General features: G+C 33.4%; 3 protein-coding genes across 4 annotated transcripts; all 3 read left to right on the top strand.

The window, feature by feature from the left end:
* The first annotated feature begins 3,074 nt into the window (after window positions 1–3,074).
* On the top strand, window positions 3,075–10,299 carry LOC134259242 (uncharacterized). Its single transcript, XM_062741843.1, has 9 exons — window positions 3,075–3,176; window positions 3,335–3,511; window positions 3,687–3,737; window positions 4,261–4,524; window positions 4,650–4,736; window positions 4,897–5,010; window positions 7,360–7,557; window positions 7,789–7,887; window positions 9,832–10,299. The coding sequence occupies exons 2-9, from the start codon at window positions 3,341–3,343 to the stop codon at window positions 9,967–9,969; spliced, it is 1,122 nt and encodes a 373-aa protein (XP_062597827.1). The 5' UTR covers window positions 3,075–3,176; window positions 3,335–3,340; the 3' UTR covers window positions 9,970–10,299.
* Window positions 10,300–34,640: 24,341 nt separating this feature from the next.
* LOC134259244 (uncharacterized) lies at window positions 34,641–54,672 on the top strand. Of its 2 annotated transcripts, XM_062741845.1 has the most exons (9): window positions 34,674–34,761; window positions 39,184–39,264; window positions 39,485–39,535; window positions 46,516–46,776; window positions 46,905–46,991; window positions 47,151–47,264; window positions 51,836–52,033; window positions 53,054–53,152; window positions 53,889–54,672. In XM_062741845.1, exons 2-9 carry the CDS (start codon window positions 39,193–39,195, stop codon window positions 53,970–53,972), a joined length of 966 nt encoding a protein of 321 aa, XP_062597829.1. In that variant the 5' UTR covers window positions 34,674–34,761; window positions 39,184–39,192; the 3' UTR covers window positions 53,973–54,672. The 2 variants fall into 2 exon arrangements, with proteins under 2 accessions (XP_062597830.1, XP_062597829.1); XM_062741846.1 differs by lacking the exons at window positions 39,184–39,264; window positions 39,485–39,535 and having other exon boundaries at window positions 34,641–34,761.
* An 8,621-nt stretch (window positions 54,673–63,293) lies between these two features.
* Window positions 63,294–71,096, top strand: LOC134259241 (uncharacterized). The gene is made up of 10 exons (XM_062741842.1): window positions 63,294–63,304; window positions 63,616–63,825; window positions 63,961–64,091; window positions 64,241–64,337; window positions 64,587–64,705; window positions 65,681–65,732; window positions 65,935–66,056; window positions 66,187–66,292; window positions 66,673–66,815; window positions 70,458–71,096. The coding sequence occupies exons 1-10, from the start codon at window positions 63,294–63,296 to the stop codon at window positions 70,535–70,537; spliced, it is 1,071 nt and encodes a 356-aa protein (XP_062597826.1). The 3' UTR covers window positions 70,538–71,096.
* Window positions 71,097–72,089: the final 993 nt, after the last annotated feature.

Genomic DNA, 72,089 nt, shown 5'->3' with positions numbered 1-72,089 from the left:
TTAAAAATTGCATTTTAGTTGTCGAGAAACAAGACAGAAATAGAGCCTCAAAGCTTTGTTATTTAAACAAGGGGGAGGTCAACATTACCGCTACATTGCCAAAAATTTCAACTCATTACCGCTACATTTTTTCAGATTTTCGACCGATCATTACCGCTACATTTTTCTGACCAAAAACAACTCATTACCGCTACATATTGAATCAGCCAAAAACAACCCATTACCGATACATATATCTATTTACCCAGGTATTCGGTACATGAGTTCTAATCAACAGAATTTGAACAGTGGTTGAAAGTTTTCTTTGGCTGGGTTTTTGGATCCTCGAGAAGCTGAAGAGTGCTTTGAACGGTCATTTATAGAATTTTATATATGAACAGTGCTTGATTTCAATTTTTTTTGGTGTGTTTTATGAAACAAAATTGATTTTAATTAAAAAAAACCCCATCTTGTTCAAAGTCTTACTTTTACCTACCCGTGGTGAGCAGGGGAAACAGATTTTATGCATGAATATGTTGTACTGTACACGCATAAGTGACTGGTTAACGAAAGAGGCAGTGTAGCGGTAATGTAACTTTTTTATGTAGCGGTAATGTAAGGTTTTTTGTAGCGGTAATGACTATGTAACGGTAATGATACGCACCCAAACAAGGGTCGTGTCATGTTTTGTTTACATAGATTAAATATACTAATATGTGTTCATTTAATGCAATTCTTTTTTTGCAATTAAGAAGTTAGCTCTATATACGATTGGACAGTTTCTAGTGATTTGCTGAAACTGGTTTATTATCAATATTTTATATACATATATATATATATATATATATATATATATATATATATATATATATATATATATATATATATATATAACAAAAACAAGGCACGATTTTAACCTTATGAGGAATTTGAAGTTCTGTATCTCCTATGTCAATCAACAAATAATGTTCAAATTTTTGCTGAAATGCCTTAATTAGGAATTGTAAACATTAAGATAGGTTTTTAAAAAATGGTTTAAACTGCCTTCATGTCCCTTTAAAGAGAGATACAGTGAATATATTAAGCACAAATTTGAATTTGAATTCTTTAACGCATGCTTTTTGCTTTCTATTATTTTTCCCAATAAAATAACTTATAATTAAGGGGATTACAAAAACAATCAAGCTTCAAAGTCCAAGAGAAACATTACAAATATGAGGGCAATATGAAATGTTAAATGACAATCAGAACAAACTGTGAATCAATTTTAGCAATTTTGCAACATGTATTGAAAGAATCAATGTCTAGTTTGTTGGGTATCCAGGGCATTAACGATAGTTGGAAACGTGGGATAATTTACATAACGGGTGAAACCCGTTATGCATAAATTATCCCAAGTTTCCAACTGTTCTTGATGTCCCTAGCATACCAAACAAACTAGACAGTGATTCTTTCTATTTACATTTAATTATGACATGAAATTGTAAAATATAGATTTAAAAAATGTTGTCTAATAGACTTAAATTACGGAGGTATGTCATGTCTCCGCCCACTGACGTCAAACACAAAAACAGCTGCACAAAAATTACATGCATATTAGGCCTCTCTAGCTTCTGATATTTTATTTCCGAAATAAATGTTCCGGTTGAATTATCAACTCACCTTCTTATCAAAGAGTTATCGCAGAACAGAAAAGTAGAAGTCTGTTATGTTCACTTCAGAATACTCAGTAGTCTATTATAAAAGATGACAGGAAATTGGGCTACATGTATTTCAACGCTTGATCTACGTCCGATATGCGTTTTCATTAATCATTACAACATCAATAGTGGAAGTCAGAACACAAACAAAAAGGATAAGTTTTCATGTATTGCAATGGGTCTATTGTAAAGCGGTAATATTTTAGTCGCCACAACAGCAAAACATTTGTCCAAACAAAAACAACCTCAACAAAGATACAATGTAGAATTCTTTTAATTTGTAATATGATACTTCGTAATCGTTGATGCGGATTATCCGTTGAGTAGAAGGTTCTGTATTCTTTTATCCGCCTTTAAATAGATGCTAGCTCTTTATTTTTTCCCTCAACAATATGCATTAGGCAAAAATGCTTTATCGTTAGCACAAATGCAGGTGATGCAAGTAATGCCATAGCAATTAATATGTGAATTTTCATCGATTTATTCAATCTGTAAAGAATGGAACATGTGCAGTGCGCATCTGCATCAATAATTTATTAAGCGAATATACGGAGATCGTCTAAAGTTTTCACAATACAGGTAAGAAACACCCAGAATTTCTTCAAGGGAAAGAGGCTTGTACGTGCCTCATTTATTACCACTAAAATATTCAAAACGTATTTGTTTTTATAACTCTGCAATACATTAAACTTTATGAAAAGCATGTATGGTTAAGAACCACGCCTAACAGATATAAGTTACAGTTTTTTCGTCTATTTTTCTGGTTTTAATTTCAAGGAAAGAGTAATTTGCCCTTTTAAAAAGGAATCCGTTTTAGGTAGTTTTATTATTATATATTATTTTAAAACTAAATCAGTTGTGATTAATGATGTAACTGCTTATGGTCAAATACTGAGTGGAATGGATTGGAGTGGATTGGATTGGAGTAATGTGATATGAATCAAAAGCATTAGATTCAAATTGAATCAGGTTTGAAGCATGAAGCGAAGCTTACTTTTCCCAAAATCAAATTTATGTCTAAGTTATTTTAAGGTCATTTCATGAGAAGAAAATCTTCATTACATAGAATGAGCGGAGCAAAGCACATTTTATTTGACGATTTTTTTTCTTTATATGAACTTAGTGACTTTAGAACCCTAGCTAAACAAATCAATGAATAAAAAATAAACACTTTCTATTAATTAGAAATTAAAACACTATTGTTACGTAAACATTTTGTTTGTATTATCAATGAGCTAACTCGCCAAGCAATCCTTTAAGTTACGTTTAAGTGTCCTTTCCTTTTGGAAAACTGTCCATTCTTTTCAATAATGAATATTATTTCAATGATCAAAACTGAATTTTTACAAAACTTGAATTTAAGTGGCTCAATTTCACATTTGACTTTTTCAGAAACATTTTCATTGGCATGGAGGCTTTATGATTTCCGTAAGATAATTCGTATGATCCCACCTCTGGAATTTCGGGGTTCCGTATTTTCAGCCTTGTTCAAGATTTGTATGTTTATAGATTTTTTTAATATTGAACCCTATTCGTTATAAACACTCTTTTTCTTTCTAACCGTTTAAAAAATACTTTATAAAACGCCACAAAACAACCACTTTTACTTTCGAAATCGATTAATGTTTTATATATTTGTTGAAACATGCTCTCAGAAAACAATGGCAGACAAAGAAAATCAAAAACTGAAGCCAGAAAATATGGATGAAACTCAAAAACCAAAGCTAGAAAAGACGGAAGGAAATCAAAAAATGAATCAAGAAAAGGTGAAAGAAAATAAAAAACCAAAACAAAAGATGACGGAAGAAAATCAAAAACGGAATAATGAAAAGGTGGATCAAAATATTATATGTCTAAAAAAAGATTTTAAAAAAGAAAAAGACAAAGTGATTTTTGTAAATTTCAAAATTTCCACATTATTACTACACATTACTACTTCTTGATGATTTAAAACATTTCTATTAAGATAATCTAAGAACTGAATAACAGTTATGTATTTTTATCTAGGCTCACGAAAAAGGGAATTGTACGTTGATGATACTCACAGGAGCAATAATGGTAAATTTCCTTTATTCAATTTTTCGAATAATATGGTCGCCCGCGTGGCGCAGTGGTAAGAGCATCTTCCACTTAAATCGTGGAGTAAGGAATTGACTCTTATGTCTCAGGTTCAAACTCCACTTTGGGACATGTCGACTGGTCCTTCGGATGACACCATTTAAACTGAGGTCCCGTGTCGCAGTACATGTAGGTGTTGTCACGAAAAAGATCCCTCATCACTAGCAAATGGCCGAAAGTGCCGAGGATAGAACAAAATTTGCAGCTCTACACCGGCAGGTGGGGGTGGTGTCTCCATATGAGTGAAAAATTCTCGAGTGGAACGTTTAACAATATGCAAACAAATAAACGAATATGTAAATGCTATATTTACATATTTATATTGAAAATAGAAATGCTTGTAATCTTTGGTGCATTATTTGTGTTTTGAACATCAAAATATCTATCGAATGGTCACCTTTTTAAACTGAGTATTAAAATCATTTGTCACTTGAATAGTGGAATAAAATCAATTTTTGCAAAGGTTGTTGCAGTGGTCTTGGTATCTTCTTGTGATGTTACGAAACGTAGCAAATCCTGTGATCTCAAGGAAGCCGTGGAATACCTACGCCTGAATTTTACTGTATCTTGTAAATATGAAAATTCTAAGGACATCAAACAGATCTGGAGAATAGGGATATCAGCACTTGTCCTGGATTTCGTATTTCTGTTTTTGAGCCTGATTTTATTGATGATTCCTGGTGAAAGACACAGAACAGCATACATGTATTTAGCTTGTTATACCGTGGTAAGTTTTATTAATCATATTTACGTTACCAAACCTGCATATAATCACTTATTGATTTGTAAGTATGGAATAACATCTTTATCGTCTATTTTACAATATCAATAATTTAATCTCATCTTTCCTAGCTGGCCCTACAATCAATTGTGTTATCAGTTCTGCTTTTTCTCGGGTACAATAATATCGTCGATTCCAAAACGACTAAAAAAGATACGGTACGTTATCAATTTCTTCATATGTGCATGAAGTTTACATACTCAGGTTTATATTTTGATACCAAACCATCATATCACATCATTTAACGTATTTTACCTAAAAGTATGTCTTATATAAGAGAAGCTTAGTGTGCCAAAAAACTTTTCTATTCTTCCACAGGATTATGGAAAACTGAAGAGTGCAATGAACCAATCACTCACAGAGAATTTTACTTCGGATGTTATAAGCATCAACGATAGTACTTCCGACCGTTGGAACAACTTCTTTATCAAGGTTAATTGCTTTAACGATGTGTCTTATTTGCAAACATTTATGATTTTATAGCCATTATGATTGTTTTTTTTTAAAAACAAGAAGTGTGCAACACTGATGTCCCTTCATGGCAGCTTATGGCGAGGGTTGAAGCTTCTCAAGTGCAAGTCAACTCCCAAATTGTTGGTTAAAAAGTCAAAAGTGTTGGTATCCTAAGGAAAGATTTGTCGTAAGAAAAACACCTGTAAAATTTAAATGTTCTTGTACTAACTGTTCAAAATTCATTGCCAAGGTTAAAGATTTTTTTAATTGGCTTTTCTGTAAAGTCAAGGTAAAAAATATACCCATTGAAATGTCTTGTCACAATAAATACACATCATAAGTATGAAAGCCCTAGCGCCAACTATTAAAAATTTATGGCCATATATTGGTAAGTTTTTGTAAAAATGGGTCAACTCCAAAGTCAAGTTCAAGAGGTCAAATTTTCTGGTACTTAAAAGGTTTTAAGGAGTATTCCTGTGAAATATGAAAACCATATTTTCCACTAATAAATAATAGGTAAGGATAAAGTTTTTAGGGACAAATAGACAGATTGACATAAGGACAGGACTTTGATTTCGGGGATGAGAAAGTGTAAGTTCTTTTGCGACAAACTTATATAGAAACGAGATGTGTAAATGAATCACTAGTGCTCTCGCTTAAGGCGAAGATGGAAGTTTCTTAAATGCAAAACAAAGTCCAACGCAAAAAGTCGTATTGTTGGTATCCAATGGAAGGATCTGTCATAAGGAATAATCCTCGGAAAAATTAAATCCCTGGTTTAGTTGTTCAAAATTTATGGCAAAGTTGATTTTTTGAAAATAAAACTGGGTCAAACTCTAAGTTCAAGGTCACAAGGACAAAAATATTTATATACACTGAATGGTCTTGTCAGAATGAATGCACATGTAAAGTTTAAAAGCCCAAACACACACTGTTTAAAAGCTATGGCCTAGGTTAAAGTTTGGTGATGATTTTGTAAAAGTTGGTTTAAGTCCAAGGTCAAATTTTGTGATGCCCCAAAATAGGTCTAGTCACTAAGAATATACTTAGAAGTAATGGATCAAACAGACATGCAAATAACCCAGACAGACAGAAAATAATAAAAAGAAAATAATGTGTCTCTGCCCGTCGGATAAAAGTGTGAATAATGCATGATTATGCTGGAATATGTTATACATGGTGTCCGAATAGGGCCATTTGCTAAAGTTCAACGGCGCGTTCAGAAAAAAAAACACGTTGTCACGCTAACACGAGTTCGCACAAAACGCCGTCACGCTTACACACAACTTGCGACGGCGTGTTGTGTGTTAGCGCGACGGCGTTTTGTGCGAACTCGTGCCAGCGTGTTTTCCTGAACGCGCTGTTGAGCCTTTGCAAATGGTCCTATCCGGACACCATAATTATATCATTTTCTCTTGAAAAGAGTAAATGCTGATAAATGAATTGTACTAAGGACAAAGCAACGGTGCTCTTATAATCCCGGAATAGAAGATCAAGGGAGTATATATAGTTTTGGTATCTTAGATTTTCTTCTTCGAAAACTTTTTTTGCCTTTAACCTTGTCTTTCATAGTTAATATGTATATACCTTCTGTAAAAAAAACCCCCATCTCTGACCATAGGGTTAGACATATTTTTGCAAAGGTTTACCAAACTTTTATGTAGGCCACGAGTTTTAAATGCTTGGAGATAAGCTTCTATACCTAACCTAGGTAAATCAATTATCTAGATCTTTTTAGTGCAACAATATTTTCTTATTCTTTAGACCTAAAACTTAAGTAAGACCTAAAAGTTTTGCCTATATCAGTAACCTTTAACCTTGACCAGAACTTTTGAACAATGATAGTAAGAACTTTCATAAATCACTTTTTTTTATTCACTGTAACAAATCTTTCTTTAAGGGCCAATATTCATCACAATGAAATTTGACGTACATTATTAAAGTTTAATTTTACCTTTAGCTGCTAAAGAATTTATATTTCAACTATGCATTTCTTGAGCCAATGTCTTTCCTTTGGAGTCACATTTTTTTGCCTCACAAAAACGATCTTGGATAGTGATTTTTTGTGGGTGGTTATTATATTTCTTGTGACAAATGTAAAATGTCTCACATTTGAATAACTTTTAAATCGGCCTTGAGTTGCACTAAGGTAGCATCAGTGTTTTTTGTTTTTAATTGCTCTCGACTTACTTACTCATCGTTTTAATTAAAATTCTATGTATGAATCGAATATGTTCACGAAGAGAATTTAGTTAAAAATGTGTTATCTACTAGTGGTACTAACAATGAATAACTCTGTTAGTCAGCTGAATGTTTTCCATATTTCAGTATGATTGTTGTGCTGTAAACCAAGTCATTAGCACAACCAACGACTTTGACACTAGTCCTTGGTGTACTACGTCTGGTTCCTGTCAACTGACGAATTCTCAAATTCCGAAATCATGTTGTAAAGCATATACAATTTATGATTACCAAAGTGCGCCAGAAGGTTGTCATGCAAGAGTCGAGGAAAGAACCTATAGAGATGTACATATCATAAGCATAAAAATATTCTGAAAATCATTTTTAAATGCTAGTAATTAAATAAAACTTCACACCTGGATGCCTAAAGTTATTATCCAAACAATGTGGTAAAGAGTCACAGTATGTTATTATAATCTTATGAATTGTAAATTTGGAGCAAAAATTGTCTGAATTTTTTCCTTATTTCAAAAGTGCCACACCAACCAATTTTTATTTTATTGTTTAACGTTTCAGAGCTGTTTTTCTCGTGTTCTGATGTTGGATGACTTTGCCATAACAGATGACCAGATTGATGTAATAGCTACCATTTCCTTAACCTTGGGGATTTTGAAAGTATTTATATGTTTTGATCACATTTTGAACTTAAACAATATCATCAAAAGGAGCATAATAATAATGTATACTGACACGCAAAAGAAACGCAACACCCTACTTTAGGGGGAAAAATTATGTAAAGTAAAGAAGTTTGTATCTTAAAATTATGAATATCTTCAATTTGGTAAACACCGGTAATTTAACGGTTGAACGATTTCAATACCATAACCGGAAGTCAAGTTTGAGTCTGCTTAACATAAATAGAAAATTTCATGTTTAACAAAACATTTGGAAATTTTATGGAGTTTAAAGGGTTTTTTACTGATCATCATACGCAATGCAGCAATATTTCAAAAATAAAATCTCCTTTCGTTTCCCGTAACAATGCTAAAGCTACTTGAAAATGGCTTATGTACGCATTTCCATTGCTCTAGCTGGAAAATTTCAATGTAAAGGTGATGGAGAGTTGCTAATGCCAAATTTCACTACATTACGCCTCAACACAGTCTTACGTATCATATGCATTAAGGACAGTCCTTGTACCGTAAGTCCAAGGGTGGCTACACTGCTCTAAGTTAGAGAAAATTCGACCTAATGATCTGAAAAACGGGCATTTAAAAATGCCAAAGAATTATTCCTTCGCTCAGATCTCGATATTAATGAACCTATTGTATCGTAGAAATTAAGCTGCAATTGTTGTTTAGGGCAGTCTTGCACGTTTTACTTGAATGGCTGGGAGGGGGGGGGGGTTTAACAGTTATATTTTACTTAATAAAGTAAACAGATAAACATTTAACATTTTTTTCAAATCTCTGATGTTCTGAAAAGTGAGTTTAGCCTTACTTTATTCTCTTTTGAAAATCATAAGATAAAAAAATCAAACATTTGTAGATTACTGCTTGTTGCGTTTCTTTTGCGTGTCAGTATATTTAAACATTGAAAATATCTTTCAACCAATTGAACTGAGTTTACGTATTTTATAAAAAAAAACATACAATATACATTTTAGAACGTTCTTATGGTTTATTCTACCTTACAGTTTATTTCTTTTAACATCTTATTCACTTTAACGTTAACGTTTCATTCACTTCAACGGATTATATGTCTAACAAATATTATTATAATATATTACAATTTATTATCTCACTTCTTATATTCAATCAAAGGTTTATTCACTTTTACATCCTCCCCTCTTATGCCTTATTCCCTCTTATAAACCTCTAAAATCTTATTCCCTTCTTACAACTTTTTCCGACTATCGTCTACCACTTTCAACGTTTTATTTCCCTTTACGTCTAATTTCCTTTAACTTCATCTTCCCTTTAAATTATTATTCATTCCTCATTGAAATATCTCATTCCTCACTTCTCCATGGCACCTGATCCCACCTCTGATGTTTTGTAGGTCCGTGTTTGCTCTGCTCCTATTCTGTATTGTTTTATGGACTTTTGATCTTTAATACTGATCGTTATCTCCATATGTTTCATCTTACATCTAATTCTATATTAAGTCTTATGCCGTATAAATTCTTACTTCATCGTATGTCTTATTTCTTCTAACGTCATATTCCCTCTAACATCATTTCCCTCTCACGTCTAATTCTAACCAACGTAATGTTCCATCTACCGTATTTTTCATTCTAACATCATCTTACCTCTAACGACTTATTCCCTCTAGCATCTTATTTACTTCAAACATCGTATTCCCTCTATTTTTATCATATTTCTAATATTTTATTTCCCCTGACTTCATCTTCCTTTTAACGTATTTTTCTCTGAAAATCTTATACACTCTCAAGTCTAATATCATCTTATGTATTATTCCTCTAACGTCATCTTCCCTCTAATGACCTATTCCCACAAGCGTCTTAATCTTCATTTTTAGTGTTTGAATGGCATTCTCTTCGTACATTTCACTTCAACGTCTTCTTCTCTTTTTTTCTTATTCCCTTTTACTTTACAGGTTTGTGCAGTCATCCTGGCTGTTTGGATAGTTGTGGGGCTCTGCATTTACATTTGTAAGAAAACTCAAAACTGTAAAACAAACCACAGTGATCAATGTTTAGATGCAATTCCAACAGAGAATCAACAAACCGCATGACTTATGTTAGGATGAGTTTCTACCGGAGAAATATAATTTTAAATCAAATCCCACTTCCCTTTGTTAATAAGGATGCAATCCTAAGGGAGGAATTATAGCTTTAAATCACCCAACCACACTGCATAGAATATGATGCGATCCTTACGGAGGAATTATAGCTTTAAAACGTTCTTGACTGAAGAGAATTATAATTATGCAAACATTTATATATTTAAACTGTTATATAGTTTTTTTTAAGGTAAGAAAAGTTTTTATTTACAAAACATTCCATCCAAAGACCTGTATAACAGCACTAGATTCTTATCATTGTTTTCCACCACTCATTCACATCAAAGACTAAAGTTATTAAACTCCTTATATTCACATTTTCCAAAAACAACAACAACAAAAAAAAACCTGCAGATGCACACGAAAATTTGATAAGGGAATTGATTTAAAACAGAGAATCTCTACTATCAGCCATGCAAAATTTATTATTGATGTTTCAACTGTATCTTTTTTTAGCAAAGACTTTATAAAACGTTGTGAGTTGACTTGATACGTTCCATGCTTCTTTTTCAACAACAAAGCCAGTTATAGTAATATCATTATGGAAGATTCTTTAAGAAGTCTGCATGTACGTAATTCAAATCAATACCGTCAGAATAAGGATGAAGCTAGAAAATCAACTGCGGTTGCAACCTTTTTCGGGGGAATGGGGTCTGAACTAAGAATCTGTTGTTCATTAAAGGAAAACTTTTCCCTACATAATTTTACGTATGTACATATAAGGGAATCTGAATTTGTACAAAGGGGGTACAAAAGATTAATTGAGCCAGAATATGCTTTATTTAACATGAAATAAATTGTGATAATGAAAAATACTCAAGCTCAATAGTCCATTCAAACAATAAGAAATAAGAAGCAGAGAAAGCAGGGACCTTTAAAATAACAGAGGTGGGATCAGGTGCCATGGAGAAGAGAACATCCCGTACCGACCGGTCATACCTGCCATGTGCTCGGGAAATAGCAACAAAATCCGTGAACAATTTATTTTGTAAACAATCGCCTAACAGTAAGTAGGAGAATTGTCTATTTGCATTAGACTTAACGTTGGTTTGTATTTGGAGACAAAATCAATGTATCGATCACAGTACCAGCAAAATGATGAGTTTAAATGAGACCGTTGATATATATATATATATATATATATATATATATATATATATATAGAAAGCACAAAGAAATTCACTTTTACATGGATACCCACTTCCGCCCCAGCCCGGGGTTGAACTCTCGACCTTCGGAATCTGTCTCCTAGCAGTGCAGGAACAGCGCGCTAGACCGCTCGGCTATCTAGGCAAGTCAAAAAACTTGCTTTCGATGCCGATGGAATTCTCGCGGCGCTGCCCTACACTACACGGTCATTGAGAATAGAAGTGAGATACAGTTATTTGGACATTAGTTTTAACAGAGGATTGTTACCAATACATGTTGTAATGAAATTAATTATTATTTATAAAGCACAATTTACAACAACTCTTAAACTAATATAACTGCCCTAAGTGAAGAAATATTAATATAGAAAGCACAAAGAAATTCACTTTTACATGGATACCCACTTCCGCCCCAGCCCGGGGTTGAACTCTCGACCTTCGGAATCTGTCTCCTAGCAGTGCAGGAACAGCGCGCTAGACCGCTCGGCTATCTAGGCAAGTCAAAAAACTTGCTTTCGATGCCGATGGAATTCTCGCGGCGCTGCCCTACACTACACGGTCATTGAGAATAGAAGTGAGATACAGTTATTTGGACATTAGTTTTAACAGAGGATTGTTACCAATACATGTTGTAATGAAATTAATTATTATTTATAAAGCACAATTTACAACAACTCTTAAACTAATATAACTGCCCTAAGTGAAGAAATATTAATATAGAAAGCACAAAGAAATTCACTTTTACATGGATACCCACTTCCGCCCCAGCCCGGGGTTGAACTCTCGACCTTCGGAATCTGTCTCCTAGCAGTGCAGGAACAGCGCGCTAGACCGCTCGGCTATCTAGGCAAGTCAAAAAACTTGCTTTCGATGCCGATGGAATTCTCGCGGCGCTGCCCTACACTACACGGTCATTGAGAATAGAAGTGAGATACAGTTATTTGGACATTAGTTTTAACAGAGGATTGTTACCAATACATGTTGTAATGAAATTAATTATTATTTATAAAGCACAATTTACAACAACTCTTAAACTAATATAACTGCCCTAAGTGAAGAAATATTAATATAGAAAGCACAAAGAAATTCACTTTTACATGGATACCCACTTCCGCCCCAGCCCGGGGTTGAACTCTCGACCTTCGGAATCTGTCTCCTAGCAGTGCAGGAACAGCGCGCTAGACCGCTCGGCTATCTAGGCAAGTCAAAAAACTTGCTTTCGATGCCGATGGAATTCTCGCGGCGCTGCCCTACACTACGCGGTCATTGAAAATAGAAGTGAGATACAGTTATTTGGACATTAGTTTTAACAGAGGATTGTTACCAATACATGTTGTAATGAAATTAATTATTATTTATAAAGCACAATTTACAACAACTCTTAAACTAATATAACTGCCCTAAGTGAAGAAATATTAATATAGAAAGCACAAAGAAATTCACTTTTACATGGATACCCACTTCCGCCCCAGCCCGGGGTTGAACTCTCGACCTTCGGAATCTGTCTCCTAGCAGTGCAGGAACAGCGCGCTAGACCGCTCGGCTATCTAGGCAAGTCAAAAAACTTGCTTTCGATGCCGATGGAATTCTCGCGGCGCTGCCCTACACTACACGGTCATTGAAAATAGAAGTGAGATACAGTTATTTGGACATTAGTTTTAACAGAGGATTGTTACCAATACATGTTGTAATGAAATTAATTATTATTTATAAAGCACAATTTACAACAACTCTTAAACTAATATAACTGCCCTAAGTGAAGAAATATTAATATAGAAAGCACAAAGAAATTCACTTTTACATGGATACCCGCTTCCGCCCCAGCCCGGGGTTGAACTCTCGACCTTCGGAATCTGTCTCCTAGCAGTGCAGGAACAGCGCGCTAGACCGCTCGGCTATCTAGGCAAGTCAAAAAACTTGCTTTCGATGCCGATGGAATTCTCGCGGCGCTGCCCTACACTACACGGTCATTGAGAATAGAAGTGAGATACAGTTATTTGGACATTAGTTTTAACAGAGGATTGTTACCAATACATGTTGTAATGAAATTAATTATTATTTATAAAGCACAATTTACAACAACTCTTAAACTAATATAACTGCCCTAAGTGAAGAAATATTAATATAGAAAGCACAAAGAAATTCACTTTTACATGGATACCCACTTCCGCCCCAGCCCGGGGTTGAACTCTCGACCTTCGGAATCTGTCTCCTAGCAGTGCAGGAACAGCGCGCTAGACCGCTCGGCTATCTAGGCAAGTCAAAAAACTTGCTTTCGATGCCGATGGAATTCTCGCGGCGCTGCCCTACACTACACGGTCATTGAGAATAGAAGTGAGATACAGTTATTTGGACATTAGTTTTAACAGAGGATTGTTACCAATACATGTTGTAATGAAATTAATTATTATTAATGTATTGGTAACAATCCTCTGTTAAAACTAATGTCCAAATAACTGTATCTCACTTCTATTCTCAATGACCGTGTAGTGTAGGGCAGCGCCGCGAGAATTCCATCGGCATCGAAAGCAAGTTTTTTGACTTGCCTAGATAGCCGAGCGGTCTAGCGCGCTGTTCCTGCACTGCTAGGAGACAGATTCCGAAGGTCGAGAGTTCAACCCCGGGCTGGGGCGGAAGTGGGTATCCATGTAAAAGTGAATTTCTTTGTGCTTTCTATATTAATATTTCTTCACTTAGGGCAGTTATATTAGTTTAAGAGTTGTTGTAAATTGTGCTTTATAAATAATAATTAATTTCATTACAACATGTATTGGTAACAATCCTCTGTTAAAACTAATGTCCAAATAACTGTATCTCACTTCTATTCTCAATGACCGTGTAGTGTAGGGCAGCGCCGCGAGAATTCCATCGGCATCGAAAGCAAGTTTTTTGACTTGCCTAGATAGCCGAGCGGTCTAGCGCGCTGTTCCTGCACTGCTAGGAGACAGATTCCGAAGGTCGAGAGTTCAACCCCGGGCTGGGGCGGAAGTGGGTATCCATGTAAAAGTGAATTTCTTTGTGCTTTCTATATTAATATTTCTTCACTTAGGGCAGTTATATTAGTTTAAGAGTTGTTGTAAATTGTGCTTTATAAATAATAATTAATTTCATTACAACATGTATTGGTAACAATCCTCTGTTAAAACTAATGTCCAAATAACTGTATCTCACTTCTATTCTCAATGACCGTGTAGTGTAGGGCAGCGCCGCGAGAATTCCATCGGCATCGAAAGCAAGTTTTTTGTCTTGCCTAGATAGCCGAGCGGTCTAGCGCGCTGTTCCTGCACTGCTAGGAGACAGATTCCGAAGGTCGAGAGTTCAACCCCGGGCTGGGGCGGAAGTGGGTATCCATGTAAAAGTGAATTTCTTTGTGCTTTCTATATTAATATTTCTTCACTTAGGGCAGTTATATTAGTTTAAGAGTTGTTGTAAATTGTGCTTTATATATATATATATATATATATATATATATATATATATATATATAATAAACAACATTTTTGGCAATGATTTGCCTTGTTTTATACATTGTTTGTAGAACATATTCCTGCGTATAGAATATACTGATCATGGGGGATGCAAACCCCATTTGCAGGTAAAATTGTTATATGGCTACATAAGTAAGCGCATCTGATTTACACCATTTCTCGGAAATATTGTTTCACAGTGCTCAGTTTAATTTTCTTTACCTGCAGTTTATGGCTTGGTAGAACATTTAAAAGGAACCTGCTATGTATTTTTGTAACAATTTGTCTTTTTATGAAGGTTTGGAACCCATAGGTATGTAATTCAAATTTATTTTTGTTCTGAGGAATATAAAACATATTCAAAACTGGCATATGATTTTGAAGATTTTCCTTCTTAGAAAGGAAGTTATAGGTATAAGTTGGATTACCACTTGTAGAAATATATCCTATTTCGTCTGAAATACAGTTAAAAAAATGAGCCTTAATAAGGACAATGTTGTTACCTGCTTTGTCAGCAGGGACAAGAACTACTGATCTTGTAATCAATCGATTTTTAAATTTTTCAAAAACACTTTTGAATTATTGAACACAGAAGGAAAAATAGATATTAAAGAGATCCATAAATATCTATGAAATGAAACATGTGGAGATAACGAATAGTTTTCATGATCAAAAGTCTACAAAACAATATAAAATAGGAGCAGAGCAAACATGGACCTCCAAAACATCGGAGTCGGGATCAGGGCATCTCCTGCTGACTGGTCACACTCGCTGTGTGCTTCTTGTCATGATAGATTAATAACGATAAAATAAAACATTCTAAAAATCTGCTGAACCAATGTATATATCAGATGAGCATTATAGTGTATATATTGTGATGTATTGGTGTATAAGAGAGAGAGAGAGAGAGAGAGAGAGAGAGAGAGAGAGAGAGAGAGAGAGAGACTAAAATACCTGGCTATTGTGTTTATGAAAATTATTACGCATAGTTGATCATTTACAGACAAAGAGTATTTTTTAAACAATCCACGAAATCCAGGATTTCATGAATCGACGGAATCCACGAAAATCGCTATTCCATGAATATTGGATATAGAGTGATGTTTTTTTGTGGAGAGATTAACTGACATTCGAAAAACAATAATGTTGATGAGGTCAAACAGGCCATTTAAAAAAAGAGCGTTTGACGTTTTCATAAATTATTAAACAAAAAATTTTGTTATTTACCTAAGAAGTTAAAAAAAATTATATCAGACTTACTTTTCATCGGAAAGAGGTAACTCCAAATGACATATGTACAGATTTAAGGGGAGTTATCCTGCTTATCAAAGACAAAAAAAGGATTACTGGAGAACGGATCACAAATAAAACAAGAGGTACTGTGAGCAATGAGCTCAGTTAATGATAACCCCGCAACCCGTAAAATTATAATGGCAAGGTCCATGTTTTGCTATGGGAGACCCGAAATTAGTGTAAGATCAAAACGTAAAATAGGAGATCACAATGGCATTATGTAATAAAGAATCTGTGAAAGTTCAGTGGTATAGGAGGACTTGCAAATTAGGGATTGATATCAATCAATATAACAGAAAGAATGGCAGCGTCATGGGTTTGCTATGGAAAACCCAAAATATATGTCGAATCAAAAATAAAATAGGAGGTGCACAATGGCGTTCCATGTGTAAAAGGCAAATACAATAGACCTTTATTTTCATAAAGTTTTAGTTCTTGCAGAGAGGTTAAATGAAAGGAAAGAATTGCATCCCACAATATGGCGTTTCAGTCTTGACTGTGTCTCATGCTATTTAAAATTTGGTGAGGCGAAGCAAAATTTCAATTTTTTAAGCCGCGAAAGGTTTTTGTTGTACAGCTGTTTTTCCAACGGTCACAATGTAAATAATTTTGTCTTATTTTTTTCAGCAGAAGTTTTAAAATGTGATATCTGTTCCAAAGTTGGTGCCAATGTTGTCATGAATTCATAAAAGTTCAAGCATAAACGTTTTTGGATTCATTAAAAAAAATAAATAGTTAAAAATGTGTTTGATTGATTGATTGATTGAATACTGTTTAACGTCCCTCTCAAGAATATTTCACTGATATGGAGACGTCACCATTGCCGGCGAAGGGCTGCAAATTTTGGCCTATGCTCGGCACTTACGGCCTTTGAGCAGGGAGGGATCTTTATCGTGCCACACCTGCTGTGACACGGGGCCTCGGTTTATACGTCTCTTTCGAAGGACCGCCCCATTTAGTCGCCTTTTACGACAAGCAAGGGGGTACTGAGGACCTATTCTAACCCGGATCCCCACGGGACAAAAATGTCTTTGATATATAACTGTACCTTGGTAATTTTCACTGTAGTGAAGTTATGAGTAGTAGGTAGTTGGGACAACTTATAGATGTAAATCTGATTAAAAAAAAAGACCCCATAATTATGAAAGGAAATAGATTGGCGATGATTGTATGTTGTTTAAGGTCTTATTCGATAATATTTCGTTCATAGAAAAAAGTCACCTAAACCCGATGAAAGACATCAAATTTAGACTTTTACTGGGCACTACGGGTCATTGGACGGTGAGGGACAGACATCGACATCATGATCTCGGTTTATAAGGTCTCATCCGAAGGACCCGTAACTGCTTATTTCGTTTAGATACCGAAGTTAACTGAGATTTTTTTGAGTAACTTCTTCACCCTCCTTTAAATTCATCATCTCGCAAATTCTATGGTCGAAAGAATGATTTGGGAAAACGCTGACTGACTTTTTTTCATACAAATTCTTATGCCATTATTGAAACACTAAATTGTATACATTTCTTTTGCTTACCTGATCATGACAAATTTACAAGAGCACACGGCGGGTGTGACCGGTGGACGGGGGATGCTTGCTCCTCCATGGCACCTTATGGAGCCTCTGATCTGAAAGTCTTGACTCAGCTGCTGATTTGTTTTGTTTTAAAGGACTATTGTGCTTGAATTCTGTTCCCTATGTCCAAATATCATTCTTTAAAAAAACTTTACAACAAAATTATGATTACAAACATGAACTTTGCGAGATTTTTTGTCTTTTATTTTCAATTTTGCTTGCTTAAATTGCAAGTTAAATGATTATTTCATAAAAATCATAAGTACATAAATGCATTTGTAAAGATTAAAGAGAAATTAAAGGGACAATTGATTGTTTGGTTTTTAGTTGGAGAAATCATTCAAATTAGCATTATGTGAATGAAAAACGTCTTGTAAAAACCCAAGTATATTTTGGTTACTTTAGTAAGCTGTTTCGACAATCCCAATAATCTAACAATTTCAAGGAAAACAACCAAAGAGCAAACCGTCATTCATCACAATAAATCTGAAATATTGTCTTCTCCAAAAGATTATCAAAAACTATCAGCTTTGAACAATGCTATTTATTTTGGAATTGAAAGTTCTCAAGTTATCGATTTTGTTTGCCGCAATTCTATCCCCGATTTCCTCCTCTTAAGCATTTAATTTATTATATTGAAGTGTATCTGCAACAAGATATTGAGCACCTTCATAGGTAATTAAATGTCCTTATCTAGTCAGCTACTTGTGTAAAATAAAAGTCTCATTAGAACATGTGTTGGCTAAGATTAGGGCCTTAAAAAATAACAATAAATATTCTACTAGAAAAAAAAATATAAATAAAAAAAAAAAGAATTTAGAAGAAATTATGATGGAAATTGCTTGGAATTTATAATAAATTTATTGCTTGCGCGTCTTCTATCCAATCCGTCACCCGGCCTAAATACCAAGATTTGCTCGTATGTTGGATGACTTCCCCAACCCCTGGAATATATATAAATCCGGGTCCAAAGATATTTTTGGACTTTTTTTTCATTTATAACATTGATTTTACAATTTACAACATACAAAATTGATACCTGCAGTTAAAAAAATCAGAGGTGATTTAAGATACTACGGGCATGATTTTTTTAAAAATAAAAAGTGAATTCTATGTACTTTTTGGATTTTTCACATGAAATACATTGTACAAATGTACTGGATGGTTAATTTATGAAAGTAGACAAATATGAATATCTTGAGACCCGGTGTATATATATGCATGCGCTGATCTGGGGGGGTGGGTGGGTCGGGGGGGATGGTGGTGGTCAGGACCCCCCTGGAATTTACTAGGTTAAAAAATGTATTATACTAATAAAAGCAAGAAATAAGTTACATTGGGCCCCCCTTGGATAACGCTGACACCCCCCTGGTAAACGTGAATATGTGTGAAATGGGTATGAAAAGTGAAAGATTTTAAGAAATAGAAGTCAAAGACTAACATCCCCCCTCCCCCACAAAAAAGGTCTTCCATGTTTTGTTTTTTGTTTTTTTTTTTTTTGTTTTGTTTTTTTTTTTGGCTTGTCAGGAAATTTCTGGGATTGGTCCTTTTTTTGACTGGGGTGGACCCCCCCCCGGGAAAAAAATTCTGGATCCGCGCCTTTATATGTATATTGGAGGTGGGTATGGGGAGGTTGTCTGGTCTACAAGTACTTGTGATGAGCATAATTATGTGTGCACATACTTTTGAAGGATGCCATGACAACTAAGTGACAACTACGTTTTCACATTATTCCCATTTTTAAAAGTCCGTATATATTATTGTCGGTATTCTGGAATCAATTTTTTTTTTTTTACAACAGGACGGTGAATATATATTCTTCCTTACAAACGAAGCAAGTTATAATTTCGGTTGTAGTTTTTATATGTTTATTGGGCCTTCGGTCAAAATAACTGTGTGCGGTCAAAAGTATAAATTGTATCTTCTGATTTTATATTTTGACGAATAATGTATAATTAACAAACAATGACATAGTGGAACATAACTTTAAGACAAAGAAAAGAACTTTACTATGAAAAATCCACCACCCTACATAAATGCTATTTTCAGCTCTTTTTTTTTTTATAATCCACACATATAAACAGATATACATGTACACACGGTCGTATATAGGAACGAGGTTGAGGGGTTGGGGATAAGCCCCCACCCCCACAATGGGGATAAGCCCCCCCAATGAAGTCGATAAATAAACAATATAATATCATAGAAAACTTAGCTACTGTATACTTGTGCCCACTCAATAAAAAAAATCTTTCAGTTTGGCTTCCCAAGGAATTGTTTGGTAGTGACTATAAACTTTTGGTTGTGTCCCCCCCCCCCCAACTGAAATTGCTTGCTTCAGGCTTGTTATATATATATAAAATAAAAGCAGCCCGAGATAATTTAGTTAAGATCGTCATTTAATACATCATCTAAGAAGATACTGTCTACCATGAATGCTCGTCTATTTCTTTAAAGTGATATTTTAATAAATTTAAAAAAGAATATCTCTCTCTCTCTCTCTCTCTCTCTCAATACAAGACACTTTATAAAGCGCACTACCTATTTACTTGATTGCACGGATTTATTTTTTTCAAGCTGTAAAAAGTAACCTTTCCCCATATGAACAAGGCGCACACTACGATTAGTTTGTATACGTTTAATCACTGACGCATGACAAACGTGTTTCCTAATCCGTGTAAAGTATGATGGTTTATTTTCTTCCATTTGTTCGCATCTTTAAAACATTCTAAGTGATCACAAAAATTTGACATGAGCAATTTTCAAATACAAAAAGGTTAAAACACTATCCGTTCTATTTTACACATATACTTATTTTTTCCGATTTTAAACTTTATATGGGTACAATCACTGGGCCCGAGAAAACTATCGAGATACGGGAAGTTAGGGAGAGTTACGTTCGTTCGTAAGATGTCGGTGTTTCTCTAATAAAACGCCAAGATATTCAACGCTAAAATTCTCTAGATGTTTAGTAGTATTTATTGGAGAATATTTATTATATAATAAGGTATTTTAATGTATGATCGTTTAAGTGGGTTCCAGTTAAACAATGTTTTACTAACCCCCCGTTCACACATAGACGCCGCTTCTACTACGATCAAAGCGTGGCTGAAAGCGCGGCCGACCGTGACAAATCGCAAGAGAAACGTCGTGGAGTCGCCATAAGCGTAGTATGATCGCAGTAAAGTCTTCATGATCGGAGAGCTCTACGCTCTCACCACGCTAATTTTGAACATGTCAAAAAAAAGCGTAACGGGATCGTGGCCCACAAGAATCGGGGTTAAGTCGTAAAAAGAGCGTAGTAGAAGCGCGAAAAAATCGTAGAGAAATCGTAGTAAAAGCGCCGAAAGAGCGTAGGAACTTACCAAGTACACTCATACAACGCTCCTTCCACGTTCGTACTATGTTCTCACTACGATCTCTCTACGTTCCTGAAGATCCTACGAAGACCTTCAATGACCTTACGCCGATCATATCACGACCTATGAGACAGGAGTTTGTTCCTATAGCGCTGATATTTGACCAATCATCATCTTTAAACTACATGTAAAGGGTGACACTATACGTGACGATCATTTGCAATGAAGACTTTTCACATCTTGTTACAGTTACAATTTGAAAATGCCCGTGACCATGTGATAAAGGCTGCAAAAAACTGCGGTCGCAAGATATGTATCATCGCTATAATCGTACTACAAAAATCTGCGGTTGCAAGATATATTTACATCATCGCCAAAATCGTACTAGAAGCGTAATGCAATCATAATATGATCGGCAATACCGTAGCGACATCGCGGTACAGTCTTCTGGGTCTGTGTAGCGTCGTAGTATGGTCTTCAACGTCGTAGTGGCAGCGTAGCGTAAACGCAGTAAGCACGGCCGCTTGTCGGCAACTGTCTGCGTTACATCGTAGTGTTAGCAGCGCATATGACGTAGGGACATCGTATTACGCTCGTAACGAAGACCATAATTTGCCAAATTGCTCTTTTTAGACGCCGATCGGTTGCCATCTGCCCCGATCCAAAAAAATTCCAGATCGTGGCTTGATCGGGATGATCGCCGTGGAGTCGCAGCTCTGTGTGAACGGGGGGTAAACCTCGTTTTTTACTTTTTACCAAAATATTAGCGAAGGAGAAAGCTTCAGAAGTACTTCAAATACATGTTTGAAAAGTACTGTAAATCACTATTTATTCGCGAGAACTTAGCATTAGAGCTGGTTGAGTTCGTCTAAATAGCTTTGTAGCTACTCACATTCTTAAACTTGGGGGAAGTATATTAGCTATCCGGAGCTCAGATATGCATGTCCAAATCTCTTCAAAGACCAAGTATATCTTAACTTCTTGGGCAATAGCCTGTTTCTTTATAGAATACAGCAATCGTTGCAATATTTCTTAACCAATCAGTAACCCAACGGGTAGGCGGTCATGGACCATGGCTACATTATCCTTGAAATCCAAGTCTTTATGACGTATACTACGGTATTGGTTAATAGGATTTAACTCATTTAAGTTAAATCGATTTATCAAAGCTAAATAGGGATACTGTCACTTTTGGGGGTTCGTCGGGTTTTTAGCCATGCGTAGCTCATCAGCGGAAATAAGCGTGAAATGTGAAGTCACGGCCACCCTGCAGTCTCCCTTAATACCTTTTTAACATTCAACACGTGGAAATTAACCCATCCAACCCTCCCAAAAAATGGCGTTAGCTTAAAATTATAGTTTTTTTTCAGAGTACTTGAACTATAGGTTGTGATTATTTTCTGTGTCTTTTGCTGCTTCGTTTTTCTGTATTTTTCAGGTACATATAAAACCTGCTAATCTCTAGAGCGAACGGATATTCAGCTTACTAGTAGTGCTCACCTGGACTTTTCAATTAAATTCATTCAAAAGCATTGAAGAATATGATCATTCCAGGTGTTAATCTGTTCCCAGGGTTCAACTTGGAACTGTTTCCGTTATTGTACTTGCAGTAATTAGGAGTGCAGCCGTGACCATAACCGCCAATAAACCATTATAAAAACTTGTAATACATTACCGACCGAACACAACCTAATACCAGAACGCAATATCGTCCGATGGTTTGACAATCACTGAGACGATATGTCCCTTTTTAATTTTTTTGTTAGGAAAGAGAGACCAGTTAGTTTATCTAACCATTTATCAACACGGGTGATAACTCGAACTCCTGAATACAGGCTCGGATCTGTGATAATGGATATTGCATATCATAGGCAGAAAAATGCAGCTAAAACAATCCGTCTTTTCCTTAAACTTCAATATGCCAATAAAGGAATTGACGCGGTTAATATAAGTAATATTCTTAATCACAAAGGGGCCCAGTCTTGTATTCCTCCATATTTTAAGTTAAAGACTACACCTTGTATTTCCTACAAATATACATCGACCATTGCTCCCAAACTTTTCAATTACAAAAACACTTTACATGGCCTGGATATCGACTATATGAAAAATAATCCCCCTTCGTGTTCATGTTCTTCTTCGCCCTATAACTATAGTCCTGCTGGACACGTTATTACAGGTGACGTAAATATAGTTCGTAATGAGGACCTTAGAATCCAGCTGGTTTGGTACACGTGAATGTTTGTGAGAAAGTCTCGACAAACACTGGCTACATTACCGACCGAACACAACCTAATACCAGAACGAACCCGAAGCGGACCCCTGGTTCGCTTCGCGGGTTCGCTCAGGGTCCGCTTCGGGTTCGCTTTCAGAAATTTTGGGACCGCTCTGGATGTGCCTTGTATGCGCTCCAGGTTCGCTCGGGGTCAGCTTTGGGTCTGCTAGAGCGAACCAGGTGTAACGTTGATTTTTGACCCGGGTTGAAAATTGACCCGGGGGTCATTTTTCAACGTTGAATAGTGAGACCAAAGGTGCTGAATTTAGACCCTTGTCCGTTGAAAACTGAGCCGGGTCGTGGAATTTTGATCATGAAACAGGTTCAAAATTCAACAACATAAAAACACATATTTATGACTTGGTTTTCACAACTGTGATTTAATTCATAGGCATTGGTAACAGGGGAGGTGGGGGGGGGGGGTTAGGAATGATTACCCCTTTTTTGCAAAGACAGACATAATATAGGCATTGAACAATGTGAAAATGGGTTAGTTTCCGCCTTGCTTTCAACAAGCACGTGACAGTGTATTAAAAAAAGAAGAGTAAGTGGTAGTGTTTAAAAAAAAAAGATATTGAATCAACAAAACCCCCCCCCCCCCCCCCCCCCAGGAGTTTCGGGTTTGGACTACTAGTTTGGACAATGGAATTTTTTTCTTGTCAATTTTTTTTCATATTTGATTTTTCTTTCTTTTTCAATCAGTCCCCCCCCCCCACCCCTGCACTTTCAATTTGCTTCCGACACCAATGTAATCAAATGACAATGCACACTTTATTCTGTAATTCAGTTATATTCTTAGAATGAAATATTAAGAAAAAATTCATAGATTTCGAAGTTTCATGTAGCTTAAAGTAATATACGCCGTATGGATGCCGATTTGTATGTGAAACAAAATGATTAAATGATTTGAAACACATAAAGTGTAATGAAAAAATAATATTTCCACAAAATTTAACTATAAAACTCGTTGTAATAACAGAACAATAAAGCAATATCTGCAATCAAGAATTCAGTCTTTTCATGAATATTGAAAAAGGAAGTGCGTAAACAGTAGGTCTAAATATAGACATGTATGTCCACGGGAAATTATAGACAACGAGGCACGTTGCATTTTGACAACGATTATTAATAAAAGGTTAATAAGCGTCATAACAGAGTATAGATGGTTGATACTGATTACATTTAAAGATAAGTTATATTAATAGTAACACGCCATCCATGTCAAAAGTGAGTTGTATCTCAAAGGGCTTACCTCGTTTTCTTGACGCCGTGTTTGTTTATCAATCTAAAAGTAGCGACGGCGTCACGTGGTGGACTTACTTAAAAATAGACATTATTCTCCTTGCAGGATAATAAATAATTATAATTTGATAACTTTATAACGAATTTTATTTAAATGGTGTAATTTACAGCATTTTCGTAACTTTTATTGGTAAACAAAATATATAAATTTCCAGCCGTATTTTAAAATGGCGCACGTTATAGCGTATATTACTTTAATATTGCAATATTTCGTGTAATATTTATTTAAGGTCAAGATCTAGTAAATAACATCAGACTACTTTTTTTTGGTGCTAGACCCATTATGACGTCATAATCCATTTCAACTTTCTTTTTCCCGTACTTTACGGCTTTAGCAGAATAATGTAGAAAATAGGGTATTTTCATGACATTCAATGTGAAATCATATGAAAAGTAAACCGGCTACCTATATTGAATTTGATATTGATTTAAAGAAGAGGCCATGAACATACTAATTACCGTTTTCTGAGAGACTGTAGGCAATCTGGATATATTTCCTTTGTCGAATATGAGAAAAACTCCCATATTCATGACTGGTTTTCTTAAGTTTTCATTGAAAATGACAGTTTAAAATACAGTTTTTCATCTTGTTTACCTACAAATTATGCCCCGAAACACCTTATTTGACCAAGCTAAAGTTGTATAGCATCAATGAAGAAATTTATTTTTTAAGTTTGATAAATCTGTAGGCACCTTTCATTTACTAGATCTTGACCTTAAAAAGAAGTACATTTGTATATGTAAATCCAGAATATTAGTAAACATAGTTAAACAATATACAATTTAGTTCATAAATTTGTTTATTTTTTATTTTTTTTTTTTTTTTGCTAACAACACTCCATTTATTTTAATTTTTAAAATTCCTTATATTACCTCCGGTAGTATTTGGAAAATGGTGAGAGTTTAACGCATGATGCACGTGATTATTTAGTTATGCACAACATTAATAACTTATAAAGTCCAACTTGAAAAACGGATTTTTTTTTCAAAATAAAAGGTTTAGTGATCATTTTGGCATAGTTAATCAAACAGTTCAAGAACGAACCTCACAATTAATACATATTTATTTTGTTAAGTAGATGATGTAAAAGGGGGGTGATCTCCCCTTTTCGGGATTAGTATACACATGTACCATATATATTTAAAGAATATGTTTGCTTTGTTTTGTTTTTGTTTTTGTTTTTTCTTTTTTTTTTCTTTTTTTTTTGTTTTTGTATTTGTAAATGCGCTGTTTTTCCTCATTTTTGTCGTTATTTTAATCAAAAAATGTTTGTCTTAGATGCACAATACTAACTTTCAGCGTTATTCAATATTTGTAATAAAGTAGCCAAAATAAAACATTGAACACCCCCTCCCCCTCCCAAATCGGGGAAACACAGGATAGTTTGTAAGGAATTTTTGAAGCGGCCCTTCCATCCAATTAGAGAAACATGGTTTAGTTTTCAACACTTGCTAGTTTCCCTTTCCATTTTTTGTTTGCTTGTTTGTTTATTGCGTTTTATTTATTTATTTTGTTTATGCTTTTTGTCACAATATTTCAGAGGGTTTTGACGCCATACCCCCCGCCCCCCGCCGAGAAAATTTTTAGGATCTCTCTCTCTCTCTCTCTGTTTCTTTGAAGAGGAATGTACTTTTTAGTTGTTTAAATCAAAAGAAGTTGCAGGGACGGCGTTTTTATTGTTGATATCAAAGATGGTAGGAAGTGCAGCTTCTAGTCCATCCCAGGTTCTAAATATAGCGAACGATTTTTAGGCCGAGGCAGGCTACTGACAGATAAGTTTGTTACAAGGATTTCACCAACCCTGTTTAAAGTTAGCATTATTTACCTGTTATGCTCGCTATATTGATCTTTTCAAAAATACAACCTATCATTGGATTCATTTTGACCGATGTGTTTCATTCTAATTTTTAGGCTTTTAATTTTGTTAATTTTTAAACTGAATTTGAATAGATGGGGTGTTCTGCCCACCTGATCACTTTAACATTATATATGGTTCACTTTCTAGACACCAGATTACAGGATTTTTGTTTTATGCCCTTTTCATGGTTTTGTACATGTAGTTATTTATGGATGTGGACTTAAGAAAATATTGTCAAAAATAAAGTTGTCATGCTTGAAGATAAATGAAATTGTGTATCAAAATGTTCATATATACACGGGATGATAGGTTTATTTCTATTTTTCTTGAAAAGGGAAAAAATTGAAACCGAAATATAAATATAGGGATACTGAAACATCCCGTAAAACAACTTCCAAGTTCAAAAAATGTTCAAACTCTGAGGTGGGGTCAATATTCAACAGGGTCTATTTTCAACTCGTTGAAGTCATCGGGGATAAGAAAAAAATATCAAACTGTTGAAAAATGACCCCGGGTCTTAATTCAACGACTTTTGGTCTCAATTTTCAACGTTGAAAAAACACCCCTGGTTCAATACTCAACGTTGAAAAATGAACCCGGGTCAATTTTCAACTGGGGTCAATATTCAACGTTACACCTGCGTTCACTTTCTGAGACCGCTTTACTCACTGATGCGTGAATTGGACCCAGCTTTAATGTCGCCGCCAGTAAGCCCCGCCCCTTGTTTATTCCAATACAGTAATGGAATGCGGAATCGATCATTGTTGTTTTGGCGGCGATCGATACATATACACTGAACATGTACATAGTGACATTATGGAGAACATTGAAAAATTTTCAAAATTCAACTGTTCATTCGACGTAGATCTATAATTATTTCCCTGATTTTTCAGCTCTCGGAATTTTCGAACCCGCGAAATTCCAAGTCATTTAAATTTGGTATTAGGCATTTATTATTCTTTATTCAAAATGTGAAAAAAATGATGAAGAAAAAAAGTGTTCAATTGATTTTCAATGCATCGAAGGGTGTACAAGTGAAACTGACGAAAGCATCTGAACAAAATACCTTGCAAATTCATGCCTTATATAGTTCTAAATTATACATAGTATTTGTTATTCTTTATGTTTTACTAAATAATAGTTTAAATGTTTGACAAACACTGAATGTTGATATCTATAAATTAACCTATTGTACACAGAATATATTTATACATGATTACATTTGTAAATGATTTGCAAAAACTCGGATATGTCGACCTCGGTAATGTCGACTACCCCGCTTATCTCGACGTATTTCACAGTACCAAGAGCAAAATTTACCTGACATATGTCGACATGGGGGCAATTTTCTGCTCTACTTAACCTAATTGTTTGTCAGCTGGTCGCTCGTCACGCACGGACGACTCCGTGTATCTCGACGTCGGCAGAAATTCACACCTTTCACACCCATATTTTGACTATATACTGCTCTGAAGAAATGTGTTTGTAGAGGAATCCAAAGCCCCCTCGGCGTCTCTAATACGTTAATTGTTTAATATTCAGCTTGGGTAATATCATTGATAAATCATCTCGATTCTGCGTAAATGTACAAACCGTTTATTTATGTCGAAATCTAACGAAACATACACATTTTATTTAAAAAAGTCACTGAAGAACAATGAACAAATTGAATTCAATTAAACTTAAGGCTCAAGTACAATATAAGACGAAAATAGTTCCATTTTCTTCTCGCAAGAATACATATTTTTTACATTTTCATTTATATTCATAAATGTTTAAAATTAGCATATTTTGCATATCAAATGTGAATATTAATGAATATCTGGGGTCATTATTGGTAAATTAGTTATATAAACTAATTGCATTCTATATTGTCAATCAATTATTATATAAGATGGAGTATAAAATTACTAAAAAAGATATTATCTTGCATACGTTTTTATTTAAACTATAAATGAATGTAATGTGCACTTCGTATAGGTCGACAGGTTGACAGGTAGACAGGTCGACAGGTTGACGTTAGTAGTACTGTGAAGTTTGAAAATAAATTTGTTATTTAAATTATCAATGAATGTCATGTGCACTTCGTATAGGTCGACAGGTAGACAGGTCGACAGGTAGACAGGTAGACAGGTCGAAACGTTGACATTAATAGTACTGTGAAGTTTGAAAATAAATTTGTTATTTGAATTATCAATGAATGTAATGTGCACTTTGTATAGGTCGACAGGTCAACAGGTTGACAGGTCGACAGGTCGACACGTTGACAGGTAGACAAGTTGACAGGTCGACAGGTTGACAGGTAGACAGGTTGACATGTAGATTGGTCGACAGGATGACTTTAGTAGTACTGTGAAGTTTGAAAATAAACTTGTTATTTAACTTATCTATGAATGTAATGTACACTTCGTATAGGTCGACAAGTAGACAGGTCGACACGTTGACAGGTCGACAGGTAGACAGGTTGACATGTAGACAGGTCGACAGGATGACATTAATAGTTCTGTGAAGTTTGAAAGTAAATTTGTTAACTTCACAGTACTGTTAATGTCATCCCGTCGACCTGTCTATGTGTCAACCTGTCTACCTGTCGACTTGTCAGCCTGTCGACCTGTCAACCTGTCGACCTGTAAAATTGTTCTCCAGAAGTAAAAAAAAATTGTATTGTTATTTTACATGTATCCTTTGTTTTTATAATACTAAATAATTTTACTAAAAGTGTTTGTTCATATTCATTAAAAAGTAATTTGCATTTTTAAAATGTTTTGTACACATATTTATATTAAAATATAATTGATATAATAATATATGAATATTTACATATATAAATTATAACAAAACCGATTTACTGCAGATTATGTGGATGGGACTATTTTCGTCTTATTTTGTACTTGAATGCATTCAACAGGAATCAATCAAAACAATGACATGCACGACTATTGCATCAGCCGTAATATGGTAACATCATGAAGTTTGTTAAATGTGCAATTCCAATTAAATTTTGGCTTGAAATATAAGAAGAAAATTAATGATGAACGATTATGAAAAAAAAAGAAGTGAAATGAAATAATTTTTAAAAATATACGCATTAGTTTTTTTCCGTATCTCGGAAGTCGAATTTGTACCGTTCCGGTTAAGAGTTTATAGATTTCGCATTTCGTATCCTGTTCTGACAGAGCCAGTGGCACGCGGATCGAATGCTGGATGGATAACGGTTTTTAGTAAAATGAGAAGGTTTCGATAAAAAAGAAAGCATTTCATATTAAAATAACATTTGGAATATATATTAACTTCTTAGATTTTCTAATAAATATAGAGGGATAGCTGAAACAAACGAGCTCATTGAAGACATGTAGTTAGTAACGCGTCTGTTTAGTTTAGATCTATGGTTTTGCTATGCAGTAAAATTAAGGACGTCGAGTCTCAACTCTGATATCTCGACACCTCGGATATCTCGACATTTTCCGACTGTCCCGTCGATGTCGAGATACCGAAGTTTACCTGTATTTCATTTATAATAGTTACACATTGAAAGTTCGTAATATATATTTACCGCACATTTCCTAAAAAAAAATAAATAGATTATATCAGATCTTCATTACGCTCAGAATTGTGGAGCGGGTATGATTTTAATCAGAATAAAAAATTGAAATGACAAATAATAATTGTTCTTCCGATAAAAATATATGTATATACCAACCTACTTCAAAAACACATATTAATGAAATTTAAAATTATTTTAAAAAAATATGTCTAAATATTTAAATATAAATACGGGAAAATTCAAGACGAAAAATAAGAGATCGTAACTGTAAACTCTCATCATTAAACTAGATTCTAATAATAAAGCCTGATGATTTTTTTGTTAAATTTCTACGAGTCGTCCTCCCAACTTTGTATTGAATTATTTTCTATAAGCCTGAAGCAGTTTTTTTTCAATTAATATACAGGACGATGTATATTATTATGCACATTGAATTTTTTCATGCCAAGATAAGAAGATCAATAATTTTGAAATTAATTTTGAATGTTTTGACAGAGCATGAAATTGAAACAATGGAAATAAAATAATTGATAATAGGCACGTACATGTACAGGGTGTCCCATAACATATGTTACACTTTTAAACCGTTATAAAAACTTTATACATCAAGTTACATTAATGAAATTTGAAATATATAATAACATTGTAATAAATTTTTTGTCAAGCATAAATTTGTCAGAGTTTCTTTATTAATCATCAACCTTTTTTCTTTAGAATAACGTATCTCATTTAGCAACATGTTCGAAATGATGACGTCCCTTTAAATTAACGTTGTTTGAACACCATTTCTGAAATTTTTTAACAAGTGTTAAATGTAACATTCTAACTGTTTAGGGGTCTTCCACATTAAAATTAGGTTTCAACAAACAACAGAATTTAAAATTTTCTTTACCAGCATTGTTAAAATGGAATTGGGAATCAACGGAAAACATGCATCTGTTAAATATTCTGGGTAGGGTCTAATCAAAATCTATTGGGCAAACCCTAAACGACTTCTAATTTCTGTCTCTTTCAAATGCTGTGTTAGACTTATCTTGTAACGGATTTTTAACGAATATTTAAATCAAATTTGAGTATAAATTTTAATTTATGAACACTAGATTTTCCAAAGGTGCTATCTTGTTTATGCAGGACCCATCTAAGGGAATTTTAGTAAAGTTTCAGTGATGACACTATCAATGGTATTAATGTTCTCTTTGGTACGGGCATTCCTTGGTCTTCTAATTAATACCAGAATAAAGTCTGTTAATTTTTCATATTATACGGTGCCTTTAACTTCAAACTCCCTCATAATAAGTAAATTAGTCGTCTGTTGAGCACTTTTATTGCAGGATGTTGTTTTCTGGTGGTTATAATGACTAAAGTAGTAGATTTAGTCTCATAGTAAAGTATTAAAATTTCTACCAGCTGTTCACATGGATGTTCAATATTAAAAATATGATGACGTCGTAAGGGCATCATCATCATCTAAGTTTTTTCTCCAAATTTCTTGAAAGTTTGTCAGATAAAATGTATGCTAAAGTCCTAGATGTTGACATAATATCTTTGTGATTGTTTTTGGTTTGATAAAGTTATAGATGATTGAAAGTGTAACATATGTTTTGGGACACCCTGTATATATGTGTCAGTTTACTTCTTATGTTGAATTTGATATTGCACCATAGTAAGCAAGTTTTATCTTTGATAAATAATGTTTTCCTATAAGAAATATAATTTAAATCGATTATTGATACAAATTTTAATCATTTACAATTTTTCAGAGATGTTTGTGCAACAAGCGTTGACAGAGGTGTATGTGGGAGCGAAGCGGGAACGACAACCCTGGATAGAGAATGGCATCAATCTAATGATTTTGACAATCCGTGCTCGCGAATTTCATTACAATCATATATATATATATATTAAATTAATTTACATAATATATGAAGAGTTTATATCCAAAATGTATTAAGAAAATTTTCCCTGAAAATTCAAAAGATTCTTTTAATAAGTTCAAGATTAATTTATCGTCTTATCAAAGTGTACACTGATAACCCTAAGGATTTATACCACACAGAACAATAATCTAATGGAAAACATTAAAAGCAATTACTTTTAGCTAATTAATTTCCTGATAATGATTTTAAATGATGTATACGAGGGTTGTCCCAAAAAATCGTAGACAGGTAAAACAGTTTTGTTTCTCTTTGCCTTATTAAATTTCTTTCCTTGTCATAGCAAAGAGTAACATTTAATGATCATGCACTTCAAGTTTCATGATGATATCACATCTTATAAGAAAATTATGAAAAAATAAAGAAAGAATATAAGTGTGCACCGGCGCACGAAAGCAAGCGTAAATTACGTCTCTTATAACGTCATGATCTCTTTGCCTGCTTCACTAGCGGTTAATAACATTCAATAATTTTTTTAAGTGATAGACCACTCTTGAATAATGGACATAAATTCAAATTCACTACTGTCCGTTAGTTTTTTACTTGTTTTTTTTAAAGCAGATTAAAATTTCAGTCGAAATTAATCGAAAGATCGCCTGACATTGTAGGCAGTAGAGAATACAATTTGTTTGACGTCGTTCGCGGTCTAGTTTTTCCAAATTGTCTGCATATATCGAGCAATACTCTACTTCTTACATGCCGTAATTAACTATTTTCGGTACACAAGAAAAACTCTCAGTGAATATCGTGCAATTTAAAAGTAACTTCCTTATTAAAATCCGGTGTGTAATGTCACTTCTGTACTCTTTTTTTCCCGTCTCCGACGTATATTAACCATATCCAACACAATTTATTACATTTCCGTGCGCCGACTACGCGTTTGACGCCGTCATTTTCACCAAACTCAATTTCAACGATACTATGAAAATCATGACACCAATCGTCTGTTTCTAATGATATTTATATGAAATTTTGACATAATATTAATATTTTTATTCTGGTTTCATTGATTAAAATTTGAGTTCAATGTATCATATAGAACTAAAGAAATAAATGTGAATGTAATGGTTATATGCATAAATTATTCCAAATTTTGTCCGTGCGCCGACAGGCCTTATCGGCCTTCATATAAATCGTCCAAATATTATTCATATGAAAGATATGCATTTAAAAATTCACAATTTTAAAGATTATTGACTATATTACGTCTTTGCAAAATTTGGCAAGTATTGGTTGCATGATTAAAAAATTATAAACATTGTCTACGATTTTTTGGGACAACCCTCGTACATAAACAGAAATGGGTCCTTTCAACAATACCAACTAATTCTAAGTACTGGACACTGTTATACCTCTAATTAAATAATCAAATGAAGAATTTATATTATTTTCATAGACACACTTTTCACAACTTTAAGGTAATCCAAGAGGAGTGTCTTTTAATTTTGTTTTAAATAAAATCTTATTCTTTGTCAACGATAAGAATTTGATTTAATTTCTGATCAAACTTCAGTTTTTGTCAGATTTTTTTTCTTTTTGATGCTTGTATACTTAAAACCCGAATATTCGAATCATAAATATATATTCGAATATCAACTCATCGAATGAATATTCGAATATTCGTTGACATCTCTCTCTCTCTCTCTCTCTCTCTCTCTCTCTATATATATATATATATATATACGAATACATCCATTCATTTAAATCAATTAATGCGTTCTATGTATTTTGTTTCAGCAACCGGTCGCCCCAAACCTCTTTTATAACAAAGTCAACGTATATATCTATTTTAGAAAAATTCTGATTACGCAGGAACCATACTTACTTATACTACGATATAAGTCATTTAACTATTCTTATACTTTTTGTACGAAATATCAGTACTAGCATATGGATTTGAAAATGTTCATGTTTTATGTAACAAAAGGTAGGATGGAAACAACAACAATATTCTATTCATTAAACACGCATAGCCATATCCGATATGTATAGATAAATAATATTAATGAAACCATTGGAAGGGCTTAAATAATATTTAAAATGTTTAAACACTTTTAGTTTTACCATGGTAATAATTTTTTCATAAGAAAACAATTCCTTTCAAAATATAGTTTTTTTGGTTCTGCATGATGGATAGACAAGCAAACAAAAGGTTTCTTTTAATCAAAGAGACCTAAAGCGCTTTAGGTCTATTTTTTAATTAATTTTTAGTTATTTTCAATGCAAATCATTTTGTATTCTTCCAAATCGTTGTGGAGCGATTCTCAGTCAGCTAAATTACGAGTAACATTCTAACTACGGTGAGGGCTTTTCCCGAGACACAGATTATTCCAACTAAGTGACAAAACATAGATCAAGTTTGATTTTTTAAAATATATATAATGGTTTTTTAACCACGTAAAATCAGCTGCTTTGACCAAAGCATGCATGTAAGTATTATGACATTCATATACGCCTCTCTTTGTAAGTCAGATCGACTTCATTCGATCCAAGACATTTCATTCATAAACAAGTACATGTATATGATAGAAATGTTCACATTTTGAGGGCACTTTTTCAGAAACAGAATATCATAAAATGAGACCCTAAAGAGAAAAAGGGTAACTCGGTAGGGGACATGTACTGCTTATATGCAATACTCTCTATACGGTCTCAACACAGATACGATATCAAATTCTTTTAATTTGTAATGTGACACTTCGTAACTGTTGTTGCGGATTATCTTTTGAATAGAAGGTTTTGTAAGCTTCACCTGCCTTCAAATATATGCTAGGCTTTTTATATGACACCCCCAATTTTTTTAACAATTTGCATTACGTAATCATGCCTTATCGTTATCACAAATGCATGTGATCCCAGTAATGCCACCCTTTTTAATCTTAAATAGTCACTGATTATTTTCAATCAGTAAAGACTTTTACATGTGCGCATCTGCATCAATAATTTATTTGGCGAATATACGGAGCTCTTCAAAAACTATCCTAATACAGGTAAGAAACAGAATTTCATCAAAGAAATGGAAGCCTCATTTGCTACCAAGTAAAATATTTAGAACTTATTTATTTTTATATCCGAGGCGTATATTGTTTTTGTACTGTCTGTTTGTCTATTTATCTGTTTGTCTGTTTATGAGGCCATTGACCTTCGTCTCATTTGAAAGAACTTAATTAGTGGAGTATACATACCGAATATGAAGACTCTATCTCGTAAGGTTAAAAGTTATGGCAAAAGTTCGAAAAAGCTATTCTTAGCATATATGTCACAGTCAAGGTCACAAGGTCTTTGACATTGGTGTCATTTGAAAGAACTTTATAAGTGGAGTATGCATATTAAATATGAGGTCTCTATGTCATATGGTTTAAAAGTTAAGGCGAAGGTTAAAGTTGACAACAGACAGACAAACAAACAGATAAACAGACAAGAGAAAAACAATTAACGCGCCGGATCTATCGATCCCGGCGAATAAAAATGAGTTGATTTTTCGTCTTAATGATTATTATTTTTTTTTATATTAAAGGCATGCACAACCCCAAAATTTTAATATCACGCACTTTTATTTTTACCTTGGTAATAGCTTTTGCATCAGAGTACATTTGCTTTCAAAACATAGTTTTCTTGTTCTGCATGATGGATAGACAAGCAAACAAAAGGTTTCTTTTAATCAAGACCTAAAACGCTTTAGGTCTATTTTTTAATTGATTTGGTAGTTATTTTCAATGCAAATCATTTTGTATTCTTCCAAATCGCTGTGGAGAGATTCTCAGTCAGCTACATTACGAGTGTATGGGATGCATTCTAATCGCGGTGCGGTCTTGTCTCGAGACACAGATTATTCCGACTAATTGATAAAACATAGATCAAGTTGATTTTTTTATATAATGGTTTTTTAACGACGTAAAATCAGCTGCTTTGACCAAAGCATGCATGTAAGTATTATGACATTCATATACGCCTCTCTTTGTAAGTCAGATCGACTTCATTCGATCCAAGACATTTCATTCATAAACAAGTACATGTATATGATAGAAATGTTCACATTTTGAGGGCACTTTTTCAGAAACAGAATATCATAAAATGAGACCCTAAAGAGAAAAAGGGTAACTCGGTAGGGGACATGTACTGCTTATATACAATACTCTCTATACAGTCTCAACACAGATACGATATCAAATTCTTTTAATTTGTAATGTGACACTTCGTAACTGTTGTTGCGGATTATCTTTTGAATAGAAGGTTTTGTAAGCTTCACCTGCCCTTAAATATATATGCTAGGCCTTTTATATGACACCCCCCATTTGCATTACGTTATCATGCCTTATCGTTATCACAAATGCATGTGATCCCAGTAATTCCACTCTTGTTAATCTAAAATAGTCACTGATTATTTTCAATCAGTAAAGACTTTTACATGTGCGCATCGTCATTGCATAAACAAATCAACAATTTATTTGGCGAATATACTGAGCTCTTCAAAAACTATTCTTTTATAGTTAAGAAACAGAATTTCTTCAAAGAAATGAAAGTCTCATTTAATTTGTTATCACTTAAAATATTCAGAACTTATTTATTTTTATAATACAGCAAATGCATAGAATTTTATCAAGAGTTATATGTATATTTTAGAACGTTCCACACCGAACAGATTAAAGTTACAATTATTCTGGTTTTCAAGGTAGCTAAGGACACCTGACTTCTAAAAAAACCTATCAATAGATTTTGTTAAAATTTTCATATCGCGTAAAGGAATATGTAATGAATACTTAGTGAAAATATGAACATGGCATTGTGTGTAAATTACGGAACCAGGAGGTAATGAACTACCTTCCCTTTCCAGTCACTCCAAAAATTATAATACTAGATGTGAATATTACCCATAAAAATATTATGCAATATTCATTCAACATTTAAAATTCTTTTTAAACAACATTGATACTATAAACGTCTTTTAGCAATGGATTGTCTGAACATGAATAAATAAAGAAAAAACTGCATACAAAACATTTTAAATTCAACAAATTGGACAATTTTCATGCACACAAATTTGACACTTTTTAAATAAATTAAAAAAAATCTGTCCAATACAATTTATTTTTTATCATTATATGAAAGATTTGACTAATATTATTGGACTTTAACGAGAAGCGCTGACTTTGACAAATTGACTGTTTACTTGGACATTTAAAGATTCACATCTATGGAGGTACATATTTGATAATGGAAAAGAACACCTTTCTATTGGTCATGGTAATTGTGTTAGGGGTACTTATAAGCAATGTCCTGAATTTGAGGGTGGGATGGTTGTCGTTTTCGTCAAGGACAATTTATCTGTGTTTTGAAATAAATCGGTATTTTCGTTGAATTAAATGTTGAGCTAAATTATAATACCGTAAAAGAGCTTCCGTACACTGTTCTAGCGTGAAAGTAAATCTTAAAGCGTAAAACTCAGCCCTTCTCGTAAAATTCTTATCTTCACTCAAAAAGTCTTGGTCAAATTAAGAAAAAAAAACAATTGAAGAAATAAATCGGAAGTACAAATCAATTTCTAATTGATTAAATAAAATATTTTTATATGACATTAGGAGAAATAATACATATAGAGTAATGACACGAAGAGTCGCCCCCTCTCCCCTCAATATAAAACTTGTAATTAAACTAATATTGAAATGATCAATATAAAATTAATTGTTTATAAATATTTGCTTTATTTCTTTTTAATTATTCCTAAAGACAATTAAAATATGAATTTATATTTAAACAATAGATTACTTGAACGGAAATGTAAATTTAAAAGAAAACCACAGGTGCTTGAGGACTGGACCTCCCCTTTCCGTGTTCTGCACTGCAATGGTTCTTTGACTTATTTGATAAAAATATTGTTCTTTGACAAATTCACAAAGTATTACTATCAAAAAATCAAAAATGTAAGCTAAAACTAGCCTTTTATAAAAATCCATACCCTCAAAGCATATATATAGTTGCTGTTGTCTGATTGGATAGAAAAATAATAACGTTTACATGATGCATATTTAAGGCAACTTTCAGTTATCGTTCTTGACTTCCATATTTGGAAATCGTCCAGACCTGTTTAAAGGTTTTTTTTACCATGGTATCTTAACAAATTTGTTATTATAAACATATAATTCCTTGAGTTTATATCAAATACAATGTAGCTCTTTATCTGTTTATAATTCCTCGTTAAACAAATATTGTACCTTGTTTCCCTCGTATTTCAGTTTACCCGCTACGTTTACGGGTGTAAATAGCAGCAAAAATGCAAATGAATAAGACGTTGACTGTGACGTCTCTGATACTAGTAACTAAGGAATTCCTCCATGTGTTTCGTCAGTCATAGGAATATGCCGCTCATAATCCATAGTGACACTATATCGAAACGTCTGAGAAAGAGCCTTCGAATGGCATTTAACTTTTACATACGCTAAAACGTGCGTGCTTTAACAGAATACCTGTAGAACAGGTATTCCATAAATACTTTAACCAATCAGACCGACACTCTTCCTATACACTGGATAAACACGTGTTCGTTTGATACACGTGTTGTGATATCTTCAATAAATACATATCATGTAGAATGATCGGAGAAAAGCAAATTGTATTTGTTGATTTTTTTTCTGTATATGACTTTTACTGACTTCATAAGCCTAGCTAAAAAAAATTAATGAATAAAAAATAGGCCCCTCCTATTAATTAGAAATTAAAACATTTTGGTGACGTAAACATTTTATGTGTTAATGAGAAGCTAACTCGCTAAACAATCCATTGAATTACATGTAAGTGTCCTTTCTATTTGGAAAACCGTAAATTCGATCTTTTTAATGGACAGGTTTTTTTTTTTTTGAAAAGAAGGAACAGTTAAAACACAAAAAAATGAGAATTCGGGTGAATCTTAGCATATGCGCAAGAGCAAATAGAAGAAATACATTAAAACGATTTAACTACGACACATACAAATAACATAAAGAATGCCGAGCTCAGAGTTATTACAGTAACTACAGAACACAATAACTGCACAGTTTCTGCTTGATTTAACACTCAAATCTACGTCTAATGAAGATTATTTAAATGCTCAAATTTTAATTTTTACAAAACTTGAATTTTAGTGAAACAATTTCACATTTGAGTTTTTCAGAAATATTCATTTTTCCATGGCATGGAGGCTACACAATTTCTGTAAGACAATTCGCATGATTCCACCTTCGGAATTTCTTGGTTCCGTATTTTCAGCTCTGTTCGAGATATTTGTATGTTTATGGATTTTTTGATGTTGGACGCTGTTAATTTGTCATAATCACTCTTTTCATTTCCAGCCGTTTTAAAAATACTACCAAGCAACCATATTTTTACTTTGGAAAATAATAAATGTTTTTCTTATATTTGTTGAAACTTGCATTCAGAATTAAACTATGGCAGACAAAGAAAATATAAAACTGAGGCAAGAAAATATGGATGAAACTCAAAACCCGAAGCAAGAAAAGGTAAAAGAAAATAAAAAACCAAAGCAAAAGATGGCGGAAGAAAATGATTTTAAAAAACCGGAATAATGAAAAGATGGATTAAAATATTATGTTTTAAAAATATTTAAATAGATAAAGACAAAGTGATTTCAAAGTTTCTGCATTACTTCTCCTTAATAATTTGAAGCATTTGTTTTAAGATAAATTAAAAAATGAATGACCGTTATGTATTTTTATCTAGGTTCATGAAAAAGCAAAGTGTACGTTGATGATACTTACAGGAGCAATAATGGTAAACTTTATTCAATTTTTCGAATAATAATGGTCACCCGCATGGTGTAGTGATTTGGTACTTATGTCGCAGGTTCAAACTCTACTGTGGGACGAGGAGACTGGTCCTTCGTTTGAGACCGTTCAAACAAAGGTCATGTGTCGCAATAGTTGTTGGCACGAAAAAGAGCCCTTATCACTGCCCACTGAGTGCCGAGTATAGGACACAATTTGTAGCTCTCTACAGGTGTAACGACGAAAAGTGACCCCCGTAGAATATGTAGAATATTGACCAAGGGGTCATTTTTCTACGTAGAAAAACGACCCCGGGTCAATATTCTACGACAAGTAGGGTCATTTTTTGGCTGTAGAAAAAAATTCCAGACCAGTAATTCTACGACTCCATACACGTTGAAAAATGACCCCTATAGAATTTTGCCCCCTTCTTTTTTATACAATAAAACCTTATATATGTGCCTCCTGATATTTTTTCATACTTTGTAATGCAAGTAGGGGGAATTTTTCATGTACTTTAATCCTTGCCAACATATATTTGATTGGATATCTTAATAGTAGCATCACTATCAATGTATCTGGTATGGATTTATTTTTGGCTTGCAGAATCCCAATGAATATTTATTCATTGAGGAGCATAAATTTATTATTATACTTTGAGGGTTTTTTTCATTCAAAGATTTTGTTCCGAAAATGGCATGATATGTTTCTGATAACTATAATCTTTGAATTTGTTTTACAAATCCAAAAACATTGCATAGAAGCAAGAAAAGCAACGTTATTTGACTATATAAATTCAATTCCCTTAGCTCTTACATTTAAACTTACATATACATCTGTACGGAAGAAGGATATGGAGATAACAAACAGTATTCAATATCAATGCAAAGTCCATGAAACAAAACAAAATAGGAGCAGAGCAAACACGGACCTCCAAAACATTAGAGGTGGGATCAGGTGCACGAAAAACGTCAGTCAGCATTTGACTAATGATAAATTGATTTTGCGTACAAGGTCATTGTATCGACCATAGAACTTACGAAATGATGACATTAAACGAATATTCATGTTTCATCAACTTGCTTGCCAATGATTAACCTCGTTTAAGAAAATATTCATACGTAGATCATGCTCTTGTGTATCGAATCAACTGAAATATAATTATACACTTCGCTTGCAGGTGATTAAGGTTAATTGCTGCTTGAGTAAGGGAAGTTGACGATATAAAAGTTAAAGTCATCACGTTTATCATATAGCTTGCTTGTGAGATTACCATTAACGTCTTTTTCAAGTAAAATATCCAAGTATGAAACAGATGTGTCAGACTCTAGCTGTGGTATCTTTTATCTCAAGCTCTTCAGGATATATCGTATCGAAGTTGGAATGGAAATTACCATTGTTAATTGACAATACGTCGTCGATATTTCTAAATGTCGAGTTGAAGGCCACAGCAAGTGTTTTCTTCTTTCATGCATAAGATCTTGCACAAAGTCTGCTTCATATGAATACAAAAATAGTTCTTCTTATAACGGAGCGCTATTGGTACCCATGGAAATTGCAATAGATTATTTGAAGACCTGGTCTCCAAAAACCATAATCCCTGTTGAGATTCTGCTAGGCTAGATATTTGGACTGACGCCGTCGCAGAATCCCTGGACAATCAATAATAATTCATGTCTGGAGATTAAGTCCCAACTTCGGTCGACTATAGCAAGAATTATTCACCTAGACCACACTGCCGTTCGCTTCAATTAAGTCATTTAGTTGCTTATTTTACTTTCTGTCACTATTATTTCTTCATAGCTTACCGTTTAGGCATGTAAATCCCAACATAAAAATATTCACTGAAATCTGCTTTTAAAATATGGCTCCCGTGACGAAATTGTTTACCTCCTCGAATAAAAGAGTGTCCTATAGTCTGTTTTTACCCTATGTGATGTTCAATAGCCACTGTAGATTTGGTTCAGAGTCACATAGAATAAAAACAGGATTTACATGACTAAACGGTAAGCTATGTAGAAATAATAGTGACAGAGAGTCAACTAAACAACTAAATGACTTAATTGAAGCGAATGGCAGTGTGGTCTAGGTGAATAATTCTTGCTATAGTCGGCCGAACTTGGGACTTAATCTCCAGACATGAATTATATATGATTGTCCAGGGATTCTGCGACGGTGTCAGTCCAAATATCTAGCCTAGCAGAATCTCAACAGGGATTACAAAAACCACATTCATTTTTTTCAATCAGAAACTCAAGCTTCTTTTTGATATCAAATTCAGAGTACTTGTGTGTGTAATCAGAGTGTGTTTTAACAAAATAATTTTGCAAATGACCAATTACCAGGTAAGAGAATTTTCGAGTCCTATTTTTACTGAAAAAGCAGCTGTCAGTGATATCAAAAAGTCTTGACTTTAATTTATCGCGGGGAATGGTTGTGTATTAAGTTGAAAAGTCTTTAAGCTGTTGAATTTGGTAAAATCTTGTGATTTCAAATTGTTCAAAAGTTCTTTTGAATTTTTGAGTATCCACATCTAATTCACACCACTTCCTGAATATATTATTGCACAGTAATCTTGAAGTTTTTCCTTCATTTCTGTCAACATCTTAGTGAGATGTAACGAAAGAGGCTTCCCTAACAAAAGAATACTATAGTTAACTATAGTTTACGGCATGGTTGAACATTTACGGGAACCCGCCATGTATCTTTATTTGTAAGGATTCTTATGAATTTTGGGAATCCAATATATATATATAGGGTAGTTCAAATTCATTTTGGCTCTGTGGAATATTAAAAATATTCAAAATTGACATAATATGATTTTGAAGAATTTTTTCCTCAGAAAGGGAAGTATGAGTATAAGAAGGATTACTACTTGTAGAATTAAATCCAAATTCGTCTTAAATATGATTTGTAAATTGAGCCTTACAAACGAAGACAATATTGTTTCCTGCTTTGTCGGCAAGGACCAGTACGTACTGATCATGTTATCTATCTAATTCTTTTTTCACTTCTGGATTATTGAACACAGAAGGATATATGGTTTTCATGTTGCCCCTCAATCTTTTAATACGCGACTTAAACATGGATCTGATACATCTAATTCATTCTGACAAAGTGTCAACATCTTCTTTTTCCTATCTGGCCCATTGTCTGACGTAATTTTCAACAGAATCCATAATATTTATGAAATTCCAACGCCAGTTGAAGGAGTGGGGTCATGCATTCTACTTTAAAATACACACTTTTTAACTACCTTATATAAAGTACTAAATTTTTTCATGTATATACAGGAATTACCATTACATCGAGAACGTTCTTATGATGATATAAAAAAATCCTCCAAAACTGGCAAAAATGTACATCTGAGTGAATAACAGTTGAACCTTAAGAGATATATATAAATAAAAAAAAACACTTCCCTTTTCAACACTTTTTAGCCCACAGACACCTGACCAATGGTGCTGTTTCACCCCCTTTCTTATGAGATTTTATAGGCATAACCTTTGCAAATTGATGAACTCTATTAGTCTATCATGCCATTACTTCGATATAAAGTCCTAGCACATACCGTCCAAAAGTTAATGCTAACGTAAAATGTGAAATTTTAGAGTAAAAAGTCTCAAACTTCAAGGTCAATGTCATAAGGTCAAAGTTGGTTGTATACAAAAAAGGGTATTGTCATAAAAATACAACTGTGAAATATGAAAGCCATAGTTCCACCCAGTTTAAAGATATGGGCAACATTTATGCAAGCATGTATACAAACAGACGGACGGACAGGTAAAAAAAAAAACTGTATACCCCGAAACTTCATTTACGGGGAGTACCGTTCACGGTAGCTCAGTCGGTAGAGCGCTCGCTCCGTGATCGGGAGGTCGTGAGTTCGTATCTCAAAATTTGAAGCCCTTCACCGGCATACGGTGACGTCTCCATATGAGTGAAAAAATATCGAGAGGAACGTTAAACAATATACAATCAATCAATCAAGCATTTACGGAGGCTTAAGTATAATATTAAAGTATTAAATTTTCATCATCCAACATTTTAAAAAATTTTCTATTAGTAAAAAACTCCTAAAATCAATATATTGAAGTACATGTAGAACGGGGAAAACGATACTATATGTGCCAATTTTGGGAAAGACGCGCACTCCTTTTCTTGTAGTTAATCATGTTTTATGCTACAACCCCCATTTTGTTTATGTTTTGTTGACACTAGCAAACGACAAAAGACATTTTACAGGTTTTGAGCTAACCATATTTTGTTTCCCTTGTATCATAGGTCAGATGCAATTTAATTTCGTACTTATTTTTACAAATCAAATCATCCCTATTTTCTATGAGAAGTTTGAAACTTCATTCATAGAAAACCAAGTGTTTTTATAAGATCTAATTTTCTAAGATAGCGCCCTTTTTCGCGCCAGTTTTAAAAGTAGGGATCAAAAACGTTAAACTTTTGAAAAAATAAAACTTTATTTTGATTTTTGCAAATTATTTATCTAGGGTAAAATCAAAGAGATTTATATTTAATTAATTATTGAAACTTTTTTCTGACAACAGCTAGAAAATAACCTTTTTTAGGATTAAAATGATAATTGTGAAAACTTACTGTATAATTAAGAAAAAAACAACGTTATTCAGTGAACATGGCGTTATGAATAGCATATGCTCTGCTGGCATATTCCAGGATGCGTGCTAGCGCATCATTGAAAAAAATGCCAGCAGAGCTATTACTATTACTTATATTTGCATTCTTTGATTTTTTTCAAGAGTATCAGATGAAATCCTGACTTACATAAGGACGCAGCTTCTTGTCTACGGTAAAGAAAAACATACGGCTTTAAAATCAGTAAACCTGATTACTGCTCCTTTTCTCTAATAAATCACAAACAATTTATAAAGTATTTCCCTCTCAGACACAGTTATCTGGATACAAGCAGCGCTGTCATACATTTTTGTTTTGATGCAGTTGTTACGTCATCGATTAACCCTCTGACAAAAAACTATGATGAAAAATGAGAATGATTTTATAATGATAATTACTCCAGAATGCTTTTCTATATTTTTTTTTTGAGTTTTTCTATTTATTTTTAATAGCTGAAATCATTCTTGAAATAAATAAACTAGTTAAAGAATTTTCTCTTTCTGAATGTTATTACCCAAGTGTGAAGAGTTATCGTTCTTTGTACAAATATGCATGATACGAAAAAATAAAAATATGGCAGTTCTCTATAATTTTAAAAAGTTTTATTATACAATTAAATACATTGACCAAAATTGAATTTTTAAAGATATAAATCAGCAATTCTAAATATTCTGAATTTCTTTTTCATCAAAGAATATTATTAAAAACTTATTTTTATTCCTCTTATTTCAAATATACACTTCTCAACACGGTTTAAAAGTGTAGTAGAGATTCTTCTACACGAGTGTGATAGAGCAATTGCACTCACAGTAGAAACAGTTGCGTCTATTTCAGGAATGAAGCTTATTTCAACTTATGTTATCCGATTTAACATAACTTGGGGCAGTTTACGCTTTATAAACCGCGAAGCGGTTTATAAAGCGTAAAATTTTGGTCTTTATAAACCGCGAAGCGGTTTATAACAAAGCGTAAACTGCCCCAAGTTTTGTTTTATCGGATAACATAAGTTGAAATAAGCTTCATTCCTTACATGTATAATTTAATTTCAGGGTAGATAATAAGACAATATCTCCTCCGGAAAAAGTTTTAAAAATTGAGCGTTATTTTAAAATTAACGTCAAGCGGAGTAATACGTTTTTGACGTAACTCATTGTGACGTAGGCAAGTTATATTATACAAAATGGATAAAACCGTTTAACCAATCAAATGACGTGTTACAACTAAAATTAAATTATAATGTAATAAACGTTTCTATGCTGAATGGGAGTCAGTCAAAGCGCCCCCTAATAAAAACGTCCCGGTCAAAGTGTCCCCTAACTTTCGTCAATCTTTACTGTCCCCAAGAAATGGTCAATGCGTCCCCTGGTTTTTGTCAAAGCGCCCCCTAATATATTTTTACAGGGAAAAAACGTTTCGAGTCCATCCCAAAGCAATGTTCAAAATGTCCCCTGATTTTGGTCAAAGCCCCCCTATAGAATTAACTGCCAAACAATGATAATATTATAAATACAAAACAGTTTTATTCCGGAACATGTTTGTAAAAATATTAGGGGGCGTCTTGACCAAAATCAGGGGAAGCTTTGACAAAAATCGGGGACGTTTAGATTGCTTCCCAGACGATTTTTCCTAAGAAAAAAATGTTAAGGGGCGCTTTGACCATTATTTGACCATTATACTGTAAAATTCTATAAGGGGCGCTTTGACCAAAATCAGGGGACGCTTTGACCAATATTTAGGGGCGGTTTTGTAACATCATTTTAATGTAAAATTCTATCAGGGGCGCTTTGACCAAAATCAGGGGACGCTTTGATCGGGACGGTTTTATTAGGGGGCGCTTTGACTGGATTTCTACAAAACAGCTTGATATTACCCGTAGACATTCGCTTAACAAGAATATTCCTACCAAAACGAATGTCAAAAAATGACAAGGGGTCATTATTCTGCGGGGTCATTTTTCTATAATGCACACGAAAAAAAAAAAAGAAAAAAAACGACCCCAAGGCCATAATTTTTACAGACTAGTTGGTCATTTTCTACGTAGAAAATTGACCTGGGGGTCAAATTTCTTCATAGAAAAATGACCCCCGGTCAATATTCTACGGGGGTCACTTTTCTTCGTTACACCGGCAGGTAGTGGCGTCTCTATATGAGTGAAAATTTCTCGAATAAACGAATAAAAATGATATTAGTCTCTACCATCAAATTAGTGTTCCATATTGAAAATAGAAATACTGGTTATTTGTATTTTTATCAACAATTATCTATAGAATGGTCACCTTTCTAATCCGAGTAGTAAATTAATTGCCATTTGAATATTAGAGTTAAATCAATTTTGCAAAGGTTGTTGCCGTGGTCTTGGTATCTTGGTGTGATGTTACGAAACGTAGCAAATCCTGTGATCTCAAGGAAGCCGTCGAATATCTACGCCTGAATTTTACTGTATCTTGTAAATATGGAAATTCTAAAGAGAACATCAAAGAAATCTGGGAAATAGGAATATCAACACTTGTCCTGGATTTCGTTTTTCTCTTTTTAAGCCTGATTTTATTTATGATTCCTGGTGAAAGACAAAGAAAAGGATATATAGCTTGTTATACCGTGGTAAGTTTTACTTATTATATTTACGTTACCCAACCTGCATATAATGACTAATTGATTTGGAAGTATGGAATGATATCTTCTTCATCGTCTATTTTACCATATTGATGATACAGTCTCTTCTTTCCTAGCTGGCCATACAATCATTTGTGTTGGTATGTCTGCTATTTCTCCGGTACAACAGTATTGTCGATTTCAAAGCAACTAAGACAGAAACGGTATGTTATCAATTTCTTCAAAGTTGCATAAAGTTTACTAAAGTGTATATTCTGATACAAAACTATGATATAACTGACGCCTATATAAAGATATTAAACTTAAAAGGATGGATTATTTAAGATTAGTTATTGTTCCAAATCCTTTGCTTCTTTTCCCAGGATTATGGAGAAATGAAGAGTGCAATGATCCAATCACTCAGAGACAATTTTACTTCGGATGTTATAAGCATCAAGGCTAGTACTTCCGACCTTTGGAACAACTTTTTTCTCAAGGTTAATTGTTTTAAAAATGTATCTTATTAAAAACATATATGATTTTATCAACATTCTGAGATTTATTTCTAAAAAAAAAAACCAATATAAGTGTGAAACACAAATTCCCCCGTATGGCAGCTTATGTCGAGGGTTGAAGTTTCTCAAATGCAAGTTAAACTCTAATGTTCTACAGTCAAGTGACATAATTATTTGCCACTTCAAAATGGCCACCGAAATTTTTACATCGCGCACCTTGATATTTAGGAGCTGTTTAAAAAATAATAAATGCCCATCTTACCTCAATACTTTGTTAAATTGCCTTTCATCATTAAAACTTCATTTAGTCTGCCGGGAATTGTCTTATACAGGTCCTCAATGTCGGAGGTTGGTATATTTTCCCAAGCAATCCGAATTTCCGCCATCAGCTGATCTTTTGTTTTAATGAATTTGGCACGGGTTTCCAGTGTTCTTTTTAATTTTACCAAATGTTCTCGATGATATTTAGATCAGGGAACGGGACAGGCCATTGGTTATTGACGATGTATTCTTTAACTAAATTTGCTCTATGAACGGAAGCATTGTCGTCTATAAATACATACTCGTTATCTGGAAAATGTCTGGCTAAAACGGACCAAAGGTTGTTGTCTAATATTTAAGGTCTTCCGTTTCCAACGGAAGACCTTCTACTGATTCTGTTGGTAAAGATTATTATTCTTTTTTTTTCTTCTACTACTTCCTAGACGCCAACATTGAAGCCTCATATCTCACTCATTTCTCAACTGATTTCGCTCAAATTTTCAGAGGTACTAGAAGTTACTAAACTCTATCAGAATGCTGTCGAAAATTTCAAAAGGTCACTTCCGGTTTTGAGTTATTTCCCTTTAAACGAAAATTTATAGGCTTTCGAATCCAGACAAAGGCTCAGAGACGGCTAAAGCTGGAGCAGAAATTCTACTGATTTTAGATAATAGAAGGATTGAAGTTGTGCACATCTGTTTTTGTTTTTCGATTTCTCTATTCAAAATGGTGCTATATAGGGGTAAAAAATTAGAACGCTTAAAAGAGCTAAAAATTATTCTGCTTTTTATCTTCTAAACTAAAATTATTTTGTTAAGACATATAGAACAAAATTTGTGCAGAATTAGAAGATCTTTCAAATGATTCTCGGAAAAAGGGCTGCCCCCTAAATTAAGGGATCTAGAGGGGCCAAAATTTTTTTCCAGATATCTCAAAAAGTATTGAGAATTTGTAATACGTCCAAGAAGCAAAATGTCAAGCTTAATCTATTGAAGTCGTCAAAATGCGTCCGGCGACGTCACTTCCGGTTAAACCGGAAGTCGTCAGAAAATGCATATTTTTACCGTTCTTGATAAGTTTTTGGGTAACATATGTCACTGGAAGCATAAAACTTAATTTTCTGTCCGTCGATATCACTTCGGTCAAACCGGAATGAGCCAAAAATAGCTTATTTTTAAAGGTTTTGATGCAAAATTGAAATTATAAAGTGACTGGAGACGACTTAGCTCATTGCTTTCTTTTGTTGACATCACTTCCGGTCAAAACAGTACGGAAGACCTACTCGTTGCTTTGCAACGAGCTTTGCTCTAGTTCAATATATTTTCTTGCATTTATGTTACCTTCTACAATTTTCTACCTGTCCCGTTTCATCAAACTTTTTAATACTACAATTCTAATGTATTTCTGTTGTTTTGATATGCTTCTACAACCATTCTTCTGACGGACGTATCTAATTCTTTCCCCTTGCGACTCTTATTGTTTTTCACATATATTTATCGAAAAACCATATAGCAGATGACAAAAATATTGTGTACATGTCAGCAATTTTAGTATAACAACACAAAGATAAAAATAGAATGGGAAAATCTTTTGTCTAAAAATAGCACTCAGCCCTACTTTATCGAACATGCGATAAAAAAAATTTGCGCGGAAGTGGCGAATAATTATGTCCCTTGACTGTAGGTCAAAAGATCAAAAGTGTTGATATCAAAGGAAGGTCTTGTCATAAGGAATACATGTGAAACATGAAGGCTATTGTACTACTGTATAGGGGATTAATTTCACGGGTTGTAATTTTCACGTTTTTCTCTCATCTGACACGATCACGGTTTCTTGAATTCGCGGAATTTGGTACGTAATAAAAGTTACTTCGCTTGTCTGCATTTAATCCATACCATAGCTACATGTGAACGACATTAATCAGCGTTCTGTCTTTATTTCACGGACAACAGAGTAAGTTTTTATAAAATAGGTAGATTTCATAAATACATGTTTTAAATTAACACAAGTGCAGTTATTGATAGTCTCTAAACGTTAAATGACTTTCCTACATGCTATTACGATGAGTGCATGTGCACCCGAGATCTTCCATACAACGCGGCGAAAAACCACTGGACGGAAATAAAACTTTTTATGTAGTTCTACGAAATAATATTCTTCCACACTTCCTTCATCAGTAAGTTCGATATTTGAATGATTTTTTAAAACCAAAATGTCGATAAAAACTACATGAACTAATATGCATTAGAATGCAGGTAACAAATACACGTGGTAACATTAGTTACGCACGGGTAATCAAAACCCATGACCTACGTGTTTTGATTGATGAAACATGCAGCGTTGGCTATTAAAACAGCTTTTGAACAAACACAAATTATTATCTGCCGATTTGAATTAAAGTAAAGCGTGATAATTAAAATTAATTGAATGACAGTACTACTCGCAATTGCTGAAATGACCATGGACTACACGTACGCCTATATAAATCTATCGTGATCTATTCTCAAATTTCCAAATAAAACATATAGATTATTGAAAATTTATTCACTGTTTCTTGAATTCACGGATTTGTTAACACCGTGAATATAGCGAATATTAACACCGCGAGTTATTTTCCCCCTATACAGTATCTGTTTAAAATTCATCGCCGAGGTTAAATTTTTTTTTTTTTTTGAAAAGTTGGCTAATTTGCAAAACCAAGGTCAAAAATATTAAAACTCAATGAAATGTGTTGTTACATTAAATAATGTGGAAAAATGTAAAAAAAATCTTTTGCGACAAACTTATAAAGAAACAAGAAGTATAATGAATCACTAATGTCCTCGCTTATGACGAAGATTGCAGTTTCTTAAAACAAAACAAAACAAAGTCCAAGGCAAAAAGGTCAAATTGTTGGTATCCAGAGAAAGAGTTAATTAAATAATGCGGTAAAATATAAAATAAAAAAAATCTTTTGCGACAAACTTATAAAGAAACAAGAAGTATTATGAATCACTAATGTCCTCGCTTGTGGTGAAGATTGCAGTTTCTTAAAACAAAACAAAACAAAGTCTAAGGCAAAAAGGTCAAATTGTTGATATCCAGAGAAGGCCTTGTCATAAGAAATAATCCTGTGAGATATGAAAACCCTGGTTTAGCTGTTAAAAAGTTATGGAAAAGGTTGATGTTTTGAAAAAACTGGGTCAAACTCTAAGTTCGAGGTCACAAGGACAAAAATATCTATACACACTGAAAGAAAGGTAGTGTCAAAATGAATACACATGTGAAATATAAAAGCCCCAGCACACACTGTTCAAAAGTTATGGCCTACACCTGTAGATAAACGTTTGGTAATTGTTTTGTAAAAGTAGGTTAAAGTCCAAGGTCAAGAGGTCAAATTTGGCGATGTCTCCAAAAAGGCCATGTCTCTAGAAATGTACCTAAAAGATATGAAAGCGATAACATCACCCACCTAGCAGTTATGTGCAAGATCAAACAGACAAACAAAAACCCAGACAGACAGACAAACAGACAATTAAAATAAAGATTATAAGTGTCGAATAAAAGTCTGAATAATGTATGATTATTCTGGAATATTTTTACTCAATTTATATCATTTTCTTTAGAAAAGAGTAAATGCTGATAAATGAATAGTAGTAAGGACAAAGCGACGATGTACTCATGTTACAGTAATAGAAGATTCGAATAGTATATATAGTTTTTGGTGTCTTCGATTGTCTTCTTGGAAAACTTTTACTTTGCCTTTAATCTTGTCTTTCAAAAACATGTATATTCCTTCTAAAAAAATTCTGACGATAGGGTTAGACATATTTTTGTTAAGGTTAACCACATTTTAACGTAAGGCATGAAAGTTTAAAGGCTTCGAGATAAGCTTCTATACCTTAGATAGGTATATCAATTATCTAAATCTTTTTAGTGCAACAATATTTTATTATTCAGACCTTTAACTCGAAGTTGTGCCTACATTTTAAACATTTAACCTTGACTAGAACTTTTGAACGATGGTAGTTAGAGCTTTTATAAATCACTTTTTTTATCCATTGTTACAAATAACTTTTAACTCGATCTTGAGATGCCATAAGGAAGCATCAGTGTTTCCTGTTTTTAATTGCTCACAACTTACTCACACCGCATAAATTATACATCTGTCTATAAGTATATATGAATGGAATATGTAAATGAAAGAGATTTACTTCATATACAAAAGTTAAAAATGTATTCTCTACTGCAAAGTATATTGTCAATAACTGTATTGCTGTGTATCAATCAATTGAATGTTTTCCATGTTTCAGTACGATTGTTGTGCTGTAAACCAAGTCACTAGCACAACCAACGACTTTGACACGACCCCTTGGTGTACTACGTCTGGTTCCTGTCAACAGACGAATTCTGTAATTCCAAAATCTTGTTGTAAAGCATATACAATCGATGATTATAATGAGGCACCGGCCAGTTGTCATGCTGATGTCCAGGCAGGAACATATAGAGATGTAAATATCATAAACATAAAAAGTATAATGAAAATCATTTCTAAATGCTAGGAATAGGGTAAAAGTTCACACTTTGTGCCTTAAATGTTACTCCAAAGTGGTCACAGTGTGTTACATGTATCATAATCATATTATGTGACCAACAATACCAAGAATTAAAGAATACTACTACTACTTATAATAATAATCTGAGCAAAAATTGTTTTATTTTTTCTTTATTTCAGAAGTGCCACACCAATCAATTTTTAGCTCACCCGAGCCGAAGGCTCAAATGAGCTTTTCTGATCAAAATTTGTCCGTTGTCTGTCGTTGTTCTTGTTAGCGTCATTGTAACCTTTTCACATTTCATTTTCTTCTCCTGAACCACTGGGCCAATTTCAACCAAATATGCCACAAAGTATTCTTGGGTGAAAGGGATTCAAGCTTATTCAAACGAAGGGTCACACTATCTTCATAAGGGAGATAATCATGAATACGTGAAAAATTAATGGGACTTTAAAAAAATATTCTCAGGAACCACTGGGCCAGGAAAGATGAAACTCATGTGGAACCATCCTCGGATAGTATAGATTGGTGGGGCCATGATGGGTGGTCAAAGTTTAACATAGGAATGTATATTGAGAATCTTTAAAAATTTTCTTCTCAAAAACCACTGAGCCATGAAAACTGAAACTCATTCGGAAGCATTCTCTGGCAGTGTAGATTCCAATTTGTTCAATTATGTTTGATCCTGTCTCCCGGGGCTAGGATGGGGCCACAATAGCGGATCGAAGTTTAACATAGGAATACATGGGGAAAATCTTTAAATTCTTTTTCTATGAAAGCCATGATTGGTCATAGTTATATGGAGGCATCCTCATGTGGTGTAAATTCAAGTCAATCCATAATCAAACTTGAACCCACTTTTATATTCAATTTTTCAATACTGAACTGATTTTTGCTTTTAGTTGTACATAGCCAGAGCTCAGGTGAGCGAGGTGGCCCCTAGGTCTTTTGTTTATGTATTGTTTAACATTTCAGAGCTGTTTTTCTCGTGTTAAGATGTTGGATGACTTTGCCATAACAGATCACCAGATTGATGTAATAGCTACCATTACCTTAACCTTGGGGATTTTGAAAGTATATTTATGTTTTAATCAAATTTTGAGCTTAAACAGTATCACCAAAAGGAGCATAATAATCATGCATTTGAAAATTGAAAATATCTTTAAACCAATTAAACAGACTTTATGTATTTTATAAAAATAATATATAACGTACTTTTGAGAATGTTCTGATGCTTTATTCTACCTTACTGCTTATTTCCTTTCATATCTTATTCTCTCTAACGTCTGATTCACTTCAACAGTTTATTTCCACTTACGTCTCTGTACTCTAACAACTTATTCACTCAGGTCTTATATTCAATCAAACGTTTAATTCACTTTTACATCCTCTTCCCTATTAAGTCTTATTACTTCTAAAATCTAATTGAACGACTTATTCCATCTAACATCTCTTTTTGTCTGTCGTTCATCGCTTCCAACATTTTATTTCCTTTTACGTCTTATTTCCTCTAACTTCATCTTCCCTTCTTTATTCTTATATCTTATTCTATGTTAAGTCTTATAGCAAATAAAGTATATCTTCATCTTATGTTTTACTCCTTCTCACGCCATCTTCCCTCATTTTTCCTTCTAACGTCATCTTACCTCTTTTCCTTCAAACGTAATCTTCCCTCTAACGACTTATTCCCTCTAGTGACTTAATCCTCATTTTCAGTGTCTGTATGGGCCTTTGAATACTGTTTGTCATCTCCATATGATTCCTTGAACATTTTTTCCCCTCATACGTCCTATTTTCTCTAACTTTTCAGGTTGGTGAGTTCATCCTGGCTTTTGGGATAGCTCTAGGGGTGGCTCGAAATTGTAAGAAAACTGAAAAGTATAAAACACAGTAATGAATGTTTAGATGCAATTTAGATGCAATTTCAACACAGAATCAACAAACCACATGGCTTATGTTCTGAACTTAAAATTTTACTTTTTGATATCAGTATGCCTTTTCAAGATATGCTTATTTGTTGTTCATTAAAGGTAAACTTCTCCCTACATAATTTTATGTACATATTAGGGGACCCCAATTTTTACAAAGGAGCACAAAAGATGTAGTTGAGCCAAATATGTTTATTTTTACACGTAATAAATGGTAATAACAAACAATTATCATAGCAAAAACTGCATAAAAATAAGATTGTAACACATATAAACATGTGTATTTGTGGAGAAAGATAACAGATGCGAGCTCTGAAGATAAAAGTAATTAAAGATGCTGACCACTAGGAGTTGAACTTTTACTGGACGGTTCCAAGAAATGATCCATTGGAATGCGGTTGTTTACTTGTTTATCAAAAGAATGTGTTTGGTTAGGGTGAAGAAGCAACCAGTAGTAATGAAGTGACAAGAGGTCAGATGTTGGGATAAATTAGCTACAACAAATCATATTACTAGATAATGCAAACGAATTGAAAGTATTTATAAAGTGCATTAGAAATTTAAAAAGTGCTCAAGGTCAGAATTAAAGTAATTAAAAATTCAAATATTGTAAGAAACTATTTATTGTAATCATACTATTACAAATGGATTGTTTAATCTAATAAAGAGTGGAAAGCTGAACCGTGACTCTCTTGGTTGCATTTTGTACAGGTTGGGTAACATATCCACTCCCCAACACCAGTGAGCCGCTCAGTTCAGAAAAGGTCCATAGATTTACAGGGAATTGGAAACAGAATAACAAGAATTTGGAATTAAACCGTAGATCCGATATCCTTGAATACGTACCCTTGAGGCTTTCCTCAAGGATTTTAAGAGTTCACTTGGCATTTCCGCTCACTGAAATATTATAGCAAAGATCCCGGGTGTAAATAAACGAACTCGTAAGCTCAACAGTCCATTAAAACAATAAAAATTAGAGCAAGGACCATTTAAAATATTAACGGTGAGATCAGGTGCGGTTGGGGAGAGGACATCCCCTTCCGAACCGTCACACCCGCCATGTGCTCCTCGTCAAGATCGGGAAATAACAAAAATCCGTAAACAATTCATTGCGTTAGCAATTGCCTAACAATAAGTATGAAAAATTTATATTTGCATTTTACTTATTGTTGGATTGTATTTGTGGACAAAATCATCGTTTCGATCACAGAACCTGCAAAATGATGAGTTTAAATGAGACCGTTCGTATTTTTTATGAAACAACTTCTTTGGCATTGATTTGCTTTGTTTTATACACTGTTTGTAGAACATACTCCTGCGTATAGAATAAACTGACAAATGGATACAAACCCCATTTGCATGTGATAAAGGTATATTGCTACATAAGCACATCAGATTTACACCATTTCTCGGAAATATTGTTTCACAGTACTCATTTTAAATTTTTTAACCTGCAATTAGTGGCTTGGTAGAACCTGCTATGTATCTTTGTAACGATTTGTATTTTTATGAAGGTTTGGAACCCATAGGTATGTAATTCAAATTAATATTGGTTATGAGGGATATAAAACATATTAAAAACTGACATATGATTTTGAAGATTTTCCTTCTTAGAAAGGAAGTTATAGGTATAAGTTGGATTACCACTTGTAGAAATATATCCTATTTCGTCTGAAATACAATTTAAAAAATGAGCCTTAATAAAGACAATGTTGTTACAAACTACTGATCTTGTAATCAATCGATTTTTAAATAAAAAAAAAACACTTTTGAATCATTGAACACAGAAGGAAAAATAGATATTAAAGAGATCCATAAATATCTATGAAATAAAACATGTGGAGATAACGAATAGTTTTCATGATCAAAAGTCTACAATACAATATAAAATAGGAGCAGAGCAAACATGGACCTCCAAAACATCGGAGGTGGGATCAGGGCATACCCTGCTGACCGGTCACACTCGCTGTGTGCTTCTTGTCATGATCGGGTTATAACGGTAAAATAAAAAAAATACTAAAAATCTGCTGAACCAATGTATCTATCAGATGAGCATTATAGTGTATATATTGGGTTGTATTGGTGTATAAGAGAGAGAGAGAGAGAGCGCTAAAAATACTTGGCTATTGTGTTTAAGAAACATTTTATGCATAATTGATCATTTAAAGACAAAGAGTACTTTTAAACAATCCACGAAATCGACGGAGTCCACGAAAATCGCTATTCCACGAATTTTGGATATAAAGTGATGTTTTTTGTGAAGAGATGAACTGGCATTCGAAAAAAAAATAATGTGGATGAGGTGAGACAGGCCATTGGAAAAGGGAGCGTTTGACGTTTTCATAAATTATTAAACAAAAAAAATTGTTATTTACCTAAGTAGTTAAAAAAAATATTTTATATCAGACTTACTTTTCCCCGAAAAGAGGTAACTCCAAACGACATATGTACAGACTTAATGGGAGTTATACTGCTTATCAAAGACAAAAAAAATGGATTACTGGAGAACGGATCACAAATAAAACTAGAGGTACTGTGAGCAATGAGCTCACTAAATAATAACCCCGGCATCCCGTAAGATTATAATGGCACGATCCATGTTTTGCTCCGGGAGACCCGAAATTAGTGTCAGATCAAAAAGTAAAATAGGAGGTCACAATGGCATTATGTAAAAAAGAATCTGTGAAAGTTCAGTGGTATAGGAGGAATTGCAGATAAGGGATTGATATCATTCAATATAACAGAAAGAATGGCAGCGTCATGGTTTTGCTATGGAAAACCCATAATATAGTGTAATGAGTGATGAAAAAGGCCTATACCATTCAAACGTTGGTGTGACCTGGAATAATGGAACAGTCCAGGAGACTGTTCACCCCTGTTTGAATGGTATAGCCCTTTCCTATATAAAAGGCTGCAGAGGCAGTCTCGATCATTCTGAAACCCGTAGAAGTAAGAAGTTGATAAGAAGATAATAAGTAATATTAAAACAGAAGAATTAACACAGTGAAATAAAATCAAGGCTAGGGTACAGAGCGCCGGTAAATGGTAAGCCAAGAATTGTAGTGAAGTGCAAGGTATAGTAATCCTGAATAAGGGTGAGGTACCGAGTACTCATTACAGTAAGACCTTGGTTTCGGAACCAGGTGCAGGGAACCCAGTCATACAGGTAGTACTTGGTATCAAAGAACCTCGGCTTGTAGATCCCGCTGTTTAAATTAAAAAAATAATAGAACAAGGACAAGTATCCCACGAAAATAATAAACAATCATTATTGTAAATAATTTTAATTCCCAGTATTAATTATAGGCTCAGATAGAGCCAGAGGAAAATTTCATTTATAGTTATTTAAAATTAAGACCCTGTACATGTATCCCTTGAAAACGGACCCTTAGGTCACACGTTACAATATGTCGAATCAAAAAGTAAAATAGGAGGCGCACAATGGCGTTCCATTTGTAAAAGGCAAATACAATAGACTCTTACTGTCATTAAGTTTTAGTTCTTGTAGAGAGGTTAAATGAAAGGAAAAATTACATCAACCCACAATATGGCGTTTCAGTCTTGACTGTGTCTCATGCGATTTAAAATTTGGTGAGGCGAAGCAAAATTTCAACTTTATAAACCAATAAAGGTATTTGTTGTGCAACTGTTTTTCCCCACGGTCACAATGTAAATACTTTTGTCTTATCTTTTTAAGCAGAAGTTTAAAAATGTGATATCTGATCCAAAGTTGGTGTCAATGTTGTCATGAATTTATAAAAGTTCAAGCATAAACGTTTATGAATTCATTTAAGGAATAAAGAGTTAAAAATGTCTTTGATATATACCTTGATAATTTTCACTGTAGTGAAGTTAAGAGTAGTAGGTAGTTGGGGCAACTTATAGATATAAATCTCATTCAAAGAAAAACCCCACAATTATAAAAGAAAATAGATTATCGATGATTGTATGTTGTTTAACGTCCTATTCGATAATATTTCATTCATAGAGAAAAGTCACCTAAAACCGATGAAAGACATCAAATTTAGACTTTTACTGGGCACTACGGGTCATTGGGCGCTGAGGGACAGACACCGACATCGTGACACGGTGTCTCGGTTTATAAGGTCTCATCCGAAGGAACCGTAACTGCTGATGTTGTTTAGATACCGAGTTAACTGAGATGTATATGAGTAACTTCTTCACCCTCCTTTAAAGTCATCATTTCGCAAATTCTATGGTCGAAAGAATGATTTGGTAAAACGCTGACTAACTTTTTTTCATACAAATTCTGATGCCATTATTGAAACACTAAATTGTATACATTTCTTTTACTTACCTGATCATGACAAATCTACAAGAATACACGGCGGGTGTGACCGGTCGACGGGGGTTGCTTACTCCTCATTGGCACCTTATCGAACCTCTGATTTGAAAGTCTTAACGCAGCTGCTGATTTGTTTTGTTTCAAAGGACTCTTAGCTCCGTGGGGATCCGGGTTAGAATAGGTCCTCAGTACCCCCTTGCTTGTCGTAAAAGGCGACTAAATGGGGCGGTCTTTCGGATGAGACCGTATAAACCGAGGCCCCGTGTGACAGCAGGTGCGGCACGATAAAGAGCCCTCCCTGCTCAAAGGCCGTGAGTGCCGAGCATAGGCCTAAATTTGCAGCCCTTCACCGGCAATGGTGACGTCTCCATATCAGTGAAATATTCTGGAGAGGGACGTTAAACAGTATACAATCAATCAATCAATCAATCAATCAATCAATCAAAGGACTATTGTTCTTGAATTCCGTTACCTATGTCCACATTTCATTCTTTTAAAAAACTTTACAACAAAATTATGATTAACATGAACTTTGCGAGATTTTTTGTCTTTTATTTTCAATTTTACTTGCTTAAATTGCAAGTTAAATGATTATTTTATAAAAATCATAAGTACATAAGTGCATTTGTAAAATTAAAGAGAAATTAAAGGGACAATTGATTGTTTGAGTTTTAGTCGGAGAAATCATTCAAATTAGCATTATGTGAATGAAGAACATCTTGTAAGAACCCAAGTATATTTTGGTTACTTTAGTAAGCTGTTTCGACAATCCCAATATTCTAACAATTTCAAAAAAAAGAACCAAAGAGCAAACCGTCATTCATCACAATAAATCTTAAATATTGTCTTCTCCCAAAAATTATGAAAAAGAAATATCAGCTCTGAACAATGTCATTTATTTTGGAATTGAAAGCTTTCAAGTTATCGATTTTGCTTGCCGCAATTCTATCCCCGATTTCCTCCTCTTAAGCATTTGAGGTATTATATTGAAGTGTATCTGTAACAAGATGTTGAGCACCTCTATAGATAATGAAATGTCCTTATCTAGTCAACTACTTGTGTAAAATAAAAGTCTCATTAGAACATGTATTAGCTAAGAGAAAGGCCTTTAAAAATAGCAAAATATATTCTACTAGGCAAAAGATAAATCTAAATGATAATTTAGAAGAATTTATGGTGGAGACTGCTTTGAATTTATAATTGCTTGTTCGTTTTCTATCAATCCGTCATCCTAAATACCAAGAGTTTATGTTGGATGACCTTAAAAATGAGATACATATTTTATTTAAAGGCAAACATTTCATAGCAAATTATAATAAGGTATTTTGATTTATGATCGTTTAAGTGAGTTCCAGTTAAAACAATGTGCTACCAAACATCGTTCTTTTCTTTTCACTAAAATATTAGCAAAGGGCAGAAGCTTTAGAAGTACTTCATAAAACGAAGTGTGAATCAAGTTATTGATGCATTGAAAAATAGAAAATAAAAATAATTCAAAAATACAGTGCAAGATTTTACCAGAATCACCCATATCAAAAGGTGCGATTTAATTTTTTTTTTCTTTCAAACAATTGCCCACAAAGAATGTAAGTCCACACTCTTTGACCTTAGGTTGTTAAAATTGAAATAAAATTGAAACCCAAAATTATAGATAATTTGTTTTTGCATATTACTAGTCTTCTGCAAATAAATTAAGTTTAAAAAAATTCTCAATGTACACACAAGACCTCTGTGGTTTATATAAAATCGAATAAAAATAAACCAATTGAAACCAATGACGTCGCTAAGCGCGAGTTTCGCAATGTATAATTCTACGTGTAAGTACTTTATACCGCCCGTGTTTGTTTCAGAATAAAACTGTGTTCTTTGAAATCGCCCAGTTTTAAAATCGCCCTTTTGTGAGAAGGGCGAAAGAGGCAAAGATAAAACGGGGCGAAAATTTCCCCGTATAATGTATACACAAAAAGATTTTAACAAAACCAGACATACCAAAAGATACGATTTTTTTCCCAACATTGCCCACATAAAATGTTAGTTCATACTTTTTTTACCAAAGGTTGTTGTTGTTTCAATGCAATTGAATCCTAAAATTATAGATAATTTGATTTTGTATTTAGTCATCTACAAATAAATTCGGTTTAAACACATTCTTATTACTCACAAGTCCTCTGTGGTTGATATAAAATCGATTGAGAATATATCAAGGTTATTTTAAAAGCAAATCTGCAAACAATCTGTTTGGATTTCCAAGGGTTTCTTATTGCACTTCTCAAATTGCAGGTATTCATACGAAACAGAATTATTTAAAATTCCCTACATACAAAATGAAAAATATCTTGCTTCGTCCTATGATTAAGCATTTAAATATGTAACGGGAGAGGAGAAAAATGAAGCGGACCAGACAGGTATTAAAACCCGGACCCCCTGAAAATCCGGTCAGGTGCTCCACCAACTGAGCTATCTAGCCACCATCATTTTAACATGACTGCTTAACAATTTGGTTACGTTAATTCGATGTTGAACCTGAATTAAAGAGACAGAAACAATAGTTCATATTTGGGTTTTTTCTCGAAAAGAATATTAATGGTAACCTGAAAATCAAGCTTTTTCATAAACATGATGATTTCAATATTCCAATGTTCACTTTCCCATATCTATCCTAGCAATTTACCAGAAAATCTGCATATTGAGTTTATTTCTCCCAGTTGCTTCAATATGCAAGAGCATGCTCTGAGTACTTGCTATATCTAAATCTCAGCAAGTGTCTGACAGATCATTAACAGTCTATATAATAACCAAGTTAGAAAATATAATATATCTTTGATTGAAATGTTAATTGACTTTCTTCATCGAAATAGCCTGCTTCTCAATATGAGTTTAAAAAAAAAATAAATGAAAGGGAAGAAAAACAAATGAAACAACAGAAAATGTCAAATTGCTAATATATTCATTCTAACTTGATGAATACTGTGTATTTCCGGTTGACCGATCATCACTTTAAGGGTACAGGGTGGACGTGACCGATCTGATGGGGATGGTACGTCTTCCAGATCATCTCATCCCATCTTCGTTGATTTCATTCCCGTTATGTTTAGCTATTGTTTGCTCATAATTTGTATTCTTCCAATGGACTTTAAGCTTGATCACTGTTCGTTACCTTCTTTTTCAATATGTGAACAAAGTATTATAATTATGTATAATTTATGGTTGACTTAATGAATATGTCGCACGCTGGCTTATTGCTTTAAAATAGAAATCTTTATCAACACATCTTAATTTTGTAAAGGTATTTTAGTGTAAAAAAAGATTGATAAACGTACGTAGCAAACCTTTAATGTACAGTTCATTCGATGAGGCACCTTGCTGCAGGTTTATATATATGAACTTTTTTTAAAGAACCACTTAACTAGATGTTAAGAATAGTAAATCAATCAAGACCTTTTAAAAGAGGACATCAATCATTATCAAGTATGCGCAATTATCAGCATATAATTAACTTGAATACCCAATTCCATGACAAACAATATGATGCCAAAGTCAAATCTGTTTTACAGGAGACACATGGCACATTGGTTGCCATGTACAGGGAATCGTTGCCTTGGGTTGATTAAGTAAAAAAAATTAATAAGAGCAGCATTTCATTGTCAATTTTGCTCAACCACATTTTTCTGACTTAAATTGAATAAGCCTTAATAAGATTACACGTATACACCCAAAATTACCTTTTTTTGCCTCATTGCTATGGAGAAAATGTTGTTGCTATGGAGATAAAGAATAATGCAATATTCAATAATTTTCTAGGGAGTCTTAATTTAATTATACTATTTTAAAATTTGTATCTCGTTTATCATAGAAAACAGTTCATTTGATTTTTCCGTAAACTTTTTACATTAATTCTCATTTTATGCATCAAAACGACCATATTTGTTGCTAGGCAACAGATTCGATTTTCAAAAGAGCCCATGGATTTGACTTCAAAATCTAAAAGAGAAAATCCTCTGCTTTTATGTGAAATACACACAACAACTGTATTAATCTGCCCATTGTTAAAATTTGGCCTTGAATATTGCCAAAATCACGAAAAATGCTGAATCAGCTAAAATTGTAAAACATGTGTACCTTCCAATGTCTAGCACAGAACTGACTTAAGACCTAAATATTTTTTATTACATTGTTAGAACAATTTGAATGTGTATCTTTATTACACCAATAAGTAGGAATAATTCTCATTGTATTAACATGTTATTCTAAGCCTTAAAGATAGGTGATTTTTGGTCCATCAACAGTGAAAAATCTGCCGGTTGCTAAGGAAATTTCTTTGGCCGGGTTTCCATGGTAACCATGACTCAAAACATTTTTCATTTTACATACACTGTTCATACTTCAAAATAAATCTGTGAGTGGAAAATCATCAAATTCTGAAAGCCTTCATGTATCACTTTCATACAATTTTGTCTGATTTTTATATGGAGTGGAACTTAATTACAGAATATGCTTGTAAGATTAATATTTTCATAGATGTCCTTGTAATGTTTAGAAAATATTTTTAGCTCACCTAAGGCACTCAGGTGATTTACCGCTGAGGCTTCGTCGTCCTTTCATCGTCGTGCCTTAACGTTTGAAGAGCTTCTGTGGAACCGCTGAAAAGAGAATTTTGACATATAATATAGCTGGATGAAAGGAAATCACTGTGGATTTTATAATCCCTTAACCCTTACCTTGTGCTTAAACCATCGTAAATTATAAAATATTTTTAAAAACTTCTTGACATGATTGTTATACTAGTATGTAGTAAGTCCTCCATCAAATTTGTTAAATTCATAGTTTGGTTTTGGGTTGGGCTTCTTATGTGCTATACCGTAGTTCAAATGAATAAATATTTCAAAATTCATCTTTACCACATACTGTATATTGAGCGGACAAACTATTATGAACAAGAATGACTTTTCCGAAATACCGGCCGTAGTGAAGTCGTGGACCCATGGGTCTGAAGTTAGGGTTTCGCACTAATGGCCATATAATTTATGTATATGTACTTTAAAAATCATTTTTATATAACGATTATATTGCGTGGATTAATTACAATTCATGTATGCCAAGCAACACACCGTGGAGGACGAACGCTTAACAGATTTTCATCGTACGTACATATGTAATTACGAAATCGTAAACTAGACAGTTATTCCTTAAATGAACCTTATTGTGGCGAAAACTATCGTGTCTGATGTGAAATGTAACTCGGCATTTTCACGATCTTAATTTTCAGTTGATCTTGAATGGTGGTCATCCATTCTTTCTTAAAGAAATATTAATATTCCTTTAAAGAAAATAATAAAAGTAAAGTTGTTTCAGCGGAACATCATTTATTTACGATTTTCCCAACATTTCTTTATTCAAATTACCATATTAATTACAATTTTAGGCGGTGCAAGCTGTGATCCCACCAAATGCTACGCCATATTGGGCATAGCACTGACCGGAAGTAACCAGCCCCCACAGAATGTCAACAACTGGTACTATAAGATTAAAACAATTACTTCTTAAGCAGTTATTTTTAATATTTTAAATATGTCTCAGCATACAAAAAATTTTTTTTAAAAATGTTAAATTGCAGATTTGCAAAGATATTATATTTATTTTTTTGGCAGTGAAAAATATCCGATATTCAAGAACTGTGTGGAGACACAAAGACCCTCTTGTGAGGGTAACATAATGTTCTCCATGTTTGATGAGGCCTATACCCAGCTGACGATGGCGTGCGTTGGAGGAGTAATGCCAAGTAATGACAAAATACTGTAATTTACGATGTTTTTTTCAGTATCTCATTTGTCATAGATAGAAATTATTATGAGCAGACTCTTAAGTGTTGTTTAACATCACGCTATCATTCCGGTTTTTTTTTTATATTTGATATTTTTGAAATTCTAGGCATGGACAGTAAAAACTGTAATGTTACGGGCTTTGGAAGTTGTCTAGAAGAAGCAGGATGGCAGCTTTCTAATGCGAAAAAAGTCGAATATGGCTGGTAGGTACAGGAAAAAATACAGCTTTTATAAATATTAAAATAAAACAATCTAAGGCAGTAGATAGTTACTTCTTCATGTAAATTAAATAAGAGCATTTAAAAAAATCAATACGAGCCAGACAATCAGCATCAATATGAGAGAATATTGTATACATACACACATTCTTGTACTATTCCACTTGATTTTATAATAGTAAGTTAAATATATGTGAGATTTAAAAAGTGATCAACTGCTTTTTTATTTGACAGTGATGTCGTTTCTACAACTATGTTGTGTGTGACCAAGTTTGTGTCTGGGTGCAAGAATCATTCGTTATTTAAAATATCAAACCCAGCGATAAAACAGCTTCATGCCGCATGCAAAGCCGGTAAGGACATAATTTAGAATATTAATATGACGGAATTTCATTTCTTTAAATATTCAACCAGTTTCTGTAGTATATAGAAACGTACTGTTTCTTGGAACTATCCTTTTTCTTAAAAGAAAATATCAAAATTGTGCACATAGTCCTCATAAATTTATATAGCTATTTATGTTCCTTAGTTCTATTGCAAAACGACTGAGCTTGTTTTTTTTTTTTTTTTTTTTTCTTGTTTTTTCTTTTGTTTGGTAAAAGCAGAAAAAACAAATAACATCAAGTAGAAGTGAAGTATGTCATTTATTAAAGTAAATGACGAAAAGAAGTAAATCACACTTAACAAAATGGGGGTCAGAAAAATGGACTCAAATATAGAGTATTACACATGTTAAGCAAAGTCTTTTTCCAGAATTGTAAAATTATTTGCTGCATTGCCCATGGTTCAGAACCCAGTGAGTAGTCAGGTTGAACAAATATTTTACATATGATTATATTTCTTTTTAAAAATCTACAAGATTATTAAATCAAACCCGTATATACATGTAGGATAAGATGTATTTTTATACCATTTTTGAATTTTTGTCAGACACTGTTTTAAAATTATGGAAAAAAAATAGGCGAGGTCCTTAGTATTTTAAATCATTTCAAAAATATATTTCTCCAATTCATTAAAAAATAAAAACTCTAACAAAAAATTATAACCAAAGCTCTTTAACTTATTTGCTGGATTCTACTTGTAGTTGAGTTTTTATTTTTTTAATGAATGGGGGAAATATGTTTTTGATTATATATTATGATTTAAAATTTGAAAAAGAAAAGAAATCATAAAATATACAAAAATACATGTACAAAAGAGCATTAAATGTGATTTGAATTATTTTTAAATTATCTTACATTAATCATGATCCTCTAGGTGAAAATATTTTAGGGAATAAAAAATTATAGCCGAAGCTCTTTAACTTATTTGCTGGATTCTACTTGTAGTTTGTAAGGGCGGATGCCTTAATGGATTGGATTTTCCAGTTGAGAACTTCACGTAAGTATCCTTGTATTTATAATTGGTTTTTTTTTATTCTCCTCATAACATCTTTACAGTTTAGATTCCTGTAGAATATAAACACTGTTTTAAAACTATGAAAAAAAGGCGAGGTCCTTAGTATTTTTACTGTGGAGATAACTTATATTATGGTTTGAATAAATCTAAAACTTCAAAAAACTTATGATGAAATATCTTTTAGTGACATACAGAGATCTATATTGTGTCTGGAATCAGAACTTGAGAACTGTCCACAGAATAAAGACATACAAAGGAAAATTCAGGGATTGAAAAACCTTTGTTCTGACATATCTAGGAAGACAGGTTTGAGTTTTTATTTTTTAATGAATGGGGGAAATATATTTTTGAAATGATTTAAAATTTGAAAAAGAAAAGAAATCATAAAATATACAAAAATGCTTCCTCTTAAAATTGCATCATTGGCCTTTGAAAGGTATGAATTCCTTCAAGACTTGTCTTGCCAGCTCCAAAATTAACCAGAACTGCAAGCAATTCTTAAAACCATCTTTGCAAAAAGAAACGGAAAGTAATGAATGCAAGTAAGTGTTACTATTTCCTTATGTTAAAAAGAAAGATTGATTTCGAATTTTTTAAAAAATATATATATTTTGTATTTTTTTTTCATTCAAATAATTACATGTAATTGAAAAAAAACGATATCCAAAGCACCCCACAAGAATGATTTATTAATAAGTTTTGAAAATGTTAATTTTTTGTGGCCTAGAGTAAAGATATAGTACCCAAAGAAAGCAAGCTACATATTTATGGTCACGAATAATTTTTAATGGGCTTATGTAGGTTTATACATTGTACATGTAATCTTTGTAGTTTGTACAAAATTCACATAAAGACAAAGTTATATACATATATATATATAGTTCTGACTACCTCTTCTATTTTTTATAATTTGGTATCACAGAAGAATATCAGATTATTCATCATGTGCTACGATGGCTTTACCTACCTGTGAAAATGAAGAAATTAAGGAATTTGTATCAGAAACTGCTAAAACACTTGCGAGTTTGAATTCAAGGCGTGAAGGTGGAATCCAATGTCAATCAAGTAAGTTTAAAATTTGCGGTAAAATAAGGATATTACAAGCTTGCTTTCTTTTCAGTTCATACATGTTGCAGACACTTCAGAGAAGTAGTACTTAGCTATCAGATCAACAGAACCAATAACCCTGCCAAAAGGATATGAAAAGCGTGTTTTTGTACAAATGGCTATATTCGAGATGTTAAAGATTCTATGTTGTTTATTAATGTCAGTGAAAATCGGGGGAAAAAGCATGCCATGCCAGAGGGTAGGAAATAAAATATGCTATGATAAATAAATTGTAGGGTTGGTGAAATTATGCTCTCTTTGAATCCGTTGTAATTGAGGAAGAGTTAAACAATTATTTTTCTTTACAATCTATAAATTGATCATGTTTTAAGCTGAAAAAAATATTTAATACAATAAGTGTACTTAAGAGCATCAAAATAAGTTTATCAGTATCATTTTCATGAGTATCATAAATATACGAAAGCCCAGAAGGCTCATTCGAGATTCGAGTTTCCAAATACGAGATTCGAAATTCGAGATTCAAAATTCGAAATTCGAGATTCAAAATTCGAGTTTCGAGATTCAAGATCCAAACGAACCAATCAAAAGCGGGTTCAACATTTGATTATTTCCCTTTATTATGTTTTTACTATCAAGAAATAGTTCAATATAATTATATCAAATGGGTCATTTGATTAAATTACAATGCAAGAAAAAGTCTTATATATATTAGAGGGAAATTTAAATAATTAATGGAATTTTGATCAGCAAAAAATATATTATAGATTCTTAAATATTAAATAGATTTCATATATCAGGAGTATATATATTTTTGAATTCTCTACTAAACTTAATTTTTATGCATTTACTGTGTTAGGAAAACCACAGATACTTGTGAAAGGTACCCCCCCCCCTCCCTCCCCCCTCGATATTCAACCCTAGGGCTTATTGGACATTTTTTTCACAAGTTTTATTTATTAAACTTATTCATCATGTATACAATAACAAAAAATTGTAAAATCCCCAGAATAATCGCTCAACACCCCCCCCCCCCAAATACCCACTATGCATTATAAGAGAAGGATATGCCACTCCAGTCTGTTTACGTTGTACCCCCACTGGTGTTAAATGCATTTATTTTGTTTTAACTTTATATGTCGATTCACACTATCTCTACATATACAATGTATTTCCAGGGGCGGATCCAGGAATTGAAGTTAGGGGGCGCAAGGGGGTCTGGGGGCCACCTTGAGGCCCCCAGTGGATCCAGGTGGGGGCCCAGGGGGCGAAGGCCCCGGAAGCTCTTGGATTCTAGAGGTTTTGCAGGGTAAAAATGAGGTCTACCGAGTAGACATTTAAAACATTTTCTCGACAAACTATGTTTTATGCTAACTTGGACAATTTTAAGGGGGTGCGCGCCGGGCGCGCCCCCCTTAAATCTGCCACTGATTTCTGTCTTAATCCATGCTATCGGACTGACTCTGCATCACGTAATAATCCCACATTTTTTCCGTAAACAGCTTTCTTTCTTGTAAAGTAGGGTAATAAATAGTGTTTTTTTTGTTTTGTTTTTTTTTTTTTGGTTGAGCGATTATTCTGGGGGTTTTACGCCAGCGATTTTTTCGTATTGTAAGGCTACACATAACAGAGAAATAAGCCCCGGGGTTCAATATCAAGGGGGGGGTCTTGTCCACACGTACCTGTGTTTTTCTAAAAATTAAGACAAGAAACATGTATTGACGTAAGCCTCAAAAATCGGCCGCAAACCAATTAATGTTCCTTTTATGAAGCAACTAAAGACTATGGTGGTCTGTTTTTAAAATATCTTATATTTATCTTTTAATATATATCCTCGTGATATTAAAAGCTTGTGTTCTACATTGCATGATTTGCTTAATTATATAATGCATGTTCAGTATTAACCCTTGGTACTCTGCGTCAACAACTTTTGAACCGTGGGCCTGTATGGCATTTACATTAAAAGTTTAAAACTAAAATTAAATGTAATCTACAACTAGATATGCAGTGTAGTTTAATTTAATAAAAATGCAGCAAATATGTTGGTATCCTTGCTCTCTCTTAGAGGAAAAAACTAAACTCCCTCTAGATCCGCCACTTCATTTCTTCTCTTTGAGTTGTAGCGGGAAAATTCTTGGCACATTGTAAAACGTGCATTATCCTCGTCTGCTAAGGGCCAAATCTTGTAATATTTTGTAGCCTGCTAAGTCTTTTAATGAATTTACATTTAACCATATTTTTCAAAATGTTTATATGTGTACATATGTACACGTCATTTTAAAATAAATACGTACAACAAATCCCGTTTGAATAGAAAAAGTAAAATTGTGTAATATACATAACGCGGTCTTTGATTTAGACTACGCCCCTGTCTTAATTTGCTCCGCACTTCAAACATATCTAAATTTCTAAGTCAGTATTGGATGAATTATTTACCTCATTCTTCATAAGAATTTTTAATTTTATGTTTATTGTGCGTTTTTCTTTAACCTTAAGACCGTCTTTTTAAATATACTATTACATTAATGTTAAATATTTTTTATTTAAATTGTTTTAACTCCGCAGAAACGCACAGCGACTTCGAACTTTCATATCATATAACCGACCATCTCCTGGCAGCCGGTAATTTGTCATCAATACAAAAATATAATTATATACTCCTGATATATGTAATCTATTTAATATTTAAGAATCTATAATATAAATTGAAATATTCATTGCGGATCAAAAATCCATTAATTATTTAAATTTCCCTCTAATATATATAACACTTTTTTCTTGCATCGTTATTTAATGAAACGACCCATTTGATATAATTATATTGAATTATTTCTTGATAGTAAAAACATAATAAAGGGAAATAATCAAATGTTGAACCCGCTTTTGATTGGTTCGTTTGGATCTTGAATCTCGAAACTCGAATTTTGAATCTCGAATTTCGAATCTCGAATTTCGAATCTCGTATTTGGAAACTCGAATCTCGAATGAGCCTTCTGGGCTTTCGTATAAATATCTTAAAATAAAAACAATGGCTTTTTAATGGGATGTGCGATTCAAATTAAGGTCGTTGCAGTCAAACGTAAGGCGTCAAGGAAGTCCGATCGCTCCGTGATAAGAAGGTTGTGAGTTTGAATCTCGTCTGCGAGACTGTAACTGACCTAAGTCAAAAAAAAACTAAGACGTCATTCGCCATGCCCTCGGCAGTTTGAAGTGAATGTTGCTGGTCCTTCAGATTAGACCTTAAAATCCGAGGCCCCGTGTCACAGCAGGCGTTGGCACGATAAATATCCCTCACTGCTTAAAGACCCTGGGTGCCGATTAAAGGTCAAAATTTGAAGCTCCTCAGCGGTATATGACAATATATTAGTGAAAAATAGGAGCAGAGCAAACACGAATCTCTTAAACATCAGGGTTAAAAAATTGAAGCTCTTCATCAGTATATGGTGACTTCTCCAAATGAGTGATCAGAATAATTAAACCACAAATACAATAAATCAATCGAATAAAAACAATGAAATTCATTTTCCAACGTGCTGATGTAAAAATTGTGAAAGAAATTATTGTATCTGTAGTAAAATAAGTTTTAGAATTACCACAGGTACAACATATATTCTATGTAGTTAAAATACAATTATTTTTCAGGTGACGGTAGAACATATTTTCCAGATATGTGGATCCTCCTTTTCACAGGTTTCCTAACGTGGATGACCATTTTTCAGTAAACGACTACCTCAATATTGTTTTATTATTCTGTAAATACATTTTGTCTTCAATTTTTACATTTTTTTTCTTGTAAAGCTGGTTGTATTTAAAACGAGTGCATAGTACCTGTAACACTGTGTTCGTAAATAATCGTATGGAAGTATTAGTTTTTCTAGAATGCGTCTGATATTTATTTATTTATACTGATAAATGTTTTCCATTGTAAAGAAAATTCACTAGAATGTTAATCTGAACTCGTGCTCACACATGGTTGAAATGCATTCTAATTGAAGCAGCTATTTGAAGATATTTAACTGTTGCATGGAAGACAGTTTAAAGGGTTTTTACTAATTAACAAATATGAGCATTTTTTTTATAGATGTATGAATGCGATGAAAATACAAAAATACATTGAAAAATATTTAAATATTTTAAGGGAAAAAATTAAAACGAACTTTGGAATGTATATTTTACCATACAAATTATTGATAATTCCTTTATATTCTGTAATGGTGACATTATTCAGTTTCCAAAAATATGATTGTAATTTTCATTATGGAAAAGAAAGTTGTTTTTTTTTAAATTTGTATAGATAATATATGTATCTTATGAAAAACAATCATAAAATATGCAATATCAATATGTGTTTCATTTCTTTTAATTACGGAATGAAGCTAATGTCATCTTATGTTATGCGATGTAACATAACTTGGGACAGTTTACGCTTTACAAACAACGAAGCGGTTCATAAAAAAGCGTAAACTGCCCCAAGTTATGTTATATCGTATAACATAGTTGACATATTAATGCCAAGCGGAGTATTACGTTTTTGACGTAACTCATGACCATTGTGACGTAGGCAACTTATGTTATACGAAATGGATTAAATCCTTTACCCGATCAAATGACGTGTCACAACTAAAATTAAATTATTTACATGTAACATGCAAAATGTATTTGCAGAGAGATACAGTGAATATGTAGCACATGTTTCCCGTTTTTACTTGAACATTTCTCTTTAAACCCACACTAAAACTAAGAAAACAGAGAATGTTTCATTTCATTTTATTTATGATTTTTGCTTTACAGGTTTTTTTCTGAAGGAGCATTACTATTTATTTAGGAAACATAGAACACGTTTAAAATCTAAATGGTAATTTAAGGTTGATTATTTACATTAGAAAAGTCAAACACAAAAAATGGCTAATAAATACACAAGCAATTAAACAAGAGAGCTCAAAATCAGATTAGTTAATAATTAGTTAATAATTTTTTTTTTATCCAGAAATGTATTTAACTATTACTAATAAAATTTGAATACTTTAACGCATGCATTTTCTTCTAGCAATGTTTCCCAAATAACTATGGGGATGACAAACAATATAAAGCTTCAAAGTCCAAGAAAATGTTAGCAATGCTGCCACAATTAACGTTTAGTTTGTTCGGTATTCAGGGCATAAACAATAGTTGAAAAAAGTGGGATTATTTACATAACAGATGTAATTAAACCCGCTATGCATAAATAATCTCAACGTTTCCAACTGTTTTTGATGTCCCTAGCGTACCCAACAA

The sequence above is a fragment of the Saccostrea cucullata genome, unplaced genomic scaffold, assembly GCF_032062105.1.
Source record: "Saccostrea cucullata isolate Sc308-1 unplaced genomic scaffold, CSIRO_AGI_Scuc_v1 ctg1352, whole genome shotgun sequence".
Lineage (NCBI taxonomy): Eukaryota > Metazoa > Mollusca > Bivalvia > Ostreida > Ostreidae > Saccostrea > Saccostrea cuccullata.
This window is presented reverse-complemented; position numbering and strand designations above follow the sequence as displayed.

Excerpts from the sequence above, each read along its gene's own strand:
- LOC134259242 (XM_062741843.1), top strand. The coding sequence starts at position 3,341 with ATGGCAGACAAAGAAAATCAAAAACTGAAGCCAGAAAATATGGATGAA. Across the intron at positions 5,011-7,359 it reads GGAACAACTTCTTTATCAAG|TATGATTGTTGTGCTGTAAA; the intron begins GTTAATTGCTTT and ends TCCATATTTCAG. Across the intron at positions 7,888-9,831 it reads TAACCTTGGGGATTTTGAAA|GTTTGTGCAGTCATCCTGGC; the intron begins GTATTTATATGT and ends TTTACTTTACAG.
- LOC134259244 (XM_062741845.1), top strand. The coding sequence starts at position 39,193 with ATGGCAGACAAAGAAAATATAAAACTGAGGCAAGAAAATATGGATGAA. Across the intron at positions 46,777-46,904 it reads ATATAGCTTGTTATACCGTG|CTGGCCATACAATCATTTGT; the intron begins GTAAGTTTTACT and ends CTTCTTTCCTAG. Across the intron at positions 47,265-51,835 it reads GGAACAACTTTTTTCTCAAG|TACGATTGTTGTGCTGTAAA; the intron begins GTTAATTGTTTT and ends TCCATGTTTCAG.
- LOC134259241 (XM_062741842.1), top strand. Across the intron at positions 64,092-64,240 it reads CGTTGGAGGAGTAATGCCAA|GCATGGACAGTAAAAACTGT; the intron begins GTAATGACAAAA and ends TTGAAATTCTAG. Across the intron at positions 66,816-70,457 it reads TGGAATCCAATGTCAATCAA|GTGACGGTAGAACATATTTT; the intron begins GTAAGTTTAAAA and ends ATTATTTTTCAG.